The sequence below is a fragment of the Mercenaria mercenaria genome, chromosome 19, assembly GCF_021730395.1.
Source record: "Mercenaria mercenaria strain notata chromosome 19, MADL_Memer_1, whole genome shotgun sequence".
NCBI classification, from domain to species: Eukaryota; Metazoa; Mollusca; class Bivalvia; order Venerida; family Veneridae; genus Mercenaria; species Mercenaria mercenaria.
The window spans coordinates 35,288,264-35,360,352 of NC_069379.1; the positions used below are offsets into that span (position 1 = coordinate 35,288,264).

The window sequence follows — 72,089 nt, forward strand, 5'->3', positions numbered from 1 at the left end:
GATTTCTACTTTAGAAAGGTAGTAAGGTTGCCTTTGTAATAAATTTGCTCACCTATTGCTATTAATTCATAAAATGATCTTCTCTGCCGTACACCGAATCGAGGCTTTATTCTACGTTTTCCGGATAAATGACGTTACGCCATTACTTCTGGTTTATCATACGTACAGAACTACTTTCATCATGGTCAACAATCTTAAAATCAAGCCCACGAACCTGTACGTTTTTCTTTACCATATCAAACACCATATGTTAGTTAATAATGGTAAGAAGTTTCATTAAAATCTACGTTGTAGAAAAAAATCTATTGGCATAAATATCATCCAAATTGTAATATGCCCCTAGACTACTATTATGAAAACTTGTGTGGGGTCAACATTTTCAAATCAATCTAGCGAATAAATCAAAAACACAACCCAATTTGTTTTATTTGCTTCTGAAATTGTAAAAAGAAATCAGGGTTTATTGTAGAAAACTTTTTATGCCGAACGTACAAAACTGCCTTTGGGAATGCTGTTGACAATAATACATAAAAGAAGTTCCTTTGGCAACATAAAACGCAACTAAGCAAAATAAAGCAGATACGTTTTCAATGATTTTGTTCATGCGAGCAAAGGCACAAAAAACTGGTTTTCTCTTGTAAGTAGAACAAAACATTGAATTGTATTATGTTGACATTTGGAAAGAAAGCGTACTTAAAGAATTATAAAAATAAATACCTAGCATTTGTTCCTAATTAATTATTTTACTTCATCATTAGATAGTTATATAACCTATTGGCTATATTCCAATGCCCGGATTTCGGTGGACATTAATAAGAACGTAATAAACATCTATATATAGAAGTTTCCTGTCATAAGCCATTAACATTTTCAAAGTTTCATTTCATTCAGCGTAATTATCGTCGCTGTGTTTTGTTATGAAAATGATACGTTTGATAATAAAGTGTTATTCCTATGTTAGATGCCATTCAAGAAAATTAATAGATAAATAAAACTAGTAGTATACAGAATAAAAAGAATACAATGCGTGAATACAAAACATGCTGAAAGAACCGTTCTGACAATTAACTAAAAAAAAATACTTGAATATTCATTTAGACAAACATAAATGTCAAACAAAGACGGCATATAATTTCTCATTTTCACATTAAACTTTTATCTTTCGCACATATGTCTTAATTCAAGAAGATTAAACAATAAAAATAATATCTTTATGTTAGAAACGCGTTGTATTATCAAGTTTTAGATCTCTATTAGTTTTTTTACTTTTTGTTGTTGTTGTTGTTGTTTATGGGTTTAACGTCACATCGACATAATTATAGGTCTTATGGCAACTTTCCAGCTTCTGAGAGAGTAGGGAGATACCTGGCGCAATATTTCATCACGGGTACAACCACCGACCTTCCGTAAGCCAGCTGGATGGCGTCCTGACATGAACAATTTACAGCACCAAGCGAGGGTTGAATCCACATCGGTAAGGGACAAGTGATTCGAAGTCAGCGATTTTTATCAACTTTATTGCATGGCTCCTTATATAAATCATCGGTTCAAAAATAAACAAAAACTAATTGACTAAAAGTGATCATAATCGGTATATTTATTCATTGAAATCATGGATTATTTTCTAAATTCTTTAATGACATCAATCAAAAAAATACCCATTTTGTGAGGTTATCTTTTCAAGGGCGCCGCAAAACTGTTGACGCCATGACGTTATAATTGCACGAAAAGTGATAGTATTGCACAAAATCGTCGTAGTTTCGGTCTTCTTTGTTTAATAGGAACACAAAGTCAGCTCATATTAGTATATTTTTACATCACCCATGTAAAATATTTATTAAGTAAACATCAATTTTTGTGGGAAAACACATAGTAAACACTATGATACTTTTGTCTACCGGATAATCCTCCTACAGATAAAAAATGACACCTTACAGTGTTGTTATTAAAGAACATAAGGTTGATGTGCATTTACATTTCAAAACTAGTGAATATATTTTATTCAGAAAGGTTGTATATTTTGAATTCAAGAAATGGCGTTTGACCAAAATGATAAGCTAGACTTCGATCAAACACACGTTTGTCTTAAATCTAAGAACAAACACGTGTTCATACGCTATCAAGTTCAGCTTCTCTTTCGTAAAAGACAAATAATGTTACATTTCCAACTTATATAAAATACCACAATCTGTCCTACTGATATTTGAGCTAATGGTAACAAAGAAGTGGTTCTGTGGCTTTACGAATATATGAAGGTAACAGTGAAGGTACTGGACGTTGTACATTTTCATAATTGTTATACAACAAGAAATTGTCTATGTATTGAAATCTAAAATTGTCTCTTTCTAAAGTGAGATTATGACTTTATGACACGGGAGGAGGATTGTTGAAAGCAGATGTTTCATAAGGTTATTTCTTACGGTAGGAACTTGTTCAAGCAACATATTATATATTCAATATGAGTAAAGCAGATTATTTCGTTTAGTAATTCCAGCATGATTTGTTATCTTGAGTCTATCCAAAGGAAGGAAGTTTCTTGAAAATAATGATGAATTGTAATGTCAAAAAACTCATATCTTTTATTTTCGTTATCCTGTCATATAACCCGTTGGAATAAAGTATCAACAACAAAAACAAATCTTAGTTTCTTACAATTTTCTCTTTGTGTTCGCGATAAGCGTCTTATTTAACATCTGATCAGTCATATAAACGACGGTGTCTACTTGCAGTAGTGAGCGAAATGCTTTATAGTTCTGCCTCACAGGAATATCACGCCGTAGACAAGTGAAGTGATATCCGGTACAGTCGCATTATACTGACACTAAACTGGCCAGTGCTAGAACTATGTACTTAGTGCTGAGCGCCAAGGGACGAAGCTACTAGTACCGTTTTTCACGTCGCCCGAATATTCCTATTAAAGGTAGTACACTATATACCAAGTATAATATAAAATAATAAGTGTAGTCCATATGTTATTGATTTGTAATAGTAGGACACAAACATATACACCTGTTAAACTTATTCACACCATTCGAAACCTCCAAACAAATGATGTCATATTTTGTTCCTGTCTGTCAGGGACAAAATGAAAGTATCACTACATATGAAATGAGATTACTCTTTTCCATGTTTTGATAATAAGGACTTTTAGCTGGAATGTGTATGTTTCTTAAATAAATTGTAAGTTGACTTTAAAATCAACGGTTTTATAAGGATAAATATCATGATGTTAGACACATGATGTTACATCGTTCTGATGGTACATTCTCTTAAGGTGCTCAGTTTAGTTCTTACAAATCATCGGCTAAAATAACTGTAATTAAGAATGTCATTTGATGTCTCCTAACGCTCATCGTGGCGTTACAGTATACATATTAGGAAATGCAAGCGAGGGGATCTTATGTTGCATGAACGAGATTCCTATAAACTAAGTAGCTAAATGTAGATTCTAAAGGACGCATATATGAAACCAATGCTCTGAGTAAATATTAGGTGTAAACACATAATCATCAAACAGATTATAAATTTGCTTTTTTATAATACACACTGTACCAATGAGAATACAATTTAGACAACATTCCCCTTGTAAAAGTATTTATAACGATTGTGCCGAAATACACACATGTGTTATATTTCTACGGCAAAAGTATTTATTTTGACATTGTTTTATGTTTAAAACAATATGATTTCCGGACATAATTCTCCCTGTTAGCTCAGTTGACAGAGCAATGAAATAAAATCAAGTTCGGTTCAAATTGTAGGATCAAACGACATTTAATTTCTCAATGAAAGCATGGTAAACCATAGAAGTCTAAACAGCCTGGACAAAAAAATGGATGTGTGCTTAGCAAATAATAGCTTTTGATGGCATGTCATTTCCATCTGCAAATTCATCACTTTACTGTTGAAAACGAGTAAGAATCGTTCACAAGATATTAAGTTCATATTCAGCTGGATGACCCGTATTAGCTATATGTTGAATCACTTTAATAAACCATGCTAAAACAACTTTATTCGTTGCACATGGTTTGTTGCAAGTGACTAGCCGTTTGTCTATTCATAAATTATTTGTTTTAGATGGCAAAATAATGCTAAACATCGTTAGAAATAAATTATCTTATAAGGTTCTGAAGCAACAAGGTTGAAAAACTATTCAGTATTAATTACCAGGTCGCATCATATATTTACTGAGGCAGACAGAAATTACAACAAAATTCTTAGAATTGGGATAGAGATAGATTTTAGAATTACAAAATAAAAATATTTTATATCTAATTCTACAAACAAATATATTGTATAATTATTTAAAATGAATTAGTTTTAAAACTGAAATATTTTCCAGTGATAAATGTTGGATCATCAACCGATAGCAGAAAACTTACTTTCTTTCTTTTCTTAGAGCATTGTGGTGATAAAGACTATAATGGTTTAAAGTAGTTAAATCAGTTTTTCTGCCAGCCGTTAACATTATTTTAACATTTTCTGGTAAGATAGTTTTAGTTAAATATCTGATACACTAAATGTCATAATATAACGTCAATTTCTGAAGTCAGTATCAGCACGTGAAGGTCCTAACGGGATAACCGTAACTTTCCCCGCTAGGTAGGCAAAAACAATTATTCCGTTAAAAGCTTATAACAAACTAATTAGTGAAAAACTATCGAAGTAACTGACATTTAATAACTATCGATAAACTTATTTCTTGAAAATATTTTAGCTGCTATCAGGCAAATACATGAAATGGTATCATAGGCGGAAATCTAAATTGTCTTTATGGAATAAAGGAAATCCAGTCTGTGTAGCCGACCTATGCTTTATTCCAAATATGGAAACATCTTATCAATTAAGCGATATATCAATTATTTTATCAAGTGAAGCTGACAAGAAAACCTCAAGCCTGTCGTGAAATATAGCCGCCAAGAATATCAAACTGTCGTCTATTTATAGATACTGATGATGGCATTAAGTAAACCATTAAATAGTTTGGACAGCTACAGGGTAACGAAACTGTAATCAAAGAGATGTGAGCTTGGCCTATTTGACATCATCTTTTAAGAATAAGCAGTGAATAGAAATTTGGATTTACGCTTTAGTAATAGGTCATGCATACTCGTACACTGTACAAATTTTCCACCAAGGGTCAATTTTGGCTTTAACATATTTGCATTGCATTTATAAACGTATGCAGTTTCAAATAGCAGCATAAAGGGTGGAGTAGGAAGTCTATATTTATAACTTTTTCATAGACTATTTTATCTACAGCAAGGACAAAAACATGCTGGAAAAAAGAAAAACGAAACCATCCAATTTCTGTACTTTCTCAACACTTTATAACTTTAAGTGCATATTGATTCTAAATATTTCTTCGTATTATTCAAGGAAGAAATGAATCTTGTTTTGTATTTATAACTCCTCTAAATGACATATTTTCATTCTGTACAACACGTAAGAGTGTATTTTGAGTAAACACTGTTACTTTGTTATGACATACAAGACAGATCCGTTAGTTTAACATGACAAATGGACATTAACTACTTATGTTCCATACAAAAACATTTACGGTTATGATACATCAGCTGTTACTCTCGTACAATATTAATCTACGTAATGTGAAAATAGAAATTCTTATCATGTCGTATATACATTAAGAGATGATCCATTAACTCTGTCTCTAGTCGTGTAAATTCATCGTGTCAGAATGGATTCTTTGTGTTGCTGTTTATGCCTTCCATTCAAGGTATAGTTGATATACGGAACCAAAGCCGATAAGATCGTAACTAGAAAAGGCATTATTGGCAATATTACTTGGTCACGATGCGCTGATAAAGTTAAATGAAAAATGATAAGCATTAATTCTCCTTCAGAAGCAGATGAGTTTCTCTTTTCAATAATTACAATGCACTTCCGGACATGCACCAGATCTGTGATGAGAAACATCGAATGATTACAATGCAATCCCTAGAAACAGAATTCCGTTCAGTTTACGTTATTAAATTTGGTTCATTTGATACGCACACAGGAATTCTGTGATTGGATAAGTGTAATCAAATCACTGTAAAATATCAGTCAAGTATGACTACGTAGATCTTAACATAACACAATAGTTTTTAAAATATTATGTGATTTGAATTTCCTTTTGAAATCTGTGATAGTCCAGATGATATATAACAATTACGACATTTTGTCATTTCAACACTTAAAATAGAATTCTAACACATACGCGTAGGTAAATGGTGAGGAATATACATTTACTGAGATTATTTTGTTTATGCAAAGTCTTATTACAGAAACAAAAGAAAAATGCACTTTCTAAACACATTTAAGTTACAAAGCATTTTTATTGTTCTGTAATAGTCAAACATTAACTCAGCAAATTTCAGAATTATCTTTCATGCCAAACGAAATTCTGAGCTGGTTTGCATCTTCAAAAAAAAAAACCACCCATGTTCAAAAACCTCTGCACGCTTTAGAATAATTCATATCTGTCACTAAGATATTAATGTCCCTGCTAAAATTCTATAATGAATTAGTTATTATTTTTACGAAAACCTTGAAGACAAATCGTTCGGCTGCCTTGCTCAATTTGGAGAGCGTAACTATATATACGGATGCCGAAGTCGTGAGTTCTATTCTCGGGCGTGGCATACTTTCTCCGTGACGAATGATAAAAGACTTTGTGCCTGAAATCATTTGTTTTCCAGCTTGATTTATTCTGGGGAAATTGGCAATTTTTTGGCGAAAACAGGAAAACTGGCTAAGTTAACTGTCCTTCGTTACGTAACTGAAATATTTTTGAATACGACGCTAAAAATTCAAAACAAACCAAAATATAAATTGAAGACGCTGTTAAATGAATATCTTCATTTAGAAATTCTATAAAAGAGGACTATTTAGCAGATTACATTAAACGAATCTGGTGACAAATATTTGATATAGTCATCTTGGAAATCATTTCAGGTGTCGAATTGTAGACCAGATACAGGACCCTGCTTCTGATCGATATTACGTGAATCTTTATAATCATGACAGTTTTTAGAATGGCCTTTGAAATGATCTTTGAATTGTGGTAATATAAAAAAATAAACATCTTGTAGCTGAACAAACATTTGGTGCCCTGATGCGTAATCAGTCTATTTAGAACAAGTCAACTAATACAATCTTTGTCCAAACATGTATTAAAACTGCAAGACAACTTTAATGTTTTTAGCTTAATATCTGTTATATTGTGGTACTGCTAAATTTTACACGAATACGATTTAGAAATAAGATCAGCTATTCATCCAAACTGGAACACAACTGAATACAATGTTTAGTTTTTTGTGTAAAACAAAGCTAATAAAAAAATTGATATTTGTATTATAAAAAATAAAAGTAAATGTTGAAAGAAAAACAGTTCAAAACAACCGCTTGACATAAAAGGCTTTGCCAATCTTTATAGCGACGCAATTATTTGTATATAATTTTCTCTCTATAAGGAGTAACGGGATAGGCTGGAACGGAAATTGAAAACAATCAAACACAGCTTGACATGATTCTGTAAAATTACTGGTAATTAAATATGGAGAAGGGTAATTTCTATAAAAAGTCTATTGACATTAAAAATGGGTTGGTTGCACTTTACTGGTGTATGGGTCTTTTATGAAATCCGGTTAACTAGCAATAGTTTTGTCTAGTTGACAGAGCCCATTTATTTTTGCTTCCACATATGGTTTTTTTCGGGCAATAGTTACAGGTTGACCTTGCAGTTAAATTAATAATATCAATCTATTATTTGAATGTGAAAAAAATAAAAACAAAAAAATAATAGTCTTACAAAATCTGCGTTTCTTTTAGTACTGGTATATTACACGAGATCATATAATACCCTTTTCATTATAAACACGTTCAAAGGTGCTTTACATATAAAGGCAGAAATTTAGGGTGCATATTCATCATCTACCAGTACATATCAAAAGCCATCTGATCTGAGGGTTATCAGAACAGGAAAGAAAGTATTTTAAATACAGGGATATCAGTGCAACTTAGTCAAACTATTTTAGATGCTTGATGCTTAAATGATCCCCGTATATAGTACTGGAACACGCTAAACTTATTTCTCCGCAGGTGTTTATATGTTTAATAATTGTATATAGTTATTATATTAACATGTTCGATGGAAACCTATTTTGTACAACGAGTTACATAAACCCCTTGAGAATCTTTCATATAGGAACAAATATTCATTTGCAAATCGGGGCGGCAAAATGGTAGAAGAGGATTACTAAAATAATTTTGACTTAATGTATACAACAGGAGCTGCATTAAGATGAACCAACTCCATTGACAAATCTAAATAGAGCTCTTTGATTTTGTGAACTTGCCAATAGTGTGGGGGACTGCAAATATGTTTTGCATGCAACGGCAACGATATCTCATTTACAGTAATCTCCTGGGTGATTACTTCTGCAAGTCACTGACCGCAAAAACATTTGCGTAGGTGCTCTGCGCAATTATTGTTTTTATGGGGCTTATTCAATGTCTTTGGTGAGAACGTTGTCTGTATTTTGTATTTGGCATTGCAAAGATAAATTACAAAATTTAGAATTTTCTATGCAAAACACATGGCTGATCTAATGTGATGTTTACTCAATAAATAAACTATATTCAATAACATTTTATCTGTAAGGCATAATTGAAGGTTTTCTAATAATTGTTTTCAATCGCTAAACTGAATCATTTGCTAGCATAAGCAATTCACTGAATGTATAGCTAAACATATTTTCTCAAATCAGGCTCATTTAAAATTGCTTTATAAAATTTAAAATTGGAAAGGAATTGCATCCTCCCATGTAGCATTTTAAAGTAAGTTTTTAACTGACAGTTGTTTCTACATGAAAGTCATATTAAAACAAATATGCTCATACTGAATGAAATTAGGAATAATTCATATATGTTACAAATAGAAATTCATAATATTATGAATTATGTTCTTTTATATTAGTTTTGCTATTTTGCCGACGACTGTCGTATTGACCGAGTTAACTGGACCAGTCAAATTAAAGAAGTCTGATATTGGTTCAAAAATGCCTGTGTTGGTCGAAGGCAAAATATTGCAGTCTTTCTCCTCGTATGAGGTCGACAATTATCACAGTATTGTAGCAACTATCAATTGATTAATTACAATTCATAGAATACATTCCATCTTTAATCTAAAAGAAATACTTGGCATATCTTATAAATAAATTTTGCACTAACTGTTTTACGAATGTGTACATTTCACACTGAACTTAAAACTAAATATTGAGAAAGTAATATTTGAATAACAATTAAAAATTAATAATTCAAAAACAGTAAATCAATTACTCATAATATCGCCTGAGATATATATCCAAGAGATGAAATGACATTATGAAGATAACCTTAGGTATCCTTACGTGGGTGGCATTATTTATCTAGTTTCATGTCCAGTAGCCTGCGATATATAAATCTGGAATCTTGTTAGAGGAAAATTTGCAGACACTCTTCCGCTTTCAGTCTAATTCGATTCCAGCTAGACGCAAATGGAACATATAACATGACACTTTAGTTTCGAAAAAGAAGATAAGGAAAAAGATGTGTGGGAGTGATTTATTAAATATTTTGATGGCTCGTTACAGGGGATATGGTGACCTTGTGGATTACAGTAGATGAATTTCAAGAAATATCAGCGTTGCCATAATCTGATAGCCAATTTCGAAAACAAGAATATGATGAATTTGTTATTGGTTTGTATTTTGTTACATTCAAACACAAATAGGACAATGATGCATTGTATGTCAATATATTTGATCCTAGCTCGTGATTTCTATTTTTACATTTGTTATTATAACCATAATAGAAACTGGATAAGAAATAAAATAGATATAAGAAAACAAACCATGTACTTTATTGCCTTTTTTGACTCCTGTTCGACCAATCATATCTTTTTGTAATGTGCTTTCATTTACTTTACCTTCTCCTTAAGACTGTATTTGCATGTGTTGTGTCTTAAACGGTGGATAAGACCTATAAGAAGATCTTTTGAAAGCATAGAATGTTACCAAGCTAAATAATAATAGACTGGGTTTGACTGAGTTTGATCATGAGAGGTAATGGAACGTGCAACATCTTTTAGGCCTAGAAGATATTACTCCAAAGCTTACTCCAAACATGGGCAGAGTTTTTACTACTTACATATTGCTGTTGTGATAGTTAATAAAATCTATAAGACATTTGTTTGGAAGCACATAACACAACCACGCAAAATAATAGAACACTCGCTTTGATTGAGCCTGTTCATGAGAGAAAATGCGAAGTGCAACATCCCTCAGGCCTATAAAGATACTGATTCTATTTGCACTGTCTGGTTTCTGACAGGATTATCTAGTATCACCCCTTTATTGCGCTAAGTACAGTCCTTTCGAAGATATGTGAGAAGAATTATGTACAAAAAAGAACTGGTCAACCAATCAATGTCTTCAAACATATTTAACCAACTAGTTATATTATGAAACCCTATAAGGTATTCTCGTGTAACCTTAAAAAATCTGAAACTTTGTTTACAATGGATTAAAACGACTGCTGATAAATGTGCAATGAAAAGTACAGATTAAAATGACGCAATAATACAAAGATTTTCTCAGATGATTGCAATTAATTAGCTTTCCGTACTTAATAAAATTAATATTTCCTAATATAGAGTTTGTCTAACAGAACATGTTATTAATTATTACAAAGCAGAATAGGTTCTCTCCAAGGTGTTAATATTTACACATGTTTCCGGGCATTGACAGTTAATTGTTTTCCAAGAAGCCAACTACTCAGTTATCAAAGAACTTCCAGGGCATTTTCTTTACGGACATCTGTGGCCAAGTGATTCAGGTTGCTAACGGACATCTGTGGCCGAGTGATCCAAAGTGCTAACGTACATTGGCTGATTGTGTCCATGTCCAAATACAAGTTAACATATCTCGACCGTATGCATTTTAATAGTATAACCAATTTCGCAGTAACGATAGTGTTTTCATTTCCTTTGAAAAGAATAAAACAACCAAGTATGTTAAATCGTTTTCTTTGAAAGCAATACAATACTTCCTCACTTGCTAAATTAAGATGACAGTTTATCTTCAGTTTAATTTATGGTGATGGTATTATAATATGCTCTACGGTGATCATAGGCTATAGAACTAAAGCTGGCATTGTGCTACTCATTACAAGTTAATTCTTAATTTGATGAAAAAATTGAAAAGATTAACCTAAATGCACTCATATTTTTCTCATAGGAAATACTCTTGTTTTATGCCATACCCCGCGCACCTCTCCCATCACTTCGAAGAAGCGGCGGTATATCGCTTTGCACCTGTCGGTCGCGTCGATCGGCCGGTCGATCAGTCCGTCTGTCCATCCGTCCGTCGGTAGAGGGAAGAGTTTCCGCCTAATGACTTGAGAACCACTTGACCCAGAACACACAAACTTAGTAGCATGACTGTGCAAATGAAGTAAATGGTCCCTATTGTTTTTGGGGTTAGTAGATCAAAAGGCAAATCATAGGTGCCTGAACCTTGAAAACGGTTTCCACTAAATAACGTGAGAACAAGTTGACCTATAACCTGCAAGCTTGAAAGCATGAGTGGGCTTACGACGTCGAGGACCCCTATCGTTTATGGGTCCATATGTCAAAGTTCAGTGTCACAGGGACCTGAAAATTGAAAACTACTTCCGCAAGGTAACTTAAGAACCACTTGACCAAGAAACTTCAATCTTCATAGCATGCTTAGGCTTTCAAAGCAGATGGCCTCCATCATATGTAGGGTGAGTAACTCAAGGTTCAAGGGGTCTTTTTCAACAATGTCCTTGTTTTCGTAAATTATCAATAGGTACACAAATTATGGTTTCCAGTTTGACCATTTAGGACTAAACACCCGATGAAATAAACGACGCAAAATCATAAGGAGATATTTTCTGGAATCTGGAATAAAGTTCACAACAACAGGTCAGTCACATGCTCGTGAAACAAAATGCTGGTTTAATACTGAGTTTCTAACCCAATTAAACAAGATTGATGAATGGAAAAAAATCTATTCCAACTTAGAAATTAATGTTTAAAACACCGGTAGGTCGGTCATATAAAACGGAATACCGGTATGTATCTCCGTTTTAAATTTCATTATATAAGATTTATGAATGGAAAAGCTCCACACACACTGAGTTTAATGACGCCATAACTTGTCTGAAAAGACTGGAACGATTTATCTCAATTTCAAAATTTTACATTAGGTGTTTCGTGAAATATTCCCCAGAGGTTATTGTTGTCAGACAGTTTACAGATTTAGAATTTAAATTCATAGATATGTATACTTCAAACAAATTAGGCATGTTGGCGTTTGAAATTTTATAAAATATATATGATCTATCTGATAGTAGCATGCATTAAAATCGTGTCACTTACTATGTCTTGTATAATGAGTTTCTATGACTCTGTCTTGTTGTGGGACTGACACTGCATAACACAGTTACACTTGTCGGTATAGATAATAGGGGTTTAATAGATATATATGAATAACGAATTTGTTATTTTCAGTTTTAATACATTATAATAAACGTAACTAAAGCAATATAGCAGGATGTTTACAATCATTATTATTTCATCAACCTTAGACTCCGAACTCTGCTTTAGCAATACTAAAAATGTATGCTTAAGAAATAGTAAGTTCCCAAACGTGGTTTAACGTATAATAACCCGAGTTTTGAGTTCTTATGCGTAAGAATATATCACGAAGGCCGTAGACCTGAGTGATGTATTGTTTCGCATAAGAACGAAAACCTCGAGTTATTCTACGATAAATCACACTTGGGAACTTATTATTTCGATTCTAACACGACATACTAGTATCAACAGTGTTCGAAAACATGGTAACTACTTTTTACGACCGTGCTACGCAACTGGATCGGATGACGTCATTGCACGCGAGTGGTTTATTGCAGAATAACCAGAGATAGATTTTGCCCTACATGTATGCAGGTTATTTGCTGGTCGCGTTAGAATTTTTATTCTCCATTAGGTTATAATTGAACCGAAAATGTCAATATACTTCCATGTTGCGTTGTGCGTGACGTCATTACGTATATTATTGTTTTTACTTAATTCATTGTCTTCAATTTTGTTCAATCTATTAAACAAATTCAATATATTTATATGATATCAATTTGAGTATGATCGTATGTAATATAAAAGATTATCAGCTTTGTAATGAATTATATGCTTGTTCTTTAGAGGAATAATGTAATTGTGCTCGTGAGGTCGTCGAGTACTTGTGCTGCAGAACTCGTGCATAAATTTCGATACAAAGCTATTAGCTGTATTTTTTACACAGTTTAAAAGTCCATGATTATATCTTGAGAAAATACAAAGGCCATATTGTGCAAAGTCTCAAAAAGAACGCCATACAATTTACATGATAGTACAGTTCGATGCTTAGTTTGTCTGGAGCTGTTTGAAATGTTCCATTGGTCCTTCATAAATCCATTGCATCCATGGCACTTTATACGCCATCAGCTTCTTAACAGAACACCTCTTGCCACCTGAGGAATGAAAATCCAGATGCAGTGGACCGTGATTACAATTAATAACTTCCATTGAATTTCGTTGTACCCGTATGAGATTTCGGCAATCTTCGGTTGTTGTTAAAACCGTTTCTCGTATGAGCTACATTTACGACCGAAGATTGCCGAACTGGCAGACAAGGATACGAAATCACACCGAATATATCATACCTTACCTCAAGACTTAGCCTTTCATTTTGAGAAAAAGAAATCAAACAACACCAAAACATAGAAAGAAAATGTTGTTTCACATGAAAATTAAACAGCATATAAATGACTGTATATTACTCTACACAACAACTGTCAGTTTACTCATATATACATTGAATTCACGAAAAGGGATGCATAACGCGGCCGCACTTTTGGACAGTTCAGCGCCTTTAGAAATTCACCATTTTTAAAGAACTGTTACATATGCATTTTTAATAATGTCAAATAAGTTTCAAATAAATAGGTTAAACGTAGTTTTAAGCAGTTGTTTATTTTTATGTCTTTACAGATGGTATTCATTTTTAAAGGGGACAACTTCTTGAGAATATCTTAAGTATCCATCGTACGGGACAGTACGGCAGATAAATGTACATGTTGCATGGACATAAATGTACAGTATATGCAATACGAATCCTCGACGAATAACAATAGTAAACAAATAGGTCGATCAAGTTATGTTCTCACATTAGGGTAAATGTCAACAACATAAATTATCCGGATGGCTCAGAGGTAAAGAGTTAGGACACTGCTTGAATATTAAAGCTTCGAGTCATTAAAAGAATACGTTATATTTCATTGCCAAGGGCAATACTTGTCGTTAAACGAAACTTTCCTCGATATTTGTTGGACAGTTTTGTCCATTAAAGGAACTAACCCACCCATTTAAGGCGACAAAACAAATAATTTCTCTCAAACGTCTATAAAAAGTGAGTACTCTGAAACTGGCTAGGGGTAAAAACTTACTGACAAAAGATTTTTGCAAGATATTGTTATAAATAACCAAACGTTTTGTGCAGAAGTTAGTATACTATTAATTATGGTTGATTTGATTTTTTCATTTAACGATAGGGCAGTAGTTTATTTACGTTCAAAGTTAATGCAAACAGTAGATAACCGCTTCGTTTTATAAAGGGGTGCAGTCATATTATTTTTATTCAAGAAAGAATGTACAAATTACCAACAATAATGGCCTCTGATACAACCAAGTGTTGCCGTACAGTGTTCATCTTGAAGAACTTGTTGTCGTCATTGCCACATAAAGAGTCGTCCTGTAAAACAAACGTATGATTTCTATTTATACCTCGACAGTTCGGTGTACTTTATAAATATATACATAATATACTATACTAGATACATATAGCGCCCTTTTCATGATAAACACGTTCAAAGGCGCTTTGCATATAGCAAACGCAGCCACTCAGGGCGCGAAATTCATCTTCTACTAGCACAGACACAGAACAATCTGACCAGAGGGACAGAGTGAGATAAAGCCTCCAGAACAGACAGAGAAAACAGAGAGAGATACAGGCCTGTCCGGCTAATTTAGCCTAGCTTAGACAGTCTGGTTCTTTAACGTGTCGTGTGTATAGCACCGAAACACGTGAAGCCGTCTTTTCTGGGAAGAACCAGTACAGACCTCTTAGTCAGGTGGGAGACACTCATAAGCATCTCAGAAGTTTCCAGTTCCTGGACAGGGATTCGAACCCCGGACCTGTCATTGGATTGGCAGTCATGTGTGTTACCACTAGACCACCGGCATACTTCATAGTAATGATACAAAAATGCGTATATTTTAATAAGAACAAATTGAAACGATTTAAGGTGATAAATCATTTTGATCATATAATGGATTAGTTTGAAACTTTGCCATCTGATTCTTTTTACTTATCCATGTTCACTATTTCCTTAATGTATCTTTAACAGAGATATTTTTCATTTGACTTTTCCACTCCATTTGTCCAGTTAATGTAATGTTTTAACGCATAATTATGACCCTGACAAACTTACAATATCTTTTCAGAAAGGTATGATATTGTTTATGCTACATTTGCTATGATAATCATTTACAATGATACGTTAAACTGAAATTCTAAAGAAAGATAAGATTGTAAAGATATTATGACCTTCCTTTTGTCTATCTTAGATGCGAAACAAAGACTTAATTTAAACAATTTATTTCCACAGCTACATATAGTTTCAAACATTGACATTCCATTCAGATCATTGAAAAACGACGACATCGTATATCAATACTGAAATGTTAATTTTGACTGTATATTAAAATCAAAGGAAATACTCTGCTGTCTAAATGCTCTCATATTGATAAGTAATTACAAAATTTCATAAAAGTCAATATAAATACACAATCTGACTTAAGTACTTGATCTTCTAAACGAAGATCTGAGAACGACCCATTCACATACGTCTTCTGTATATTTTGGATTTCCAGTATTGCTATTTTTATTTTAACCAGTCAGACGACTTGTTTGAATGTCAAAGAGTAAGAAAAATGTACGGTCATTCCAGGGCTGGAACCCAGGACCCCTCGCTTACAAAGCAAGTGGCCTACCGACTGAGCTAACCGGCTATCTGACACATTTCGACATAAGAATTGTAAATATCAAAAGTCAAGGCTACAAGTAGATTTGCAAAATGTTGTAAGTTAAGCTCTGATTGGCTAGCGAAAGGTTTTGTCAGAACGAGGCTATGAATAGGTCGTTCTCAGATCCTATGCGTAGCGTAATAGACATTTGCGAATTAAGTCTACGTGGACTATGGACACCTAAGACGATAGATTTTTCACTGGGACCGTCTCAACATAATTTGATTATATTATGCGCAGTAGGAAAAAGAGTTTAAAACGGCAATTATGTCATCACTATGCGGTAGGTGATATAAATTCGAATGTGCCCGTTTTTAGCTCGACTTTTCGAAGAAAAAGTAGAGCCATTGCACTCGCTCCGGCGTCGGCGTCGCCGTTTTTTAAAGTTTTAGATAAAGTCAAATATCTCTGTTACTAGCAAATCTATTGACTTGAAACTTATAATAGTTATTTACTAGCAAAGTCTACACCAGGAGAAATAATCCCCATAACTCAGGTTTGAATTTTGATAGAATTATGTCCCTTTTCAACTTAGAATTTCTGGTTAATGTTTTTGATAAGGTCAAATATCTCTGTTACTATCAAAGCTATTGACTTGAAACTTAAAATAGTTATTTACTATTGAAGTCTACACCAGGAAAAACAACCTTCATTACTTTGATTTGCATGTTGACATAATTATGCCCCTTTTTTACTTAAATGTTTTTGTTTAAATTTTTGATAAAGTTAAATATCTCTGTTACTATTAAAGTTTTTGACTTGAAACTTAAAATATTTGTTTTACTATCTAAGTCTACACGCGGAGAAACAATCGGCATTACCCTGATTTGAATTTTGACAGAGTTATGTCCCGCCGTATTAACTTGGGTTTTTTTTACTGGCAAAGCTCTAATTCAGAGTCAAGCACTGAGAAAAGTCGAGCGCGCTGTCTTACGGAAAGCTCTTGTTCTGCGTTTCTGTCCATCAGAGAGAAGTTATGCTACACATATCGCCAAAAATATTGAAGCAAGCCATGCGTTCTGCACGTCGTCATAATGTGGTGAACATTTGGGCCAAGTTTCTTTAAAATCCTTCAAGCAGTTCAAGAGTTACATATCGCACTCGAAACAAAGTTATATGACCTTTGACCCCTAAGTGTGATATTGACCTTGTAGCTAGCCATCCAAAACATGCGCTCTGCACGTCGTCTCGATGTGGTGGACATCTGTGCAACGTTTCTTTAAAATCCGTCAAATACATCAAGAGTTACAGAGGGAACACGAAAAAAAGTCATATGACCTTGACACCTAAGAGTGACCTTGACCTTAAAGCGAGCCACCTGATACAGGCGCTCTGCACATCGTCTTTATGTGGAGAACATTTGTCAAGTTTGTTTAAAATCCTTTAAGGGGTTCACGAGTTACAGAGCGGAGTCGACACGAAATTGCTAACTGACAGACGGAGACACAGACAGACAGACGTCCAGATGAACACCTTTTGTATCCCAAAAGACGTCCCCCGGGCGTATAATAACAACAAAGGAATGGAGACACAAGCTATTACGTTTTCTACAGTTTTCACAGTGATTTACCTACTGACCTACATTTTGATCCCAGCTGAAGTAGTTTAGATTTTTTCATGTCGGACGACGACGACGACGATGGAATACGGATATATTGCGATCAGACTAGCTCATCTTTTCAATTTTGACGCAGATGCGCAACTTATAATATTAAAGAACATTTTAGGAAAGTGTTATGACGCTAGATCAAATATTTTTGCGATATGTATGACAAAACATTTCTCTGGTGAACAGATGGACGGAAAGACAAATCCAAATCTTATCTTGTTCGGTGACATAATAAGCTAGACCTTACCATCATTATAGGAATGTTTTCCTACCAAACATGAATTAAAATAATCATGTTGAGACGGTCCCCTTGAAAAATCGATCGTCTTAGGTGTTCACAGTCCACGTAGACTTAATTCGCAAATGTCTGATAGGAGATGTACTTTAGTCAGATTGTATAAATATATGTAAAGGAGATTGTTATTCTTTAAATATAACGATAACAAAAGGTGTAAGATGTCATAAAATTGTGCTTAAATGTAATATGCCACCTTTAAAATATTGAAATAAAGAACTAAACTGCTAAGTGATAATACACATGTTGTCTAATCACGTGAAAAGAAAATGTCAAGATCGCATTTTGCAGAAGACATTTCTAGGTAATGCCTGAAACCACATACCACCTTTTTGACACTGGTATTGTGAATTTAAAAATAACTTTACCTGAAAGATGACCTTGTCTTTGAGTCTAGTAGGTGACAATATCTTACACAGCTCGATTAACTCTTTTGTCTCGCTGTTAGTCAGCTGGGCGTGTTGCTTGTACTTCCTATGAGAAAGGTGAAGATCAAGTTTAATGTTGATGAACGTCCGATTCTTTTTATAACTGTTAACAATGGTAAAGTCAAATAATGATAAGATTTCTTAAATAAGCATGACACTTAAACCAGACTGAAATAGGAGCTTGCATGTAATTCTAAAGTGAAATGAAACATTGGCAAGTACAATCTGCATATCAGCAATCAAGTATAACTGTAATTTTGCGTGAATTACTCACATATCAAGCTTTAAGCAAATTTGACATTTAAAACAGTACATTATAAACAGAAATTACTGTCGACTTTCTATGACTTGAAAATGTACAGATGTGCAGGGTTTATTTTGAACCCTCTCCCTCTCTCTCGACCTCTCCCTTTTCCGTTCCACACTACACGTATGACTGACATTCATCGGTCTATTAACTCAGGTAATATTTCCTAAACATCTCAAGGGGATATACACTTTTGGTTTATATCCATCAATCTTAAAAGAAGCCTGTTCGAGTGCGGGAGGTCGTGGGTTCGATCCCTAGCAGCGTCATATCAAAGACGTAAAAATGGTCTTATAAGAAACACCTGGCTGAAAATTCTGAGTTCAGGATTTTATAGGTATGTTAAAAGTCAACACTTGAACACACAAAATAAATAATCATATAATCTAAATTTCGATCATACACGTACTCGACCACCGGACAAATTAAATAACAAACCTGAGTTTCTGAATGTTCCGTATAGAGGTCATATCCAGAACGCTGTATATACTGTCCACATAGTACATGAGCCTTGCCTTTGGGTCTTCGGGAACTATAATATCCCTTCCAAATTCCTCAGCATCGACTTTAGTACTGCTCACAACTGCTGTCATTCTCAGCGCTTGACATGATTAGAAGCAGTAAAATGTGAAAACGTGGTCATTACAAGAAAAAAAGTGTGTTTATTGCATCTGTTATGTTCACTGTATAAGAAATTCCATGTTCAGCATAATAATTTAGATAAATAAACTTTTTGAAATGGTTATCTCTTTTAATTTCTAATTTCGCGTTTAATATCTAAGCAAATTTCCACTTAGTTCTGGATATGTTTTGGTTAGAAAAGGGGAGTAATTACATAAACTTTGATACAGATGTTATCTCCTACGAACAAGAATTTTATCTGAATACCAAACAATAATAAAACGAACATGCTAAATTGACTATTGGTCTTCAAAGTAATTTTATATTCAAAGCGAAACCAGAGAGATTCAATGAGGTAATGGCAGAAATGATTTCAAGACAAAAACATTGTAGTCTCAGATAATGTGTAAAAAGTCATTTATCTCGTTCTTCATGGAGTGCATTGTGCTTATACAGTTAATTTAAAACATTTATATGAAGGTCGTGTTCTTTTTCTTCTAAGATTATGTATTCTGCAAATGTCTAATCGACAATGAAATCAATTATGAATTTTAGTAATTCATGTTTAATTTATTCGTCGGTGTTTCTTATTTGTGTCATTGAGTCTATAATAGCGTTCCGTTTGAATAAGTATTTACATACAATTCATAAATAAATGCATTGACTACTTCGTGTTATTTAAGAAATAATAAATCTGTTCCTATATTTTATCAGTTAATAAAATATGGGCAGGAGTTTGGATGCGTAATAATTAAATCACGAGTGCGCAGCACGAGTGATTTAATTATTCGCATCCAAACGACTGCCCATGTTTTATTAATTGATAAAATTATTGGAACATATTTATTATTTCGATTCTAACAACGCAAATAATTTGCATTTTACAGTACTACATTTTCAGCGTAATACGTCATTCGGGTCATATGCTGTTACAATTTACCCCCTATGGTTAGAAAGTGTTGCATAGCCAATGGAACGTATATATATTTGTTTCTTTTTTTATCAGAATTTTGAGAAGTATTTATAAATTAGTAATCTAACAGCTCGCAAACTAATTATGAACAGAATCATCAAAATAGGCGAGTTGACCCTGTATTACGAGTGACGAGATTAACTTTTATATGACGTCACATCATTATGACGTCATACTTTATGTCATACATTTATGACGTCACCGCTGAATCATAATTAAGCTAATTGAATTCGCTCGTAGAGATCAGAGCGTGTTTTACGGACCTACACATAGGTCAGTATGACTTTTTATTATATTTATGTTTTTGAAATGCTGTTTTCAACCGTTTGGCCAAGAAATAATTCGTATGTAATGGAACTGAACTAGAATCTCTTATGTTACAATCATAGGGGGGTGAAATGTAACAGCCATCCATATTTTATCGTAGATTCATGTATAGGCGATTTCGCTATATGTGTATATAGCAATTGCTGCGGATCGTGTTAGAATCACCAATCCATTAAATATACAAACATTTGTGGCAGGAACATTAAATTTGAGTAGTTTTTTTTTCCTATAAAAAAACAGGTCCTGCTGAAACTGACCATATGAATGATAAAAAGGACCGATTGTCTGACTGTAAACCATTTGCCTATCGGAGCGTTGGAGTCCAACCTTGTCAGGGGAGGACTTTTTGCCATTCGGAGCTGTGAGGTCCAACCTTGTAAGAGGTGGCCATTTTGCGAATCGGACCTATAGAGTCCGATCATGTAAGAGAATGAATTTTGCCAATCGAAACTATGGAGTCCAACCTTGTAAGAGGTGGACATTATGCCAGTCGAGACTTTTGAGTCAAACCTTGTAAGCGGTAGACAATTTGCTGACCGGAGCTGAAGAGTCCAACCTTGCCAGAAGTGGAATGTTTAAATTACGAAAACAGGGCGGCTAGTGGGTCTAACTTTAGGTGCCTGTCCGTGCATAAAATATTGACGGGAAAGAAAGCGCATGCGGTTTTATCTAGGAGGTTGCTTTATGGCATTATGTTGTTGCAAATTAACAAATCAAAAAATCAAAAAACAGTTTGACATAATTACGAACAAACATTTAGAGATTAGATTGCCTTCTTAAAAATAGCTTTATCATTAACACAATGATAATTGTAATTAAATCTGCCTTAAATAAATAGTAAACATAATAAATTATTGTAACTAAGTATTGGTAGGGAAAATGTCACATAAGACATTGGTTGATTGTCTTCCTTTAAAATCCAACGACAATCTGAACAAAAACAATTCAGGTAGCTTAAAGAATATCTCTACCTAGGTTTCCGCACATGCCTGATAAATGCTTGGATAGGACACTTAGGAGTCTTCCTCAACCACAAAAGGCTGGAAATATCGCCATCTGAACTAAATTGTGTCGATGCGACTCTAATCTAACAAAAAAGGAGGTATGGCTTCCTCACACGAAAAATGCCACGTCCAATCAAAATCAGCGGTTGTAATCACTTTGCCGCTGAGGTGCATTGATAGTTTTGAGATTGGTCTATCTCACTGGATGTTGTTATGTATGCTACAGATTTTTAACAGAATATTTACATAAAATATGCTGCCTCCTGTTACCCATATATGAGTGACAATTTATGGTGTAAATTGTATTTTGTATTGATGACACATTGACAAAATAATAAACTGCAAAGTAACTCTTAATTAAAAATACTCTTTCATTTTGGTTCCCTTGTCAAATTACATTTACTGAACAAAATTTAATATTAAAATGCCTTCTAACGGATGAGATGTTTATCAAACTGAAATACTCAATACAGTTATGTAAAAAAAGGATTGGAATGAACAATATCATTTAGAATATTCTTTTAATTATTGAAATATGTGCATATATATGTGTCTACCTCTACATAATAATTTAGCAGACTACAAGATAATAAAAACATATAATGTATATGCTAGAATAGATTCCAAACGCTCCTGCTGAAAAATTTTAATGAAATTACTTCTTGTTTCGATTTTAAGTGCAAAACTATGTCAGTGTGATTTGTACTCTAAATTATCAGTATCAAAACAAAATTGGATAACACTTCCTGGTTCACCTGAGATGTTACGGTCGCATTTTGAAATATATATGTAGATAGATATTAATACACGTATAAAATGCACATTTCTGTATCAAAAAGGTGAAAATAAAAGTGATCTTGAAATAACAAGTTTAATTTTCGCGTGGATACTTTTTAAATACCCCTTTAAATGAAAAATTAACGAAGGGAACAACACAGTTTATCAGCATATAAGCATTACTATGCACATCTCTTAGATAAAAGTTTACTCGAAATTAATTTATTTTTTGTATTTGGTACGATATTTTCCCATCCGACAAATAATGAAATTCGCAGGGCAAGATACCTTTGGCATTTCTGATTCGCAGCAAGAAACTAATGAAATTTCCAGCCCTGTGACAGTAACTAGAAATCAGAGTCCTTATGGGCTTTTCATGTGTTTGTTTAAATGTCAACATTCTGTGATGGCGTTTGTTTCTATACAACACGTTTTGTAGGACTTTGTAAAGAGCAGAGCATAAATTTTGCAGAAGAAGTCATAAACGACTTTTTTTTATCGTTTTTTTTTTATGGAGGCTACCCTCAGGAGAATATCGTGTGTGGCATACTATTATTGAAACATAGTCATTAAAAACTGGATATGAAACGGGTCTACTCCTCGTACGTAAATAGGATAGGAAAGGGCTTCGGAGAGATTTTCCTATCCTGAAAATATCAGAAAAGTAAAAGGAAGAACAAAGAAGAAAATAAACACATGTTCATGTATGCAATTCCGTGAACTATTTTAAAAGGGCTATCAAGGGCGCAACCAATCATCTGGGGCAAACTTTATTAAACATTGGATAATATATGACGAATGCGTAGCCAAGTGGTTAAAGTCGCAGACTTCAAATCACTTGAACCTCACCGCTGTGGATACGAGCTTCACTTATGTAAAGAATCTATCCATCTGGCTTACAGAAGGTCGGTGGTTCCATCAAGCTGCCGGTCCTTGATGAAATAATGCACGGATTGCACGAATCAAAGTTGGAAAGTCGCCGCATGACCTATCTATGTAACTGTGTCGAAGCAACGTTAAATCTAACACAAAAGAAGAAAACAGACAGATATTGTCTAAAATATATTTCAAAGCAATTTGTCAGTCACATGTTCGTAAAACAAAACTCCAGTTGAATTCTGAACTCACTTGTAGAATACTGTTGATTAGAAAATCTATCACAACTTAGACAGTATGTTTGATGCTTAGCCTTACATTTGAAAAAAAATCCAGCAAAGCCAAGTCATAGAAAGAAAAATCTGTTTCACATGAAAATTGAACTGCATAAAACATGTATATTTCTCTACAGAACAAGTGTCTTTTTATTAATATGTACAATGAATTCCGAAAAAGGACTAAATGAAGAGGCCATTCTTTCGGACAGATCAACGTCGTTAAAATCTCGTTTGAATGCATTTGCAGTAATGTCCCAGTGCTAAAATTCCACATAACTAGGTGGAACATAGTTTTCAGTAATTGTTTATTTTCCTTCACTTATTTTTAAAAGGGGACAATACTTTTAGAATATTTTAAGTATCAATCGTACGAAACAGTTTGGTAGAACTTGTAATGCGCAAGCAGATTTTTTGGTACAGAATGATGTTGTTCGTTAATCAACTATTACTGTTTGTGTGATGTACCCAATACATAAACTTAAAAAACGCCGTTAGGTAGGTCATATAAAACGGAAAACCGGTATGTAACTCCGTTTTAGATTTAATCATATAAGATATATGGATTGAAAACCTTCACACACTGAGAACAATGACACCATAACTTGTCTAAAAAGATTGAAACAATTTATCTCAATTTCAGAATTTTACATTAAGTGTTTCGTGAAATATTCCCCAGAGGTTATTGTTGTCAGACAAATACAATTTACAGATTTAGAATTTATATTCATATATATATATATATATGTATACTTCAAACAAATGAAACGGGTTGGTGTTTGGAAATTTATAAAGTATAAATGATCTATTGCTTTGCTTGTTTTTGTTGGGTTTAATGTCGCACTGACACAATTATATGTCATATGGAAACACCGGTCTTACTTAAGCCCGTAAGATTGCTTTCCCATGAAACGATTTCAACGCCTCGAGTGGAGCTCGTACCAGCATCGATAAGAAGTAGGTGGTTCGAAGTCAGCGATCTTCATCACTCAGCTACAGAGGCCCCATGATGTTTTTGATATTAGCAAGCTTCAATATCGTGTCATGCTGGGAATAATATGTTTAATGAGCTTTAGAGACTCTGTCTTTGCTGTTAGACGGACACTGCATAAAACAGTTACACTTGTCTGTAACTCGGGTTTATTAGAGATGTATGAAAAACGAATTCAATTTTGATATATAATAAATTTAACTGAAGCTAATCAACCATAATGTTTTATAATCATCATCATTTCATTAATCTAAGTCTCCGAATTTTGTTTTAGCAATACCTTATGCACTTATGGTTCTACTTTTATATGTGCGTTTTTTATTAGCAGTATCGTGGTTTTTTACAATCATCATCATTTTTGCCATTTTCATTTAGCACTTATTTTCTACGTTTTGGATCATTACGAATACTATTGAATGACCTCTGCTAATCCCGTTTGGTGCCAGTGTGTATAGAATCAACTCATATGAATATGCCTGTCTGCCTTCGAGGATCGCAATATTAAAATTTTCAATGTCTAAAAACAGTTAAATCATACATTATATTATGATACTGCACTGTTGTTGAGACAGTTAGCCAAACTTGCCAAAAAGAATTAATCATAATTATACATCATATTATAATAAAACAAGATCAAACTGTTTTGTATTCATTTTCTGATGCATAAAACATCATCATTTTACACAGAGTATAAGTACATGGTTATATAATAGTAAACGCAAAGGTCGCAATGCAACAATTATAGTTTTTATTACATACTCGTTTTTTTTTTCTCCATTGAGTTAATTTTCAATAATGACGTCTGAATTTCAAATCGGGTGCGAGACGTCATTTTGATGTGTGTTGTTTTTTCGTCTACGCCGTATTCGTTAGCTTTATTCAGACTATTGAACAAATTAATAACATGTATATAATATCAATATGTATAAATTTGTATGTAATAAAAAAGGCTATCACCTCAGCATTAAGAAATATGCACTTGTTCTTTAGCGGAATAATATTGCGCGACTTTATTTTTCCGCTGTAAACCTCGCTCCTAAAGTCGCGCAATATTTCCGCTGTAAAACATTATAATTGTTTTACACAGTTTGAAAGTCCATTATTATATATTTTGTAAATTCAAAGGTCATACATTGTACAATGTCTCATAAAGAACACTATACAATTGACAAGATGTTACAGTTTGATGCTTCGTTGGCCTGCAACTGTTTGTCAGGATACTGGTTATATGACCCAGGGAAGTGCCTACGCCTTTAGTATCTTGAACAATGGTTTGGGTCCAATCGCTAAGGTGACTATGTCTTAGACTAGCTGACAAATGATGTAGAATGTCCTTTGTTAAAACGTAGAGCTGGTGAGACCAAATATCTCATATATAGAATTTTCCTCTGGCTACCTTGCCTAAATGATTCGTGTACTAATGATTCGTAAATGATTTCTTATTATGAGTCAGACAATTTCAGGGATCAGGCAAATCACTAAATGTTTCAAACTAACAATCTTCAATTAAAAATGATTAGCTCAAACTCCTATAGGCTGGAGACTATACTTGACTGTTTTTTTTTGTTGAAGTTCCCGTCAGACAATGTCTTTGAATCAACAACATACGAGTCTTATCGCATAGATGCCCGGCCTCTGTCCTCTCAAACTCTATATGATTGCCCTGACTCCTGGATGCTCAGCGCCTATATGCTATCATATGTAGCATTCAACTACCATATAGGTATATCTCCGATGCCTTGGCTGTACTTCGCCAGTAATGTTGAACCGTCTATAAGCTGGAACTCTCTTACTATCTCAGTAGATTACCAAACGCTGGGTCTCTGTCTCAGCTTCCCGATGCTCAGCCTATATATGCTATCATATATAGCATTCAACTACCCTTAAGGTAAAACTTCTATGCGCTGGCCCTATAGCTCGAAACCTGGTTGAAATTCTACAACTCTTCTTTAGTCTACGAACTTCCAAAGTCTTCTTTTTAATAATTTATCCGCCCTGACAGGGTAACTGCAATAGTCTCCTTATCAAGGTACCAGGATAAATTATTAGTTGAATCCTCGATGTGTCTTCTTCGACCGCTGGATACCGAATGAGCTCTCTGTCATCTATCTGCCTATTTATACTTTAGCAGACGTGCTATTTTTAGAACTTGTTTCTGATTGGTTCAAATTTAAACATAACGTTTTACAACGAGTACTTGCTCTATCAAATATCTGGTTCGCTTTAACTTTTGTTTATGACATAATGTGTGAAGCTGGGACCCAGCTATCTATATAATGAACCCAAATCAGCCACAAATGACCCAAATTCTATTATTTACAGCAATGCAACAATTATAATAGCAATGACATCATAAAAAGGGCGTCAAGCACTACCTGTGCTTATGTGTTACGTTATCACTATATCAGATAAAGAAATTATTCTTACATTGTGTGAAATGTTCCATTGGTCCTTCATAAATCCATTGTATCCATGGTACTTTATACGCCATCAGCTTCTTAACTGAACATCTCTTGCCACCTGAAAAATGGAAATGATATCAAGGTAGTGGGCCGATAATGGTAATCTGTAATTACCGTTAGATTTCGTATTCTCCGTATGAAATTTCGGCACTCTTCGGTTGTTACGGAAACCATTTCTCCATGAGTTACATTTACGACCGAAGATTACCGGACTAGTAGACAATAATACGAAATCACACGGAAATTTCCGACGGTCATTACTGGGCCACTACCTTAAATTAGAAAAAAGGTTAATTTTAGTCCCGTCTTTTCAATAATTGTACATGCTGTATAGACAAAAGAGTAGAGTATTTGACAAATAGTGTAACTCAAACGCTTCCTGTAAATATAGGCAGATCAGTTTATTCACGCAAAATAGTGTATGAGCACGTTACCAAAAGCTACACACATCAAATACCCGGATGGCATGGAGGTAATCTATTAGGACACGGAATGAGTTTTGAGTACGCTCTGCAGGCATCAAAATAGTGCATTATATTTCATACCCAAGAGGATTATAATGTCGTTTAACGGAACTTTCCACGTTATTCGACGAATAGTTTTGTCTCATTATTTAGAGACGTTTAAACCCATTTTTATTCAAGGGAAACAATCTTTTTATAGAGTGAAGTAGTTCAGTGAATACCAGTTGTCAATCCTAGTCATATCCATGTTATTTCAGTGAAGTGGAAAAGTAATATATCTATGTCACCTGTTATATAGGATAATAACGTCACACATTCAACATTATACCATACCTATATAGGTAGCAGAATGTTTTTTTCAGCATTAGTCTAACCAACATTTTTATATTGTGAAATTCTGTTAAAAAGTGTAAGCGAGTGTTTCTTCAATTTTTTCAAGGTATTTTACCCCAGATTATATTTGTTCAGCTCAAACAACTCTTTAAAACAATGATGCTTTCATTATCAATTTGATACACGTCAATAAATAAATTTCGGTCTATCAAACAAACTAATGTCAAAAAATCTTGCAAGTCACTCGACTTCGTGTAAAATTATTTAAATCGAAAGTTTTAAACTAACAAACTCCTTTTTTATTCTATGAAGGTTTTTTTACGCTCAGTAAACTTATCTGAGCTTGTTATTTTCTCTATATATAAATGATCTTAACTTTATTATACAAAGTAACTTTGAAAATGATGGGGTAATTCCAAACTTTCAATACGACAAGGACCTATGTGAAGATTTTTTTTAAGATTTTCTTCTTAGATATGTATAATTAATACTGTGACCAGTAGAAATTATCTGTAAATACTTTGAAGTCAAACGTTGTTATCTTCCTTAAAGGACGTCAGACTAATGATGATTTTACCTTTAACCACCTTAAGCCTCCTGGCAGTAAGTGATTCTGCCTTTGCGACCAGTGCAAGACTAAGATCAGCCAGCACGTCCGTGCAGTCTGATTATGGTCTGCACTGTTCGCTATGCAGTCAGTAAATAGACAGTGGACACCCCTTTGAATAATAAGTGGTACTGCTCAAACTGAATGGTAAACCAGTCCATTTTAGAAATTTAGCAGGGTAAGTGTTAATAATGTGAAAATGTATATATCATTTTGCATCCCAAGCGACAAAGCTATGTATTATAGTCTTATCCAAAGCACAAATATTATACTAGATCTTTTCAATAAAACTATTTAGCCAATATTGCTATTACGGCGCCAAAATATGGAACACATGAAACAATGTAGTTATTGAAAAAGACTAGGTAAAATTTCTTATATGCATTTAAAAATATATGACCAACCCAGAATTAGAAGGTTTATGGTGAGACATGTTGTGTGCCAATATCTACAGATACTGAAAGAAGATAATATCTTTTTTGGTCGAGAATATGCCAGTGGGAATATTATCGCACGACAAATAAATAGTCTTCCATTGTCTTTAAAAATATGTATATTGTCGATACAAATTATGACAAAGTATCTTTTAAAAATGTCTATGGCTTTTTGCAGTCAAATAATTTTTTCCAACAAGAATGTAACAATTACCAACAATGATGGCCTCTGACACAACCAGATTATGCTGTAACGTGTTGATCTTGAAGAACTTGTTGTCATTGTGGCCACACAACGAGTCGTCCTGTAAAACAAACGTATGATTTGTTTTTATACCTCGATGTACTCTATAGTAACAAGCAAGATTCGGTAAAAGGAAAGTCCGCGCCAAACAAAGTAGTGTACGTAGTACCGATAGAACAGGAGATGATATTACGATATTGGTGTCTTTGTTTGTATACCCTAGGCAATCAGACAATCTGTTTGGGTCTCATGAATGTATGAGAAACAACATTGCCTTTGAAGTGTGGGCGGAAGTTTTATTGTTGTATTTAGTGACCTTATTATTGACTGATCATGACCCATATGCGAAACTGACCTCTAACTTTCGGTATATGGAATGAAATGTGCTGCATACACACGGTTGTGCTTAAATTCGGACTTGCGTAGTTGTTCATCTGCAATGCTTGAGTTTCAAACTTAGCTCAGATGTTAACAAGACCATTATTCAATCACTTATATCATGTAATGGATTTCTTTGAGGTTTTACCATTTGATGCTTTACACTAGATCCTTAATCATGTTAATGCATGTTAATTTTTCGCCAGAAGTATTTTTAACCCTAGCTGATCAATGAACATATTTTTAAGCATAAGTAAACATTTAATACAAAAAAAAAACATTGTGTAAGGATTGATATTAATGTAAGAACAATTAAACTAATTTGTCAATGATTAGTATTTATAGTAACATGTTTAACTGCCAATCATTAGGATGGTACGTTTGTAAAATTATTATTACTTCCCTTTTGCCTATCTTAGATACGATACAAAGAATAAATGGAAATGATTGAAATCCAAAGCTACATGTGGTGTTAAACATTGCCATTTCATTCAGATTATTAAAATACGCCGACATCCTACATCAATATGAAATGTAAAACTTGACTGTATATTTAAAATCATACTCAGAAATACCTAGCTTTAAAAATGCTTTTATATTAGTGAATACTTACAACATTTTATAAAAGTAAGTGTAGGGATCTAATTCCATGTTCAAAGGACCTTTTTATTCCTCTAACAGAATACACAAAAAGTGAAAAATATCATAAAATGTTCTTTAAATGAGACAGACTAACTTTAAAATATTGAGATAAAGAAAAAAATGTTGTCTAAGCACGTGAACATAAAATGTCAAGATCACATTTTGCGAAAGACATTTCTAAGTTATGCCTTAAACCGCAATTAACCTTTCTGATACTGGTATTGTGAATGTAAAAATAGCTTTACCTGAAAAATGACTTTGTTATTGAGAGCAGCAGGTGACAAAATCTTACACATCTCTATTAACTCCTTTGTCTCGCTATCAGTAAGCTGTGTATGTTGTTTGTACTTCCTGAAAGAAAGGTGAAGGTCAAATGTATGATCAAAGAACGTCCTATAATTTTTATAATTGCTAACAAAGAATGATAGCTGTTATTATTGTATTTTTCTTAAATAAGCATGGCACTTAAATCAGACTGAAATAGGAGCTTTCATGTAATTCTAAAATGAAATGAAACATTGGCAAGTACAAACTGCACATAAGCATTTTAGTATAATTAGAATTTTGCGTGCATGACTCACATATCAACTTTTAAGCAAATTTGACATTTCAAACAGTAAATTCTAACTAGAAATTAATTTTCGATGTTCACTGATTTGAAAATGTACAGACGTGTAGGTTTTTAATTGAAACGAACTCACAGTCTTCCGGACTATTTAACCGTACCACACTACACATATGACTGACATTTATCGTTCTGTTAACTCAAAAAAATATTTCCTAAACATCTTATTGAGAAATATATTTATGTTTGATATCAATTAAACGTCGAAGAAACATCTGGCTGATATATCTAGGATTTTCTTGATTCGTTTAAGGTCATCACTTGAACAAACAAAAAGTAATAATTATACAATCAATATTTTGATCATACCCCTATTCGAACACCACTCAAAGTCAGTAACAAACCTGAGTTTGTGTATGTTCGGTATAGAAGTCATATCCAAAACGTTGTATATACTGTCCACATAGTACATAAGCCTTGCCTTGGGGTCATCGGGAACTATAATATCCCTTCCAAATTCCTCAACATCGACTTTAGTACTGCCCACAACTGCTGTCATTCTCAGCGCTTGACATGATTAGAAGAAAATAAAGTGTGAAAATGTGTGAATAAGGAAAAAAGTCACTTTTCATGTACATGTATATAACATCAGTTCATTTCATTATAAAATGTCGCTAAATTAGACCTTTTAACGGAAAAGTACAAGTGCATTTTGGTCTACATGTCGACATTTGCCAAGCATCATAAACGCAAAGAGTGCGTCGATTCTAATGCTTCATAGAGATATGACGGACCAAGACGTTTAACACAATAATAAAAAAAGATAAACTTTTTAGTTGTTTTTTTTTTTAATTTCTGTTTTCGCGTTTACTGTCTAAAGAAATTGCCCCTTAGTTTTGGTTATGTTTTGATGATAAAAGAGGTGTTATTACATAAACTTTGAATAGATTTACTCTGTGAACAAAAAAATGGTATCTGAATTCCCAATAATACTTTAAACATTTATATAAAGACCGTCCTTGAAGTGTTCTTCGAAGTGTTCTTCCCCCTAAGGTTGATGTACTAGTATTCTGCGAATATCTAATCGGCAATGAAACAAATTGCACATTTTATAAATTCATGTTAATTTATTCGTAGATTTGTTTCATTTGTGTAATTGTGTCTTTGATAACGTTCCGTTTGAATAAGTATTTACATTCAGTTCATACGCCTCAGTGAGATCATTGTAAAGCGTACACATTAATGCATTGACTGCTTCGTACAGTTCACCAATCCATTAAATATGAAACATTTTTTGGCAGAGGTTTATAAAATTTGAGTAGTTGTTTGTTGAAAAATAGGTCCTACTAAAATTGACCATGTACGTATGACATGATGGACCATGTGGCTGTCTGCAAGTCATAAGTACATCAGAGATCGGGAGTCTAACTTAAAGTTTGTAAGATGTGGATTCTTTGCCAAGCTGTGGAGTGCAATATTGACAGAGGTGGAATTTTTAAGTTACGCAGAGAGTGCTGTTGGTGGGTCTAACTAAGTACCTGTCCGTGCATAAAATATTTACGGGAAAGAGAACGTACATGGTATTATCTTGAAAATTGCCATATGGCATTATGTTCTTGCCAATTTATTAAAAAATCAAACAAAAGAAAACTAACTGACCTAATTACGAGCAAAACATTAAGAGATTAGATAGACTTGTTTACAAATTGTTTATCATACTCAACACTGATTGTTATTATATCTGCTTTAACCCTTAGCCTGCTGGCGGCAGATGATTCTGCCTTTGCGACCAGTGCAGACCAAGATCAGCCTGCACATCCGTGCAGTCTGATCATGGTCTGCACTGTTCGCTATTCGGTCAGTAAATTTTCAGTGAAAACCCCTTTGAGTAATAAGTGGTACTGTCCAAATTGAAAGATGGACCAGTCCATTACAGAAATATAGCAGGTTAAGGGTTAAATATATAGTAAACATATGGGATAATTATGATGTATATTAATTGTATTGGATTTCAAAAGATGTGTATTTGTGAAACATTGATAAACTGTGAAGTAACTCAGCTCTAGAATAACACATACATTTAATAAGTCCTGATTGTCATGTTTGGCGTCAGATTATATTAACTGAATAACAATAAAGATGGTTTCTAACATCAAACATTTGAAATACTCATACACAATAAAACGGTGTGCGAAATATGTTAAAAAGATAGGGATGAACATTAATGTTTTGCACTTTATTATGCATGACAGTAAATTCAAAAGTTTGCATATGTATGTGCCTATCTTAATGCTTACACAAATTTTAAAATAAAAAGAAAATAATAGGGTATATACCGGAATAGATTCCAAATCCGCCTGTTGAAAATTTGAAAACCAAACTTCTTGTTTCGATTTTAAATGTAAAACTATGTCATAGAAAGTTTGATTTTAAATTTACCAAAACACTATCAAAACAAAAACCAGATCGTTACATGAATTACACTTCCTGGTTCAGCTGAGACGTAATTTTGATATTAAACTTTTATGGTTATATCGCTATATTCAGGAGCACGTTGACATAGCTGACGAAAGTATGGTATAACATTAGGTATGTCCAGTGGAAACAAGTCCCGGTAAGTATTGTGGAACGTTTTAATTTGGAACTAAATAATTGAAGTTCGGAAATAACGGTAAAAAGAAATAGTGTGTCGTTTTAAAGTAATGCAAAAATAGCAATAACAACAAGAACAACATCGACAACAACAACAAAACTAATTATCATATCTTAATATACTCAAGAAGATCCTTTGGAAGCATAGAAAGCAACAAAGTAAAATAATAGCAGACAAGGTTTGATCGTGTCTGTTCATGAAATATATATGTTTGTTTGTCTTGTTTTATCTCATAGATTTTGTTAATGTGAAAAAGCATTTTTGAATGTGTAATTGTTGGTATTGTTTGAAGTTTATTTTGTACAGCAATTTTGAACGTGTACATGTTCAAGAAAAGAGTGCTATATGATAAAAATAATAAATAAATAAATAATTAATAATACAATGGACTCCATCAAAGGACCAGATAATATAGCAATATGTAACGTAATCCAAGTATAAGGAAACTTTTTACAGCCGCATTAAAATATATGAAAATATATATTTCACTTTCAAAAAGGCAAAAGGTTTTGTTCTCGTTTCGACCCACTTTTAATGCAAACAATAGCGAAGGGAACAACATTATTTTTCAGCATATAAGCATTACAATGTTCATTTCTAAAAGAAAAGTTTACTCGAAATCAAATTTTTTTTTGTATTTGATGCGATATTTTTCTGTCCGACAAATAACAAAATTCGCAGTGCAAGATACCATTGACATTTTTGTTTCGCAGCAAGAAACTAATAAAATGTCCAGCCCTCTGACAATATTTGGAAATCAGAGTCCTTATGGGCTTTTGATGTGTTTGTTTAAATGTCAACATTCTATGAAGGCGTTTTGTTTCTATGCGACACGTTTTGTAGGACTTTGTAAAGAGCAGAGCACAAATTTTGCTGACAAAGTCATAATCGTAATTCTTTCCATTTTTTCTGGAGACTATACTGTACTCAGTAGAATGTCGTGGGTGGCATACAATAAGATAGTTACTGGTAACCATAAAACTAGATAGCACGTATGATTTATTTATCTCCCTCTCCGAAATGGAACATTATTTGATTATAAAGGTAGCAGTTGGTAGTTTACAGCCACAGATTCGAATTGGCCAGGGTCAATTAGAGATAAAACCATGAAGTGAAGGCTGTTTTGATGTTTGAAATATTTGTTGATGAGAGTTATTGATTAACAAGTTTAAGAATGGTATGTTGCAGAAATTCTGGCAGATGAGAATGTAAGCTTGATGGCATCATTTTCATATAACTGCTTGAAATACGTATATACCACTATCGGCATTCAGCTTCTCGTGAACTGTCAAATAACATATAGGCCTCACACAGTTGAAAATAGTGAAAAAAGTAACCGGTTGACAGGTATTTTTGTCCAGCTCTGCAAGTAATACTTGAAACTGAGTGCTGAATGCATGTGGCCAATCATTTCCCCTAACATGTTCAGGCCACTTGGAAAAAATGGCTAATTTGGGCTGAAATGTCATGTATTTTCGCGGGCTGAAATTATCTTTCAGGTGGCTTGTAGATTTAAAAATCTATGCTTTGTATGAAGTTTACTATGTATTTTATTTCTTCTTCAAGTAAGATGTAAACCGGTATCTTTTTATTTTCAGGTCTGCATCTCGTAAGATATCTGAAGCCGTCCGACTTAGCCACATCGCTCGGAAGTCCGACGTACTAGAAAAGATCAACATACTATTAAGTTGATATTAAAAACAGTTTTAGTTTGTGAGAGCTCGTTTTATAACTATCAGCGAGTAATATGAAAAACAATACGAAATTAAAATATTATGTCACACCAGATGAGGATATGAAGACTTCAAGTTAGTATAATGAAGTATGGTTGGCAAACACTAGATATGAGAGGGTGATTAGAAAGTGGACCATTACGTTAGTAGAAAAGGAAAAGGGAAAGCGGTGGACAAAGTTTCCTAACAAAGAATAATTGTTAATTCTGAAAATATCAGAAAAAGAAGAAAGGAAGAAAAAAGAAGACAAAAGAAAAACACACGTTCGTGTATGCTCTTCTGAATAATTTCAGAACGGCTATGATCAGTTTTTGGAAGGAAATCTATGCTTTCTTATATACTTAATCTGCAATTGAGATCATATTTAGCAGCACTAAAGGAACTGGCACAGGAGCCATCTTAAGTTATCTAGTTATGTCACAACTGACAGGTTAGGGCAAGTTATAGAACACTAATTTTTCAGCAGGGAAGGCACTGTATTTGGCGAAATAAACCTCAGTTTTCGTGTGAGCAGTAGTACTAGGTCACAACAGTGTAAGTTTGATGTGATTTGCAAATGTGACAGGAAGAAAATCTTATTTCGAAGAAAAATCATTCATTTTATGCCATTTTATTTTAGAATAATTCTGCGAAATAATGTAAGGATTTGTACTGTATGTGCATGACAGATTTGTGAGCCTTGCCCATTTTACATAGAATGTAAAAATGAGAACAATTTTTAGTCCTGTAGAACCTGTATGATAAATTATTTAGTTCTTGTCTGAAGCAATTGTCTCTACATCAGTAAAAAGTCTGTGTGTGTTCGTGTTCAACGTCTTTTTCAACAATTTTTCAGTCATATAAACAACGGTCAGTGAAAAGCGTCTGCATTTCTGAAAAATGGTAAAAATATATTTCATTAGTTTGTACCATCTCTGCGAAATCATGATTTTTTCTGGAGACTATACTTCATTCTGTGGTATGTCGTGGGTGGCATACTCTGTACAAAATGTATACCGGAGAGGGCAATAACATAGTTAAAAAAAACCACTAAAATATGCTGTCTCCTGTAACACATAGCATGGGTGTAATGCATTTGGATAATTATGTAGTATATTGTACAATGTATTGTATTTCAAACGATGTGTATTGATTAAATATTGGTAAACTCTTAAACTATAAAGTAATTCAAATTTTAAAAAATATGAATATTTTAAGTCCTGCGTCAATTTACATTTACTGAACAAAATTGCAGATTAAGATACCGTCTAACGAATTAGTTGTTTATCAAACTTTTGAAATATTCAATAAACGGTGTATTAAAATTTAAATAGAAAGATTGGAATGAATAATTTTGCCTAATTATGCCTGACTGTGTCTTAATAAATTGCATATGCATGTGTCTACCTCTATCATTGCATGCTTAAATGATGATTTAGCAAACTACAAAACAAAACGTAATAATACAGTTATGTAGGTTCTGTAATAGATTCCAAATCCTCCTGTTGACAATTCAAAAGCCAAACTTCTTGTTTCGACTTTAAATGCAAAACTATGTCAGTGTGATTTTGATTTTAAATTACCAAAATACTACTAAAACAGTTACCTGAATAATACTTCTGGTTTAGCTTATACGTAACTTGGTTTTTTATAGTTATACAGCTTTATTCAAGAACACGTTGTAGTTGGTGATAAAAATGTGCTATAAAAGTATGTCAGATGGAAACAAGGGCCAGTATGTATACTGAAAAGTTTCAATTAGGAAGTAATTAAGTAAAGTTCCAAAATAACGGTAAAAAGAAATAGTGTGTCTTTTTAAAGAAATGCAAAACAGCAACGACAACAAGAACAACAACAACAGCACTAATTATCTACATATAACAAAATCTTCATGAAGATCCTTTGGAAGAATGGAATGCACCAAAGCAAAGTAATACCAGACACGGTTTGATCGAGATGTATAAGGTAGGAAATTTGCTGACCGGAGCTGTAGAGTCAAAATATGTAGAGGTGGACAATTTGCTGACCGGAGCTGTAGAGTCAAACCTTGTGGGAGGTTAAAATTTGCTGACCGGAGCTGTAGAATCAAACCTTGTAGAGGAAGAAAATTTGCTGACCGGAGCTGTAGAGTCCAAACTTGTGAGAGGTAGACAATTTGTTGACCGGAGCTGTAGTGTCAAACCTTGAAAAGGTAGAAAATTTGCTGACCGGAGCTGTAGAATCAAACCTTGTACAGGTAGTAAATTTGCTAACCGGAGCTGTAGAGTCCAACCTTGTAGAGGTAGAAAATTTGCTGACCGGAGCTGTAGAGTCAAACCTTGTAGAGGTAGAAGATTTGCTAACCGGAGCTGTAGAGTCAAACCTTGTAGAGGTGGAAAATTTGCTGACCGGAGCTGTAGAGTCAAACCTTGTGCAGGTAGAAAATTTGCTGAACGGAGCTGTAGAGTCCAAACTTGTAGAGGTAGAAAATTTTCTGACCGGAGCTGTAGAGTCCAAACTTGTGAGAGGTATAAATTTTTGCTTACCGGAGCTGTAGAGTCCAAACTTGTGAGAGGTAGACAATTTGTTGACCGGGGCTGTAGAGTCAAACCTTGAAGAGGTAGAAAATTTGCTGATCGGAGCTGTAGAGTCAAACCTTGTGGGAGGTAGAAAATTTGCTGACCGGAGCTGTAGAGTCACACCTTGTGGGAGGTAGAAAATTTGCTGACCGGAGCTGTAGAGTCAAACCTTGTGGGAGGTAGAAAATTTGCTGACCGAAGTTGTAGATTCAAACCTTGTAGAGGTGGAAAATTTGCTGACCGGAACTGTAGAGTCAAACCTTTTAGAGGTAGAAAATTTGCTGACCGGAGTTGTAGTGTGAAACCTTGTAGAGGTAGAAAATTTGCTGACCGGAGCTGTGGAGTCAAATCTTGTGGGAAGTAGAAAATTTGCTGACCGGAGCTGTAGAGTCAAACCTTGTAGAGGTAGAAAATTTGCTGACCGGAGCTGTAGAGTCAAAACTGGTAGAGGTAGAAAATTTGCTCACCGGAGCTGTAGAGTTAAACCTTGTAAGAGGTAGACAATTAGCTAGTCGGAGCTGTGGAGTCCAACCTTGAGGTGGAATTTTTTAATTATGATGAGAAGGCGGCTGGTTGGTCTAATTATAGGTGCTTGTCCGTGCATAAAATATTGACGGGAAAGAAACCGCATGCGGTTAAATCTATTAAGTTGCTTTATGGTATATGTTCTTGCAAATTATCCAACCAAACAATAAAAAGGATTGACCTAAAAACGAGCAAAAGTTTAGAGATTAGATTGCCTTCTGAAAAAAATTTTTATCATGCAATGTACTTATATCTGTTTTAAATAAATATTTGACATAATATATTATTGGTAATGTATTTTATATCATTAAATATAACATTTCAGAGAACTTAGTATTGTCGAGAAAAAATGTCACTTCAGACATTGGTTGATTGGCTTCCTTTAAAAATCCAACGACAGTCTAAACAAAAAAATCAGTAAGAATAAAGAATGTCTCTACCCAGGTTCCCGCACATGTCCGATATAATGCTTATATTTTTAAGATTGGAGGCACTAGTCAATCTCACAAGAAGTTGTTAAGTACACTACAGATTTTTAACAGAATATTAACATAAAATATGCTGTCTCCTAAATTAGTAATACCCATATATGAACGCGCTTTTGTAATTATGTTGTGAATTGTATGTGCATTTTAAAAGTTGTGTATTGATGACACATTGACAAACTGATAAACAGTAAAGTAACTCTTAATTAAAAAAGCACGGACATTTTGAGTCCTGTGTCAAACTATATTTACTGAATAAAATTTGAAATATTACAATGCCTCCTAGCGAGTGAGATGTTTGTTTCAAACTTTTGAAATACTCAATACAATTGTATATAAGAAATGTAAAAAAGACATACAGGAATGAACAATGTAATTTATAACTTTTGTTTTAATTATTGAAAACTGTAGACATATATGTGTCTACCTCTTCACATAAATTTAGCAAACTACAAAATAAAAACAATATATATATAAGATATATACCGGAATAGATCCCAAAAGCTCCTGCTGCAAAATATTAAAGAAATAACTTCTTGTTTCGATTTTAAAGGCAAAACTATGCCAGTGTGACTTTGACTCTTAATCATCAAAACACTACCAAAACAAAATAGGGTACATAAATAACACTTCCTGGTTCAGATGAGATGTTACTTGGATTTTTTGGATGGGTAGCAGGTAGTCATTGCTGACGAAAATGTGCTGTAAAAGTTGGTATATCCAGTTGAAATAAGTGCAAGTAAACAGCTGGAAATTAGGAATAAAAATGTGAAGTTTAAAAATAACAGTAAACGAAATAGTGTGTCTTTAAAAAAAAATCAAAATTGCAACGACAACGGGAACAACAAAAGAAGCACTAATGATTAGCATATAATAAATAATGAAATTCGAAGTACAAGATACCTTTGGCATTTCTGATTCGCAGCAAGAAACTAATGAAATTTCCAGCCCTGTGACAGTAATTGGAAATCAGAGTCCTTATGGGCTTTTCATGTGTTTGTTTAAATGTCAACATTCTGTGATGGCGTTTGTTTCTATGCAACACGTTTTATAGGACTTTGTAAAGAGCAGAGCATAAATTTTGCAGAAGAAGACATAAACTATTCTTTTTTTCGTTTTTCCTTTTCTGGCGGCTACACTGCAATAGAGAATATCGTGGGTGGCGTACTGTAGTTAAAATTTACTCATTAAAAACTTTATATGAAAGGGAACTATTACTAGTGTGTAAACCCTTTGAAAGAAAAGGGCTTGGGATAGCTTTTTCCTATCCTGAAAATATAAGAAAAGTAAAAGGAAGAAAAATGAAGAAAATAAACACATGTCCGTGTATGCCCTTAGGCTACTGAGTCGGCGTTTCACATGAAAATTGACCTGCATATCAAACATATATATTTCTATACAAAACTAGTGTCACTTTACTAATATTTACCAAATATTCTAAAAAAAGCTGCATTGACGGGCCACACTTTCGGACAGATCAATGTCGTTAAAAACTCAGTGCTACAATTTCACATAACTATGTGGACCATAGTTTTCAGTCATTGTTCATTTTTATTTCGTTACAAAAAACACTCATTTTTTAAAAGGGGCAATTTTTTAAGAAAATATTTAAAGTATCCATCACACGAAAGAGCTCGGTAGAACATATAATGGGCCAGCAGATTTTTGATACTGATGTTGTTCGTTTAACAAATATTATGTATTGATGATGTACCCATTAACTTTAAATCGAGCAGTTAGGTGGGTCGTATAAAACGGGAAACCGGTATGTCCGTTTTAAATTTAGTCATATAGGATTTATGAATGGAAAAGCTCCACACACTGAGTTTAGTTAACACTATAGCTTGTTTAGATAGATTGGAACGTTTTATTTCAATTTCAAATGTTTACATTAAGTGTTTCCCGAAATATACGCTAGAAATTACTAATATAGTCGTCAGATATATGTAAAGATTACCGATTTAGAATTGATATTCATAGATATGTATACTTGAAACAAATTAACCCTTATGCTGAACACAATTTAGTCTGTCTTTGCGATCAGTGTAGATCATGATCAGCACTGTTCGCCATTAAATCAGTAAATTTTTGGTATGCACCCCCTTTTAACAGTTAATGGTATGGTCCAAAATGAAAGATGGACAAATTCATTAAAAAATTCAGGAAGGAAAGGGTTAAAAATGTTTGAAAATTTATAAGGTATAAATGGTCTACTTGTTTTGTTTTCTTTTGTTGAGTTTAATGTCGCACCGACACAGTTATAGGTCACATGGAGACTTTCTATCTTTGATGGTGGGGAGAGCACCCCAGGTGCCTTTCCGTACATTATTTCATCACGGGCGAACACATGGGTGGAACCATCGACCTTCTGTAAACCAGCTGGATTACTTCCTCACATGACCTTTCCAACGCCTCGAGTGAGGCTCGTACCCATATCGATGAAAGGCAAGTGGCTTGATGTCACTTAGCCACGGGGTTTCTATGATGTATTTGATATTACCAAGCATCAGTATCGTGCTATGCTGAGGATAATATGCTATATGAGCTTTAGAGACTCTGTCTTGCTGTTGGACGGACACTTCGTAAAACGTAACACGTGTCTGTATAGATAACCGGGTTTAATAGAGATCTATGAATAACGAATTGCTATTTTCAGTTTTGAAACATAATAAATTTAACTAAAGCTATAAAAATATATTTTACAATCATCATCATTTCATCAATCTAAGGTCCAGATCTCTGTTTTAAAAATATCTCCGACAAACATATGCACTTATGGTTCTATTTCTATATGAGCGTTGTAGCAGTATCGTGTTATTTACAATCATCATTACTTTCGTCAATATCTTCTTGGCACTTTTTTCTACTTTTTAGATAATTTCAAATACAATAGTGCTGAATTGCCGTTTGGTACCAGCGTGCATGTATAGAATCACTTCATATAGATATGCCTGTCTGCCTTCGAGAATAGCAATATTAAAATTTTCAATGTCTTAAAATATAAGTAAAATCATACATTAGATTATGATATTGCATTGTCATTAGGACAGCTAGCCGATTTGCCAAAAAGAATTAATTGTAATTCTAACACGACCAGAAAATAACCTACATACATGTAGAGCAAAATCTATCTCGGGTTATTCTACAATATACCACTCGCGTGCAATGACGTCATCCGATCCAGGTGTGTAGCGCGGTGGTAAAAAGTAGTTACCACTTTTTTCTAACACTGTTGATACTAGGATGTCGTGTTAGAATCGAAATAAGAAGTTCCACAGTGTGATTTATCATAGAATAACCCGAGTTTTTCGTTCTAATGCGGCCTTCGTGATATATTCTTACACATAAGAACTCAAAACTCGGGTTATTCTACGATAAACCACGTTTGGGAACTTATTATTTCTTAATTATACATCGTTTCATAATAAAACATTTTTTTCAGCTGTTCAATATTAATTTTCTGATGCATGAAACATCATCATTTTACACAGCCTACAACAACGTTGATATATATGAGCCGTGTCATGAGAAAACCAACATAGTGGGTATGCGACCAGCATGGATCCAGACCAGCCTGCGCATCCGCGCAGTCTGGTCAGGCTCCATGCTGTTCGCTTTTAAAGCCTATTGGAATTGGAGAAACTATTAGCGAACAGCATGGATCCTGACCAGACTGCGCGGATGCGCAGGCTGGTCTGGATCCATGCTGGTCGCATACCCACTATGTTGGTTTTCCCATGGCACGGCTCATATATTAGTAAATGCAAAGGTCGCAATGGTAACAATTATAGTGTTTACCACATACTCCTTTTTATTCTCCTTCGAGTTAATTTTCCATAATGACGTCTGAATTTCAAATCGGGTGCCTGACGTCATTTTGATGTGTGTCGTTTTTCATTAACGCCATATTCGTCAGTTTTATTAAGACAGTTGAACAAATAAAGAATAGTTAAATAATTATAATATTTGTAAATGTTTATGTATCAAAAAGACTGCCCCCTCTGTACTGAGAAATATACACTTGTTCTTTAGCGGAATAATAGTGCCCTCCTAAAGTCGTGCAATATTTCTGCTGTAAACCTCGCACATATTTCCAAATACAAAGCTTAAAATCTATAATTATTTTACACAATCTTAAAGTCCGTTATTATATATTTTCTAAATTCAAAGGTCATACATAGTGCAAAGTCCCATAAAGAACACCATACAATTCACAAGATGTTACAGTTTGATGCTTCGTTGGCCTGCAACTGTTTGAAATGCTCCATTGGTCCTTCATAAATCCACTGTATCCATGGCACTTTATACGCCATCAGCTTTTTAACTGAACATCTCTTGCCACCTGAAGAATGAGAAAGATATCAAGGTAGTGGGCCGATAATGATAATCTGTTATTACCGTTAGATTTCGTATTCTCCGTATGAATTTTCGGCACTCTTCGGTTGTTACGGAAACCATTTCTCCATGCGTTCCATTTACGACCGAAGATTACCGAACTAGTAGACAATAATACGAAATTACACGGAAATTGCCGACGGTCATTACGGGCCCACTACCTTAAATTAGAAAAAAGGTTAATTTTAGTCCCGTCTTTTCAATAATTGTACATGCTGTATAAACAAAAGAGTAGAGTATTTGACAAATAGTGTAACTCAAACGCTTCCTGTAAATATAGGCAGATCAGTTTATTCACGCAAAATAGTGTATGAGCACGTTACCAAATGTCTACACACATCAAATACCCGGATGGCATGGAGGTAATCTATTAGGATACGGAATGAGTTTTGAGTACGCTCTGCAGGCATCAAATAGTGCATTATATTTCATACCCAAGAGGATTATAATGTCGTTTAACGGAACTTTCCGCGTTATTCGACAAATAGTTTTGTCTCATTATTTAGAGACGTTCACTAAACCTATTTGTATTCAAGGGAAACAATCTTTTTATAGAGTGAAGAAGTTCAGTGAATTCCAGTTCTCAATCCTAGTCCTGTCCATGTTATTTCAGTGAAATGGAAAAGTAATATATCTATGTCACCTGTTATATAGGATAATACCGTCACACATTCAACATCATACCATACCTATATAGGTAGCGGAAATTGTTGTTTTTTCCCAGCAGTAGTCTAACCAACAGTTTTATATTGTGAAATTCTGTGTAAAAGTGTAAGCGAGTGTTTCTTCAATTTTTTCAAGATATTTCACCCCAGATTATTTTTTCAGCTCAAACAACTCTTTAAGAAAATGATGCTTTCATTACCAATTTGATACACGTCAACAAATAAATTTTCGGTCTATCAAACAAACTAATGTCATAAAATCTTGCAAGTCACTCGACTTCGTGTAAAATTATTTAAATCGTAAGTTTTAAATTAACAAACTCCTTTTTTTAATTTACGAAGTTTTTTCCGCTCAGTAAACTTATCTGAGCGTGTTGTTTTCTCTATATATAAATGATCTTAACTTTATTATACAAAGTAACTTTGAAAATGATGTGGTAATTCCAAACTTTTAATACGACAATTTGAACTATGTGACGAATTTTTTAAGATTTTCCTCTTGCCATACGATGATAATACTGTTACTTTATCTAAGTCAAAATCAGGCTTACAAAATGATTTAGATATGTATGGTCAATATTGTGACCAGTGGAAATTAACAGTAAATACTTTGAAGTCAAAGGTTGTTATCTCCCTTAAAGGACTTGAGACTAATAATGATTTTACCTTTAACCTTTAGCCTGCTGACAGTAAGAGATTCTGCCTTTGCGACCAGTGCAAGACTAAGATCAGCCAGCACATCTGTGCAGGCTGATCATGGTCTGCACTGTTCGCTATTCAGTCAGTAAATAGTCAGTGGACACCCCTTTGAATAATAAGTGGTACTGCTCAAATTGAATGGTAGACCAGTCCATTTTAGAAATTTAGCAGGGTAAATGTTAAAAATGTGAAAATGTAAATATGTATCATTTTGCATCCCAAGCGACAACAGCTATGTATAGTCTAATCCGAAGCACAAATATCTAAACCTACCGATAGATCTACTTCATCTTTTCAATAAAACTATTTAGCCAGTATTGCTATTACGGCGCCAAAATATGGAGCACATGAAACAATGAAGTTATTGAAAGAGACCAGATAAAATTTCTTATCTGCATTTAAAAACATATGATCAACCCAGAATTAAAGGTTTATGGTGAGACATGTTGTATGCCAATACCTACAGATATTGAAAGAAGATAATATCTTTTTGATCGAGAATATGCCAGTGGGAATATTATCACACGACAAATAAACAGTCTTCCATTGTCTTTAAAAATATGAATATTGTCGATACAAATTATGACAAAGTATTTTTTAAAAATGTCTTTAGCTTTTTGCAGTCAAATATTTTTTTCCAACAAGAATGTAACAATTACCAATAATGATGGCCTCTGACACAACCAGGTTATGCTGTACAGTGTTGATCTTGAAGAACTTGTTGTCATTATGGCCACACAACGAGTCGTCCTGTAAAACAAACGTATGATTTGTTTTTATTCCTCGATGTACTCTATAGTAACAAGCAAGATGCAGTAAAAGGAAAGTCCGCGCCAAACAAAGTAGTGTACTTAGTACTGATAGAACAGGAGATGATATTACGATATTCAATTTGGTGTCTTTGTTGTATACCCTAGGCAAACAGACAGTCTGCTTGGGTCTCATGAATGGTGGAGAAACAACATTGCCTTTGTAGTGTGTGCGGGAGTTTTATTGTTGTATTTAGTGACCTTATTAGTGACTGATCGTGACCCATATGCGAAACTGACATCTAAGTTTCGGTATATGGAATAAAATGTGTTGCATACACACGGTTGTGCTTAAATTCGGACTTGCGTAGTTGTTCATCCGCAATGCTTGAGTTTCAAACTTAGCTCAGATATTAACAAGACCATTATTCAATCATTTATATCATGTAATGGATTTGTTTGAAATTTTACCATTTGATGTTTTACACTAGGTCCTTAATCATGTTAATGCATGTTAATTTTTCGACAGAAGTATTTTTAACCCTAGCTTATCAATGAACATATTTTTAAGCATAAGTAAACATTTAATACAAAAAAAAACATTGTGTAGGGATTGATATTAATGTAAGGACAATTAAACTAATTTGTCAATGATTAGTATTTATAGTAACATGTTTAACTGCCATTCATTAGGATGGTAAGTTTGTAAAGTTATTATTACTTCCCTTTTGCCTATCTTAGATACGATACAAAGAATAAATGGAAATAATTGAAATCCAAAGCTACATGTGGTTTTAAACATTGCCATTTCATTCAGATTATTAAAATACACCGACATCCTACATCAGTATGAAATGTAAAACTTGATTGTATATTCAAAATCATACTCAGAAATACCTAGCTTTATAAATGCTTTTTTATTAGTGAATACTTACAAAATTTTATAAAAGTCAGTTTAGGGATCTAATTCCATGTTCAAAGGACCTTTCTATTCCTCTAACAGAATACACAAAAAGTGAAAAATATCATAAAATGTTCTTTAAATGAGACAGACTAACTATAAATTATTGAGATAAAGAACAAAATGTTGTCTAAGCACGTGTACATAAGATGTCAAGATCACATTTTGCGAAAGACATTTCTAAGTTATGCCTTAAACCGCAATTAACCTTTCTGACACTGGTATTGTGAATGTAAAAATAGCTTTACCTGAAAAATGACTTTGTTATTCAGTGCAGCAGGTGACAAAATCTTACACATCTCTATTAACTCCTTTGTCTCACCATCAGTAAGCTGTGTATGTTGTTTGTACTTCCTGAAAGAAAGGTGAAGGTCAAATGTATGATCAAAGAACGTCCTATAATTCTTATAATTGCTAACAAAGAATGATAATTGTTATTATTGTATGTTTCTGAATAAGCATGGCACTTGAATCAGACTGAAATAGGAGCTTGCATGTAATTCTAACCTGAAATGAAACATTGGCAAGGTCAAACAGCACATAATCATTTTAGTATAATTAGAATTTTGCGTGCATGACTCACATATCAATATTTAAGCAAATTTGACATTTCAAACAGTAAATTCTAACTAGAAATTAATTTTCGATGTTCACTGATTTGAAAATGTACAGACGTATAGGTTTTTAATTGAAACGAACTCACAGTTTTCCGGACTACTTAACCGTGCCGGACTACTTCACCGTACCACACAACACGTATGACTGACATTTATCTTTTTGTTTACTCAAAAAAATATGTCCTAAACATCTTAAGGAGAAATATATTTATGTTTGATATCCATAAAACTTCGAAGAAACATCTGGCTGATATATCTAGGATTTTATTGATTCGTTTAAGGTCATCACTTGAACACACAAAAAGTAATAATTATACAATCAATATTTTGATCATACCCGTATCCGAACACCACTCAAAATCAGTAACAAACCTGAGTTTCTGTATATTCGGTATAGAAGACATATCCAGAACGTTGTATATACTGTCCACATAGTACATGAGCCTTGCCTTTGGGTCATCGGGAACAATAATATCCCTTCCAAATTCCTCAACATCGACTTCAGTTCTGCCCACAACTGCTGTCATTTTAGTGCTTGATATGATTAGAAGAAAATAAAGTGTGAAAATGTGTGAATAAGGAAAAAAGTCACTTTTCATGTATATGACATCAGTTCACGGGAAAGTACATATTGCATTTCGATCTACATGTCGACATTTGCCAAGCATCATAAACGCAAGGATTGCGTCGATTCTAATGTTTATAGACATATGACGGACCAAGACGTTCAACACAATAATTTTAAAAAGAAGATAAACATTTTTTTTATTTCTGTTTTCGCGTTTACTTTCTAGAGAAATTGCCCCTTAGTTTTGGTTATGTTTTGTTGATAATAGTGGTGTAATTACATAACCTTTGAATAGATTTAGATGTCATACTCTGTGAACAAAAAAATGGTATCTGAATTCCCAATAATAAAAGAAAAGCAAGCATGCTAAATTGACTTTTGTCTTCATAGTAATTGTACATAAAAAGCGAAAACAGTGAGATTCAATGAGGTAAAAGCAGTACTGATCTGAAGATAAAAAAAATCTAGTCTCACATAATGTGCAAAATGCCTTTTATCTTTTTCTCCATTGATTACATTGTGTTTATATATTTAAACATTTATATTAAGACCGTCCTTGAAGTGTTCTTCCAAGTGTTCTTCCCCCTAAGGTTGATGTACTAGTATTCTGCAAATATCTAATCGACAATGAAACAAATTGCACATTTTATAAATTCATGTTAAATCATTTGTAGATGTTTTTTTATTTGTGTAATTGAGTCTTTGATAACGTTCCATTTGAATAGGTATTTACATTCATTTCATACGCCTGAGTGAGATCATTGTAAAGCGTATACATTAATGCATTGACTGCTTCGTACAATTCACCAATCCATTAAATATGAAACAGTTTTTTGGCAGAGGTTTATAAAATTTGAGAAGTTGTTTGTTGAAAAAATAGGTCCTACTAAAATTGACCATGTACGTATGATATGATGGACCATGTGGCTGTCTACAGGTCATAAGTACATCAGAGATCGGGAGTCTAACTTTGTAAGATGTGGATTCTTTGCCAATCGGAGCTGTGGAGTGCAATATTGAGGTGGAATTTTTAAGTTAAGCAGAGAGTGCTGTTGGTGGGTCTGACTAAGTACCTGTCCGTGCATAAAATATTGACGGGAAAGAGAACGTACATGGTATTATCTTGAAAATTGCCATATGGCATTATGTTCAATTAACTTAAATCAAACAAAAGTAAACTGAGTGACCTAATTACGAGCGAAACATTAAGAGATTAGATAGCCTTGTTTACAATTTGTTTATCATACAATCATACACCGGTTGTTATTATATCTGCTTTAAATATATAGTAAACATGATAGATTATTGACAATATACCTTCTATCAACAAATATAATATTTAAGGTTATTTAGTATCAGTAAGGACATATATATTTCACTAATATATGAATAAAAGGAGACAGCATATGTTATGTAAAAACCCTGTTAAAAGTCGAAAGCATACCTAACAGCCTCCTATTAGTTAGACAAGTGTCCCCCCAAAAAATATGGCGGCGACTCAGTGGCATAGTGATTGGAATTCTTTGTGTGAGGAAGCCATACAGCTAGTGTAAGGAAGTTTGCATGTTCTGCCTGCCCATGCCTGAAACAATGGGTGGAAGGGTACCTTGGGTGTTCCTTCTCCAAAAAACGCTTGCAGACTTGCCATATGTCCTAAATTGTATCCGAGTGACTGTAAACCCGACCGAAACAGAAATTTGGCCAGTAATTGTTTTGTTTATTTAGCCGCTATTATTTAAGAGCCGCTCCGACACAATTTATGTCATATGGCGGCTTAATGTCCCATCCGAGCATTGTATCAGGCTGCCATGTGCGGGAACCAGGTTAGAACTATTTGCGCTTTGAAAAAATATGGTGTAAATTGTGTAATTGATAAGACAATGACAAACTGATAAATTATAAAGTAACTCACAGTAGAAAAAGAACAGACATTTTAAGCCCTGTGTCAAATTACATTTACTGAAGAAAATTTAAAATTAAGATGCCTTCTTTTGAATGAGATGTTTATCAAACTTTTGAAATACCCAATACAATTGTGATGAAAATGTAAAAATATGATCAGAATTAACAATATTGTTTAGATTTTTTTCTATTGATTAGGACTGACAGTAACTTGAAAAGTGTCTACCTCTTTCTTTTCATATTACATGATAATTTAGCAAACTGCAAAATATCAAATGATAGCCTAAGGGTATATACCGAAATGGAATCCAAATCCTGCTGTTGAAAATATGAAAACCAAACTTCTTGTTTCGATTTATATGCAAAACACTATCAAACCAAAAACAGATACATGAATCACTTCCTGGTTCAGCTGATACGTATGGTTATATTGATTTATTCAGGAGTAAGTTTTCATTGCTGACGAAAATGTGCTATAAAAGTATGTCAAATGGAAACAAGGGCCAGTAAGCATACTGCAGAGTTGTAATTAGGAAGTAAATACTAAGTGAAGTTCAAAACTAACGGTAAAAAGAAATAGTGTGTCTTTTTTAAAAAGTAAAAAACAGCAACGACAACAAGAACAACAACATCAATAGCAATATCATTATTTATCTACAAACCTCCGCGCAGGAATATTATCAAACAATTATCTGTATCGATAAGGGGAAGTAACACTGTGTGTGGACTTTGATTATCTGCATTTGATTATAAAATCTTCAAGAAGATCCACTGGAAGCATAGACTGCAACAAAGCAAACTAATAGCAGACACGGTTTGATCCAGTCTGTTCATGAAATATGTATATATGTTTGTCTTGTTTTATCTCATGAATATTGTTTAATGTTAAAATGCATTTTTGTTTGTGTTGAATGTGTAAGTGTTGGTATTGTTTGCAATTTATTTTGAAGGTGTACATGTGCAAGAAAAGAGTGCTATATAAATTTGGTATAATAAGAGTAAGAAGAAGAAGAAGAAGAAGAAGAAGTAGAAGAAGAAGAATAGTAATAACAATATAAGGTAAATGGAACTTGCAAAACTCCTAACGCCCCTTTCATCGGCTTAAGCGGAACTCTACTGAAATATACTATATTAATACACGTATTAAAATGCATATTTTGATATCAAAAACGTGAAAAGTAAAGTAATTTTGAAATCATCAGTTTTATTTTCGTTTCGATAATTCTTTTTTCCATCTCACTCTTAATCCAAAAAAAAAATAACAAAAGGGAAAACAGTTTTCTCAGCATATAAGCATTACAATGTAAGTTTCTAAAAGAAACGTTTACTCGAAATCAAATTATTTTTTGTATTTGGTACGATATTTTTTCATCCGAGGAATAATGAAATTTGCAGTGCAAGATACCTTTGACATTTCTGATTCGCAGAAAGAAACTATGACAATAATTGGAAATTAGAATCCTTTATGGGCTTTTCATGTGTTTGTTTAAATGTCACCATTCTTTGATGGCTTTTATTTCTATGCAACACAGCACATATTTGCAGTCAAATCTTAAAAGCATTTTTTCTGGAGACTATACTGCATTCAGTGGTATGTCGTGGGTGGCATACTCTGTACAAAATGTATACCGGAGAGGGCAATAACATAGTTTACAAAACACTAAGATATGCTGTCTCCTGTAACACATAACATGGGTGTAATGCATTTGGATAATTATGAAGTATATTTTACAATATAGTGTATTTCAAACGCTGTGTATTGGTTATAACATTGGTAAACTAATAAACTGTAAAGTAATTCAAATTAAGAAACATATGGACATTTTAAGTCCTGCGTCAAATTACTTTTACTAAACAAAATTGAATATTTAGATGCCGTCTAACGAATGAGATGTTTATCAAACTTTTGAAATTCTCAATCAATGGTGTATAAAAATTTAAATAGAAAGATAGGAATGAATAATATTGCCTAATTATGCCTGATTGTGTAATAAAAAAATGCCTATGCATGTATCTACCTCTATCTTTGCATGCTTACATGATTCTTTAGCAAACTTAAAAACAAAAAATAATATAGTATATACCGGAATATATTCCAAATCCTCCTGTTGACAATTTAAAAACCAAACTTCTTGTTTCGATTTTAAATGCAAAATTATGTCAGTGTGATTTTGATTTTAAATTTCCAAAACACTACAAAAACAGGTACATGAATAATACTTCCTGGTTCAGCTTAAGACGTAACTTGTTTTTTTATGGTTATACAGCTTTATTCAGGAACATGTTGTTATTGCTGACGAAAATATGCAATAAACGTATGTCCGATCGAAGCAAGTGCCAGTTTGTATACTGAAAAGTTTTAATTAGGAAGTAATTAGTATATATATATAAGTGAAGTTCCAAAATAACGGTAAAAAGAAATAATGTGTCTTTTTAAATAAAAAAAATGCAAAACAGCAACGACAACAAGAACAACAACGACAACAACAACAACAAGATTTATCTACATATAATAAAATCTTCATGAAGATCCTTTGGAAAAAGGGAATGCACCAAAGCAAAATAATACCAGGCACATTTTGATCGAGATATATATATATATATATATATATATATATATATATATATATATGTTTGTCTTGTTTTATCTCATGATTTGTGTTAATGTGATGTCTTGTTTTTTCTCATGATTTTGTTAATGTGATGTCTTGTTTTATCTCATGATTTTGGATAATGTGATGTCTTGTTTTATCTCATGATTTTGTGAATTTGATGTCTTGTTTTATCTCATGAATTATGTTAATGTGAAATGCATGAATGTGTAATTGTTTGTATTGTTTGCAATTTATTCCGTAAAGCACTTTAAATGTGTACTTGTGCCTGGAAAGAGTGCTATATAATAATAATAATAATAATAATAATAATAATAATGATAATAATAATATTGATGATGATGATGATGATGATGATGACAATAACAATAATAATGAAAGGTGATATTAATGGAATTTGCAAAACCTTTCATTGGCTTAAGCGAAACTCTATTAGTAGAAAATGAATGGTCTCCATGATCCCAAAGGACGAGATAATATAGCAATATATAACGTAATCATCCAAATACAAGGAACCATTATATGGTCGCATTAAAATATATATACATTGTAATAATAAACGTATTAAAATGCATATTTCAATGTCAAAAAAGTGAAAAGTAAAAGTGATTTCAAAATCATAACTTTTCTTTCGTTTCGATACTTTTTTTCCACCCACTTTTAATGCAAAAAAAAAAATAAAAAAGGGAACAACATTATTCATCAGCATATTAGCATTACAATGTACTTTTTTAAAAGAAAATGTTACTCGAAATCAAATTAAGTTTTGTATTTGGTACGATTTATTTCCATCCAAAGAATGATAAAATTCGCAGTGCAAGATACCTTTAACATTTCTGATTCGCAGCAAGAAACTAATATAATTTCCAACCCTGTAACAATAATTGGAAATCAGAGTCCTTATGGGCTTTTGATGTGTTTGTTTAAATGTCAGTATTCTGCGACGACGTTTGTTTCTATGCAACACGTTTTGTAGGATTTTGTAAAGAGCAGAGCACAAATTTTGCAGACAAAGTCATAAACGTATCACTTTTTTCATTTTTTCTGGAGACTATACTCCACTCAGTAGAATGTCGTGGGTGGCATACTCTGTATAACTTGCATACTTCTATGCCGGAGAGGGCAATTTAACATAGGTAACCACAAAACTAAAATATGTTGTCTCCTGTAACACATAAAATAAGTGCAATGCACTTTGATAATTATGATGTATATTAATTGTATTGTATTTCAAAAGATGTGTATTGGTGAAACACTGATAACGTATGAAGTTACTCAGCTCTAGAATAACACATGCATTTAATAAGTCCTGATTGTCATGTTTGGCGTCAGATTATATTAACTGAATAAATATAAAGATGGTTTCTAACAACTGAGTTGTTTTATCAAACATTTGAAATACTCATACACAATAAAACGGTGTGCGAAATATGTTAAAAAGATAGGGATGAACATTAATGCTTTGCACTTTATTATGCATGACAGTAACTTCAAAAGTTTGCATATGTATGCGCCTATATTAATGCTTACACAAATTTTGAAATAAAAATAAAATAATAGGGTATATACCAGAATAGATTCCAAATCCGCCTGTTGATATTTTGAAAACCAAACTACTTGTTTCGATTTTAAATGTAAAACTATGTCAGGGTAGTTTTTATTTTAAATTACCAAAACACTATCAAAACAAAAACCAGATACATGAATTACACTTCCTGGTTCAGCTGTGACGTAATTTTGATATTTATGGTTATACTGCTGTATTCAGGAGCACGTTGACATAGCTGACGAAAATATGGTATAACATTAGGTATGTCCAGTGGAAACAAGTCCCGGTAAGTATTATGGAACGTTTTAATTTGGAACTAAATAATTGAAGTTCGGAAATAACGATAAAAAGAAATAGTGTGTCGTTTTAAAATAATGCAAAAATAGTAATGGCAACAAGAACAACATCAACAACAACAACAACAACACTAATTATCTGAATATACTCAAGAAGATCCTTTGGACGCATAGAAAACAACGAAGTAAAATGATAGCAGACACGGTTTGATCGTGTCAGTTCATGAAATATGTATGTTTGTTTGTTTTCTTTTATCTCATAAATTTTGTGAATGTGAAAAAGCATTTTTGAATGTGTAATTGTTGGTATTGTTTGAAATTTATTCTGTAAAGCAATTTTGAACGTGTACAAATGCAAGAAAAGAGTGCTATATAATAATAATAATAATAATAATAATGATGATGATGATGGTTATGATAAAAAAAAATAATACAATGATTCCAAAGGACCAGATAATACAGTAATATGTAACGTAATCCAAGTACAACGAAACTTTTTACGGCCGCATTAAAATATAAATATATTAATACACGTATTAAAATGCATATTTCAATTTCAAAAAGGCAAAAGTAAAGTGATTTTGAAATCATAACTTTTATTTTCGTTTCGATCCACTTTTAATGCAAACAATACCGAAGGGAACAACATTATTCATCAGCATTTAAGCATTACAATGTTCATTTCTAAAAGAAAATTTTACTCGAAATCAAATTAAGTTTTGTATTTGATACGATATTTTTCTGTCCGACAAATAATGAAATTCGCAGTGCAAGATACCTTTGACATTTCTGATTCGCAGCAAGAAACTAATAAAATTTCCAGCCCTGTGGCAATAATTGGAAATCAGAGTCCTTATGGGCTTTTGATGTGTTTGTTTAAATGTCACCATTCTGTGATGGCGTTTTGTTTCTATGCAACACGTTTTGTAGGACATTGTAAAGAGCAGAGCATAAATTTTGCAGACAAAGTCATAAACGTAATTCTTTCCAGTTTTTTCTGGAGGCTATACTGCACTCAGTAGAATGTCGTGGATGGCATACTCTGTACAAATTGTATACTTGTATACCGTAGTGGGCAATAACATAGTTACTAGTAACCATTAAACTAGATGGCGGTTATGATTTATTTATCTCCCTCTCCGAAATGGAACATTATCGTTTTTATAAAAGAACAAAATAATGTAAAGTTGATATTAACAACATTTTAATTATTAAGGACTCGTTTTATATCTATCGGCAAGTAATATGAAAAACAATAGGAAGTCAATATATTATGTTACCCCAGATGATGATGCGAAGTTAGTATAATGAAGTATGGCTGGCAAACATTGGATATGAGAGGGTGATTAGAAGGGGGACTGTTATGTAAATAGAAAAGGAAAAGTGGGGAAACGGTGGACAAAAAAGTTTCTTAATAAAAAGTAATTCTTGAAATATCAGAAAGAAAGAAAAGAAGAAGAAAGTAGAAAAGAAGAAAAAACACACGTTCGTGTATGCCTCTCTGAACAATTTTCAAAACGGATATGATCAGTCCTTTGAAAGAAATCTCTGCTTTCTTAGACATTTTAATCTTCAATTGAGATCTTTATTTCCCCGGCCTAAAGGAAACTGGCCGGGAGCCATCTTAATTTTATTAGTTATGTCACAAACTGACAGGTTAGGGCAAGTTTTTAGAAACTAATTTTTCAGCAGGGAGGCACTGTATTGGCGAAAAAAACCTAGTTTTCGTGTGGCAGTAGTACCAGGTCACAGCAGTTTTTAATTTTGGGTTGTGATTTGAAAAAGAAAATTTTTTTAAAGGAAAAAAAATCTTATTTCAAAAGAAAAATTCTTTTAAATTTTTTTTCCCTTTTTTATTTTGAATAATTCGCGAAATAATGTAAGGATTTTTTACGGGTATGTGCTTGACAGCTCTGTGACCCTTGCCCATTTTACTTTAGAACGAAAAAATGAGAACAAATTTTTTGTTCTCCCGGAAAACCTGTATAAATAAATTATTCTTTTTGTGTCTAAAGAAAAAGGGACTTAATCATGAAAATTACATTTTAAATAATCAAATAAAGTCATTAAAAAAGATATTTTCCCTTCAAACCCAAACCCTAAAAAAAAGCGTCTGCTTTTTCTAAAAATGCATTAAAATTATATTGAATTAGTTTGTCCATCTCTGAAAAATCATGATTGCAAAAATTTTAACGAAAGGGGCATTCAAAATATATAGGGAGGAAAAAAAAAACCCTTTTTAAAAATTAAAATTGTAAAAAAAAATTTTTTCAAAGGAGAAAAAAAAAAAAATACCAGTACAAACCTGTTCTCCGCAAGTAACGGCCAACTTCCCCACTTGAACGAGGTGGGGGATAATGATTTCGACACAATGTCGTTTATAAAATTGGGGTCCGGAGAACATCGCCCCGCCGGGATCAAACTCAAGGACCCTGCGATCCGTGGGCCCAAAACGCTCTACCTATGAGTTAAGCGGGGGGGTTTTTTAATGTTAAATGCCTAAAAATTTTATGGCAATTTAAAATTATTATCTTTTTTTAAAAAAGGGAAAAAGGAAAAATATAATGAAAATTCAAAGGGAATGAAACTATTTTTTTCGGTGTTCATGCAAAATTTAAACGACAAAAATAGGATGGGAAAATTTAAACATGAATCGCTGGTGCGATTCATAAAATTTCCCCGATCATATTCTGTCGTTTTTTTTGGCTTTGAACCCCAAAAAAAATATTCCTTTTTTAAATTTAATGTTTACCCTAAAAAATCATATAGTCCCTTTGGATTTTTTTTTTTCCCAAACTGTTTATTGTTAAACCATTACATTTTTGAATTAACTAAAAAACTGCATTTTTTTTGAAAAATGCTGAAGGTGTTTTTGGGAAAAAATTTAAGGGTTTTTTTTTTAATTTTTTTTTTAATTTAAATTAGTGGGTTTTAAATTTCAATTTGTGTTATTTCATTTATAACTAATGTACCCCAATTTGGGTTTTTGAATCCAAATTTTTCCCCAGACATGTTTGAATAGACAAAGAACCCTTTTCATCTGGGGTTTCGGGTTTATATTCGTTTGAATGGGAAAAAGCCCCCCCCTTTTTGATGGATTTAAGGGGTGCGGTTTTTTGGTGGATTCAAAGAATGGGATGATAGAATGACCACGGGGTGTGTTTGTAGAGTTGACCCATGTGCATTTTAAACCCTAATATTTTTCAATGAGTCATTTGTTCCGGTAGTTTGAGGAGTGAACAAATAGGGAAAATGCAAGTTCCGGGTTTTATTTTTTTCCTGCATTTTTTTTAAAAGAAGACTCGTTTTTTTTAAATCTAATTTTGTAAGTAAAAACTCTTTTCATTTAGAGGTACTAATATAAAGAAATAGAATACTGAAAATAGAAAAAGTATCTTTGTAACTAGAAAAAAAGATTATTGTATTCTAAAACATAGATAAACGTGTGGAAATTTTATTGTAACTAAGAATAGAAATGATCTCATTCAAAAATTTGGGACTGACGAAAATGCGTTTTAGAACTAGTAAAACTTTCATCGGAGTCATTTATTCATGAACCCCAAAGGAAAAAAACAGGTATTTATCGCTTATTCATATTGTTTTCAAAAAAAAGTTACCCTGTATTTTTTTTTGTTATTTACAAAGTATTTATACCGTAATGGAAAAATCTATATAATCTTTAAATTAATAAAAATGGGCTTTTTAATTTTATTTACTGTTATTTTTTCCTTTCACTTCACGTTATTTTCCCGTTTGGGGCCGGGAGTACCGATCCTAAATGTGCGCGAACCCCCTAGATGGTTTAAAAGGTCGGGCCCCTTTATACTTCAGGGAGATATAAAAAAGTAGAGGGGGTCATTTTAAAATAGAAAGTGATGTCGTCAAAAATTAAAATTTTAAAAAGGGCCCGGCTGCGCAAGCCCCCCCCCCCCCCCCCCCCCCTCTTTTCAGCATGGCTTTTCGTGACCCCAAAGAGTGCCATACTACTTTTGCCCCTCAAAAATTTGAAATTTGCAGATGAAAAAACCGTCGTTTGCTCGTTTTTTTTTTCAAAGGGAAATATTTTGGTTTTTTCCCCACAAACCTTTCCCTTTATCACGGGCTGAAGGGTTTTGAAAAAAAAACCCTCGTGTCGGAAGCCCCTGGGTGTTAACTGGGGAAATTTGACTTACACAAAAAAAAACTACTGAAGTTTCCCTTTTTATTTAATTTATCCCGAATATTTAAAAATAAAAAAAAAAGGGAATCAAGTAAAAAAACCCCATATTTTGAAAAAAAAGGAGAAAAGATTACCAATTTGGGGTGAAACACCCCCCTAAACCCAGCCCCTGTTAGCTCCTCCTCGAGATAACAGGGCCCGCCCATATCTAGGATTTTTCCCGCCAAATTTTATGTGGAAGAAGCACAGATGTAAAGCTTTGGGGCGAAAAACCCATTTAGCAACCAAAAACATAAACAGTTTTCCCCGGCCCCAATGCCCCGTAAAAAAAATTTGCCCATTGAGTAATTTTGTCCCAAAAAATGAGAGGATATCACTGGATGTTTTTTTGAAATAAAATTTTAATAAAAAACAACTGAAGCGCACGAAAAAAGGGTAAAAGGAAAAGGGGGTAGGTTTGGGGGTTTTCCCCAATTTTTTGGGCCCCCCCCCTTTTTTCGCGCAAAAAGGGGCCCCCAATTTCTTGCTTTTTTTTAAATTTTTTTATTATTTTTATTATTTTTGGTTGTTGTTGGTGTTTTTGTTTTTGTTTTTTTGCTGTTATTCCCTGGACGAAAATCATTATTATATTAATGATTTAATTGTATAAATCCTATTCAAAAGCGAGGTAGAAAGTTGATCACATTCAACGTTATTTTCCCTGCCTCTTACAACTCCTACTGCTCTGTTGGGGACTCCCTACTGCGGTTGCTCTTTTGGGGACCCCCTACCCCGGTAATTTACCAGCCCAAATTAAAACGGGTTATCAAAAAACTACGGGTGAGAGATTTGGGTATATTGGATTTGGGGACATTATACTCCCAAGTGGACTAGGTTTTTAAAGACAAAAATACATGCTTTCCCTTATCAGTTTTTAATTTCTCTTTTTTGTATAAAAACTTTAAGCTTTTAAACTCCGGCCCCTTTTACAACTATATTCGAAAAATTTAAAAAATTTTTGCATTTTACTGCTCCAAAAACCGTTAAAAATTAAAAATTTATTATACCCTCTGGTGAGATCTCTGGGGTTTCAGTTTTTTTCCCCCCCAAAACCCTTTTAAATAGGGGCAACAATCCCTCTTTTTTTCCCCAAAAAAGATGAAAACGGTACTTTTGAGGCATGACATTTTACAGTAAAAACCCTTTTTAATACATTCCTTTTTTTACACCGTAAAAAGGAATGTTTTTTTTTTTTCCCATTAAGGTTTTTTAAAATTGTCTTTACGTCGCCCGCTTTTTTACACATGGGGCGATTTCGAGATACTTGTTGTGTGTTTTGCACTTTTTTAAAATTTTTGGTAATGACGTACGTGTATCCTTTTTACTACATTTTTTTAAAAAAAGTTTTTTTAAAATTTTTCCCCCTTTTAATTTTTAGAAAATTTATAATCGTAAAAACAAAAAAATCCGAATTATCATAACAAAAATGACGAAAAAATGTAATTTTTCCGTAAAAGGGAGGGTTAGTACGGCAGTCGGTTTTTTGGTTTAAATCTGTAAATTTTAAAAGAAAATCTGGCCCAAAAAAAACCCAGCGGGGACACATTAAATTTTTGCCGGCATCTTTTCAATGTTTTATTTCACGTCTTTTTTCCGTATTTTTTTGTTTTTAAAAAAAACCTTGACGGCTTTTCCTCAAGCGTTACGCTCGTCACCTGGTGCAAATTTTATTCAATTATACCGTAAAAAATTATCGGAGAAAATACCAAAACTACCTTTTTTTTAAAATGCTTTCATTAACAATTTGGTACTTTTTTAAATCAAAAACCCTTTAAAACAAGTTTTAAAATTGACTCCGGTTATCTTAAAACTTTTACATATTTAAAAATTTAGTCAAAAAGCCCATTTAAAAAGTGAGTTTCCCCATTTTATGCGATTTTTTAATTGAAATTTGGGGCATTGTCTTTATAGTGGCTAAAATGGCTTGTTGAACTTTTAAAGATATTGACTTATTTTGGTTAGTATAAAACTTTTTGAACCATCATTATGTAAAAAAAATTCCATCGTTTACTTTTTAAAGCTGCAAATATTAGTTTGCATAACTTTTCGTCGTATTTTTCACTTTGTGTACATAAAAACGAAAACGTTTTTGATAATTTTATTAGTCGTTTTTTCCATTAAAAAACTTTAAAGTTTTTGGGTTTTCATTTTAAAAATTTTATGCCCGCAAATTATAGTTATTTATTTTCTTTATTCTATTTTTTGTATCTTCGAAAAAAATTTTATTCTAAAACATTGTCCCTAGAAGAAAATTTTAAATTTAAAAACGTTAATTATGTAATTTGAAAAAATCACTTTTACATTTAAATCAAAGGGTCGTCCCCCCCCCCACCCCCCCCCCCCAAAAAAAAATTTTTTCCTGAAAGGAAAATTGTACTGGCCCTATAAAGAAAGAGAAAATTGCATGGCAAGCGTCTTTTTATTTGATGTCCCAGGGAAAAGGGAAAAAAAGTTTTTTTTAAATTACTTTCTCAACGAATTTTTATTACAATTATACGGACCTACCATCTATGAATAATAAAAATTTTTCCCTTTTCCCGTTTTTTTTTTCAAAAAAAACCCAGTGTTACAGGTCTATATGAACCCATTACTTTTCGGGGAAATTGTAACCGTGAAAAAATTTAAAGGCGACCCGGGTTAGCTCCCAAATTTTAAAAGAATAAAGAAATTTTTTTTTATCCCCTTTTTTGGGAAAAATTTTGCATTTTTGTCGGAGTCGAATTTAAAATGATTTTATCATTCATATGCATATGCTGAAATGTATCAAAAATTTTAAGTTTTCCCAAAAGTTAAAACAGCCCACTCTTGGATACTTTTCTAATATAATAAATCAAAGGGGGGGAAATATACTTTTATTTTTCAAATTGAGAACACAAAAAGAATTCTGGGCCCCGGTCTTTGTGTCTTAATTGAAAAATTTTCAAATGAAAAGAAGTTGTTGCCCGCAGTCCCTCACTAAATTATTCCCCACAATAAAACTGCCCCCTCGCGGGGGTCGTTTTGCTGGTTTTTTTTTTTTTTTTTTTTTTTTTTTTTTTTTTTTTTTTGTGTTATACAGCAGAAATTTGGGGGAAAAAATTTCGCTTCCGCATTTGTAGGTAGTCGTAAAGATCTCAAATTAAATGGGGGTTTTTGTTTTTGTTTTTTTTTATTTTAGCGCATTTGGGGTTTTTTTCCCCGGGGGAAAAAAAAAAGGGGGATCCCTTTCATTATTGTTTTTTTTTTCTTTTTAATTTTTTATTACCCCAAAAATGAAAGTACGGTGTTTATTCTGCGGATCGCTTTTGAAAGCGGCAATATGAGGGTACAAATCTTCAGTTGACTTGTTTTTCCCTTCCCAAACTTATCAACCCCCCTTTTTTCCCTTTTTCGCTTTTTTAAAAGCTTATTCATAAATGTTTTTTTGGAAATAGGTTTTAAAACGGAGTGAAAAACTAGAAACTGTATCAAAAGGGCCCTAAAGCAGCAAAAATTGTATTTTTAAAATTTTTTTTCAAAAAAACCCCCAATTTTTTAACCTGGGTTTAAGTAGTTTTGACATACTTTTTCTTTATATATTTTCCATTGTTGATATTTCGTTTGCTAATAAAAAATTCAAAAAGTTTGTACACGCTTAGAGTCCAAAAAATTTTTTTAACCCTTAGCCTTTCCAATTTTTAGTGTTTCTTTTTTTTTTTTCGCTTTTTTTTTTCCCAAATAAATGTGCAAATTGTGTTTTATTTCCCTGCGGTAATAATAATAGATTAAAGGGGAATTTTACATAAAAAATTAAGGGAAACGCAAATTAATGCCCCAATTCAATCCATCCGGTTTTTTTTTTGGCGTCGAATAGCCGATAAGTATCCCGGGAATTCATGCCCAATTTGGAAAATTATTTATTTGGGTTTCTTTTCATTTTTTAAAAACCCTTGAAAGATTTTTTCCCCTTTCAGCATGTCGGGTTTATCTGTTGCCCTTATTTAGAGATTATGTGGGCCCAGTTTTTTTTTTGTACGTTTTGATTTTTCAAAGGGTTAGGGAATTTTGTAAATGTTTACTCTTTTATTGATTTCACAAAAAAAGTGTGTTTTCACCCTCCCCACATCCCCCACCCACCTTGTCTGAGCTTTGCGGAGAGGCGGAGTGGTACCCCCGAAAAAAAAAACGGCCACTTGAACCCGAAAAAGTGAAAAGCCAGATGCGAAAATGTGACTAATATCGGATGTGAAAGTTTTTAAGGTTTTCCCCACCCCAAAAAAAAAAATATAAAAAAAATGATTTGGCATTTTGATTTTTTACATGTATTTTGAAAAAGATTTAAAAGAAATCATCCAAAAATTTGATTCCCCCCAAATATGTTTTTTTCCTGTTATAATACGCGGTCCTTAAAAAAGACCCGAATTAAAATATATTTTGGGGTTTCGAGCCCCATTTTTTTACCCCCTGACCCTTGGCCCTATTCTTTAAAAAAACCAATGGCCCGGGCAATTTTAAACCAAAAAAAAAAAAAAAAAATTTTTTTATATTTTTGAAAAACCCTTTTGTAAAATATGATTTAAAAATAATTTTAAACCTTCACCAAAAATTTGCCAAAATCCTGCCCAAATGGCAGCAATGTGGGAGTCGCTGGGCCCAAATTGGGCAAAATTTTGGCAGAAAGTTGGCAAAAAACCAAAATTTAACCAATCAAAAGCCCGCCATTTTTTTGGGCCAAATTGGCAGCAAAAGTGACAAAGTCGCCAATGGCAAACTTTTTGGCAAAAATTTTTGGCCCGATTTTTTTTTATTGATAAAAAAGTAAAATTATTTTATCTTATTTTTAAAAAATAACTTAAATTTTTGTCTTTAAAATTTAAATTTTTAAAAAACATTTGATATAGTGGGGTTTACAAAAAAAAATATATTGTTTGAAGAAAGAAGTTTATGATAAAATAAACCCCAAATTTTGTTACAACAAAAAAAAGGGGGGAAAAAATGATAAGGGCAAATTTGGGTTTCTTGTGGAAAAATGAAAACAAAAATTTGTTAAAGTACAGGGGGTAATTTAGATTTCACAAAGTAATGTTTCCTTTTTTTTACCTAAGAAAGGTTTTTTTAAAACTTCCAGGAATTTTAAATTTTTGTGGGAGGAATTCCCCTAGATAATGGAACCCCCCGTCAATGAATTTGGGTGCAGTATGTAGGGCCAGATTTTTGCTTTGACCGTGGTTTTAAAAAAGGGGACAGTGTAAGCAAAGCTTTTCCCAAAAAAATAAAACTAAAAACCAAAAAAAATTTGGGAAAAAAATTGCAAAAAATTTTTGTTGTGGAAAAACCCATAATTAAAAAACCCACCAAAAATTGGGCTGGGACAAAAAAACAAAAACGGAAATAGGGGGTAGAGTATACCCCGAAATAAAAATTTGGGGCGATGAATTGCAGAAAAATTACACAAAACCAAATTTTTAAGGGAAAATTTTGGAAAAAGAAGAGTGTAGTTAATGTTTTTGATGTTTTCTTGGGGAGCTGATTTAGTTGACAAAGCAAGCTTTTTCAAAATATTTAAAAGGAGTAAAATATTGTTAACCTTTTTTGAATATTTAGTAAAAAAAGCTTGGGTTTTTCCCTTAAAGAATTTTAAAAACCGGAGACTGTTACGAAGCATTTGAAAAAATAATTTGAAGATAGAAAACAGGGAAAAAGTCCCGAAAACTGCAAGGGGTTCCAACCAAATTTTTTGGGGAGACGAAAGGGAAAAAAATTTTTTTAATAAAAGTTTGAATATTTTTAATAAAAAAAAAAATTTTAAAATGTATTAATTTAAGAAGGAAAGGCTGTAGTAAAAGAAAAGGGTTTAATAGAAGTTTAAAAAAGAATTGGGGGAAATTTTTTTACCCGCAAATACACTTTTACTTATTTAGATAAATTTTCAGGATTTTGGTTTATAAAAATAAAAAAAAAACAAAACTTCTAGTATAAAAATGACACCAAAAGAAAAACTGTAAAAAAATTAAATTTTAAAACTACTGTTTACTTTATTTATTTGGTGATTTAAAAATTCCAAAAAGTAAAAAAAAAATTTAAAATGGTGATCGAGTTTTGCCTTTGTAAAAATTAAAAGGGCATTTTGAAAAAAAGGGTTTACACCAAACTGGGCAGAGGAAAAAATTTTTTAAATTTTTAAAAATTTAAAAATAAAAATCCCGAAAAATACTCTATTAAAAATTTAAATGATGAAATTAAATTTAAGGTTCTTTTTTGAACAAGAACTTTTTCCTTTCTACACAAAAAGTTTTTTAGGGAAAAGAAAAAATTATTAGACGAGACTATAAGAAAAAACAAGGGTTTAGTAAAATGGAAAGGTTACAATGAAAAAATTTTATAGGGTTTGGGGACCATTTAGCGATCTTGAACAAAATTTTTTGAAAAAAAAAGGGTTTTAAAATATTTAAAGAGCAATAAAATCTAAATTTTTAATAATAATGGAATAGAAACAATAGATAATTTAATTTTTCACTTAACTAAAAAGCTGCCCGCATTTCCGAAAAAATTATAAATTTTTTTGGGAGGTAAATTTCTGGATTATGATTAAAAGCAGGTATTTTTTTGGTTTCCCCAGCTGATTAGTACTTGTTCCAGCTATTCCCATATTTTTTAGAAATTTCTGGGGCTGTTCCATCAGTAATTACCCTATTTACTAAAAGACTAAAAACTTGCGACAAAAAAATTTATTTTTAAAAACACATCATAATTAAAAAAAAACAAATTATAAAAAAGCAGGATTGGAAAAGTAAATTTAAAAAAGAAAACTAAAGTTATTTAGGAAATTTTTACAAAACTATTAGAAAAGCCCGAAAAAAAAAAATTAACAACACCCCTTTAAAAAGCATATGAAGGAATTTAAAAATTAACGGATTTTAAAAGTAAAAAGAAAAAAGCTGTATTAAATTTTACGTGGTTTTTAAAGTTTTTTTTTATAAGTATATTATATATTGATGGTTAAAAGAAAGGGAGATAGAATGTTTTTACCAAAATTATTAGCACTTTGGAGAAATAAAAGAATCCCGAGAAAAATTCATATAAAAAAGTTTTTAAAAGAAGAATGTTATTAAATCAAAAATTTAAACAAATTTTGAAAAGGGGATGAATAAAAAATCATGTAAATTTATAAATTTCAAAATGTTTAATCCTTATCTTCGTTTAAAAAAAATTTTTTGAAAGGGGGGCTGTGGTTGTTATTAAAAAAAGAAGAAAAAGTGAAAGATTATGTGATTGTCCCGACCAAATAATATTCGAAACAAACCCAAAAAATTATTTTCAAAACCCATTGGGACCCCTAATGAAAGGAAAAAAAATATAAAAAACAATTATGCGCATCCAAAGCCTTAATATTAATTCAGGGTTTAAAAAACAATGTGCTGCAAAGGAAAAAAAACCCAAATTAAAAGTGGAATATCAAAAAACCCGCGGAAAAAGTTTTAAATTTAAATATTTTAAATTTATCTTTAAAATAAATTTAAAAATTTAATTTATTTTATTATTTTTTTAATTTTTTTTTTTAATCCCTTTTTTTCCCTTTGTGATTTTTTTTTTTTAAATTTTAAAAATTTTAGATGGAAAACGGAGAGATCTTCAAAACATATTATAAAAAATTTGAAATTAAAATTACATATAGACAAGATCCCAAAAAATCAATTAATTTAAAAAATAAACGACCTTTGAAATACTTAAATCCCGAAAATTAAAATTTTTAAAGGGATTAAAAATAAAAGGGGGTTTTAAAAAAACTTTTTCCAAAAAAAGGATAAAACTGATACAATTTATAAAACAATTATTTTCAATTTAAAGGGTTTAGTTTTTTTTTAACACAAAAGAAATTAAAAAAAATTTACATCAAACTTTTTTATGAAATTAAAAAATAGAATTGGGAAAATTTGGGTTTTTGAAGGGAAGTGGGTTTGGGGAATTGAGTCAGTTGATGCTCTTTATAATAGTTTTAAAATATAGTCATTGGCTGCTTCAAGGTTTTTTGAAAATTTCCAAAAACCATTACAAAAAATTTAATGAAAGGATTTAAAAAAATATAAAGAATTTTATGATAACGAATGTTTTAGTGGTGTCATTTAGCTTACAAATTTCCCGTTGGAAAAAATTCCCCCAAAATATTTCAAAAAATAAAAAAAATTTAAAAAATCTTGATTATACTGGAATTAAATTTCCTTTTACCCTTAAATCCAAAAACCTGAAAAAGAAGTTTTTAAATGAAAAATCCCTTTTTTTATATTTGGATAGAAGAAAAAAGATTTATCCATTGTACATATCAAAAAATTTTTAAAACGAAGAACACTTTGACATGTTGTAATTACTATTTATAAAAAAAATGATAAAAAAAATGATAAAATAACTGATAAAAAAAAATGAAAAAAATAACTGTTTATGACTGTAAACCCCCAAAAAATGTAGTCCCAAAATTATGTTTGGATAAAAGACTTTAATAATTTTAAAGTTTCAAAAAACCCAAAAATAAAGAAAAAAAATTTTTGTAAATCTTTTTTAAAAATTTTTCACAAAAAGAAAAAAATGAACATTCCAAATTGTTTGCTATTAATGGTACCAAGGTGTTAAAAAAAGGCCCAAAAAAGGGAAAATTTAAAATACAATTTTTAAAAAATTTTCATAAAGGTTTAGCAGAACCTTTTTTAAAATTTTTGTGATTTTTAATCAATAACTAAAAAAATTTTAACTGCTTTACCACAAATGAATCTTCATTTACTGAACCATATCAAAAAATATGATTGGGGGTTCGGCCCAAAGTTGTTTGTTGTTATGACGATTAAAAATTCTAAACCCCCCCCCAAACCCCGATTTATGGAAGGGGTTAATGCAGTTTATAAGTTTTTTGAAAAAAAGCTTTAGGAAGGGGGGAATATTGTAAAAAAATATTTAAAGAAAAATTTTTAACAAAGAACTAAAAATGTCTAAAAAAAATTCAACCCAAATTTTAAAAAAAAAAGTTTTTTGGGATATTGTGAAAAAGGAATTTTAGAAGGTGAAGTGCCCGGGACGGGATCATTGTCATTATAAAAGGAAAATTTTGAGGAAGTGCCCCCTCAGAATGTAATATTTAAATTTTTGACTAAAACACAAAATTCCCGTTATTTTCTAATTTTTAAAAGGGTTTTGACGGTCCCTTTTATTTTGCAAACAAAAAAGGGGGGAAATTTAAAAAAGGGAATTTAAAGTTTTCCCAACAATTTTGGGAAAAAATATGGATTTTTGAATTTTGACTTGGTCTTTATTTATTCATTCCAATTTATGTCTCAATTTATTGGATAATTAGTAAAAAAAAATTCCCGAATTTTAAAAATTATCTCAAAAAATTTGATAAAAATTTTAAAAATTATTAAAAACAAAAAGGGGTTTATCCTTTTGATTACATGGGTTCATTTAAAAAAATTTTAAAAAAAAACAGAATTACCTTCTAAAAAAGGTTTTTTCCCAAATTTTTAAAAGAAAAAATTAAAATTTCTGTAGGGTACGAAAATGCTAAAAATATTTGGGAAAAAAATTTAAAAAATTTAAAACCGGGTGGGGGAATAAACATGATCTATATTTAAAAACTGGTATTTTCTTTTAAACTGATGTTTCGAAAAATTTTTGAAAATTATGTTTGGGACTACAAATTGACCTTCCATTTTTTTAGCAGTCCGGTTTAGCTTGGGAGCAAAGTTAAAAATGGGCTGGGAAATTTGGTTTGATTTAAAAAATGATATTGGGTATGTATTTTTTTTTGAAAAGGGGAAAATGAGCGGGGGAAAAAAGTTATATTTCAAAAAAAGTTTCAGTAAAAAAACAATAAAAAATATGAAAAATTTTTAAATTTAAAAAAAAGGGAAATAAATACTTTATGTACCTTGACGCCAATAATCTTTAGGGTTTGGGGTATGTGTCAACCTTTTTCCTCGGAAACTTTAAAATTTTTTCCAAAAAAATTTTTAAAAAATTTAAAAACAAAAGGTTTTTAAAAATAACTTTTAGTTGAACGGGATCTTGGGAAAATCCAAAAAAAAATTTCAAAAAACCCCAAAAACGATTTTTCCTTTTGCTCTGGGAAAAAAATTTTTTTTTCCAGATCAAGGGGTTTCGATTTTTAGTAAAAATATTAAAACGAATTTTAAATAGGAAAAAGGGAAAGAAAGAAAATTGGTTCCAACTTTTTTTGAAAAAATAAAAAAAATTATTGTAGTTCTTATAAAAAAACTTGAACTTTATACACCCAATTTGGGTTAAAAAATAAAAAAAATACACAAAAAAAATTAACTTTTGATTCACTCCTTGGTTAAAAAAAATATATTGATTTTAATAATCAAAAAAATTAAAGCAAAAAATTCATTTTTAAAAAGGGGCTTTTTTAAATTTAAAGAACAAATTGTATTCGGTAAGCCCTGGGAATTTACGTAAGAGGGTTAATATTAAATTTTAAAACATGATGAAAAAAATTTTTTTTAAAAAAAAATAAACCAAAAAATTCATTTGTTAGTTCAACCCTGTTTAACTCTAACCTTTTTGGGGATTATAGAATTTAAAAAAAAGGGTTTTTTATTAAACAGACCTTGTTTTTGTTGGAAAAATGTGCATTTTGATTTATCCAAAAAATTTAAGTTTTGTTTTTTATTTTTTAATTTCATTAAGGAAAAAATTTGAGGGTAATTTTAAATTATTGTTTACTGCACGGGTTTATTATGTTATGAAATAAAAACCAAAGATGCATATAAAGACTTTTTTAAGGAAAAGATTTATTTTTATAAATTTTTTTTTGATTAAAACAAATTTAAAATTTTTTTTCGATAATAATAAAAAAGTAATTGGAAAATTTTAAAAAAAGAAGTGCGGTTTTAGTTAATTTTTTGAATTTTTTCGGGTTTTAAAAAGTAAAAAGTATTCATATTTATTAGAAAAAGAATTTTTAAAACAAAAATGTAAAGGAATTAAAAAAAATTGTTGTTAAGAAAACCCCCTAGTTCATAAAAAATTTTAAAGTACTTTGTTTAATTTAACCCAAAATAATCCCCACCCTTTTAAAATTTTTCGTTCTGTAAACACCCAAACTTTCCAGTTATGTTAAATAAAAACATCTTTATCATGTTTTGACGTTAAAAAATTTTATTCTTGTAATGGTTTTTTTATTTGCTTTTTAAATTAATTAACTCTTAAAAAATTTAAAATTAAATTATAGAACCATAAATTTTTAACTGAATATTCGTAACGTTTAAAGAATTAATATAAAAAGCATCATCCATTTTAAAATTTATTTGCATAATTAAAAGAAATAAATTTATTTTTTCTATTTTTTTTAACATGATTTAAATTTGGAATTACATTTCTTTATTTTTTATTTTTTAATTTTTGGGTTCTCCTTTTTTTAATTTAATTGTTTAACAAGAATAATTAAGATGCAATTTTTTTTTAATTTCAAAAATATTACCCCCGAACCAAAAACCCGGTAGCATTTACAGTTTGCCATTGAAAAAATCCCCTCGGTTCTTGGGGTTTAAATTTTAAATTGTTTTAAAAAAAAATGGGGTTTTCTTATTAAAATTTTTCCTTTCTGTTTGTTTTTCTAATTTTTTTTACTTTTTTATTTAAAATTATTGAATTTTCCTTTTTTTAATTTTCCGTTAAATTTCGGGTTTAAAAAAATGTCCCTTTTTTTTTAAAATAATTCATAATAGTTTTTTCATTTACTCTTTTATTTTGAAATTTTTTGTTTTTTATACAATAAACATACAAAGGTACTTTATCTTGTAACTTTTTAAATAAAAAAAAAACAATAATATCCCCAAAGCATATTTGTTTTGCCCTTGATATTAAAACATTTTTGTATTTTAAAATTTGGGTTTTAAACTGATTTACTTTTTTTGGGTGGAGGAAGCCCAAAGGGGCCCACGTACATATATTTAAAAAACAAACCAAGAGTTCCGGGCCCAAACAGAGTCGAAAAAATTTTAAATTTCCCACATTAAAACCTTTTTTTTTAAATTTTTGGGTAAATTATTTTACTAAATACACCCCTAAAGTTTTTTTTTTTTTAATTGTTTTTTTTTTTAAATTTGTTAATTTCAAATTTTGATTTGGGTTTTTTTATAAATTTTTTTTTTTTTTACTATAGGAATTCGTTTTAAAGGTCTCCTTTTGTGTCAATCTGTAATCCCTTACCATTAACAAAAAAGGGAAATAAAAGGGTTTCCTGACTACAGCCAACTCCCAAAAAAACCCACGTTGTTTTTGTTTTTTTTGAAAATTTAATCATTTCCAGTCCTACTAATTTTTTTTCTTTGTTAGGTGTAAGATAGGTAAATTTATTTCTCTTATCTTAAAGCAACTGAAATAATACCATTTCCAAAGTTTTTACTAACACCAGTCCTGGCTACCCCAGAAAAGCCCCAAAAGGCCAAAAGGGGGCTAATTTTTTATTTTTGGGGGGGCTATTTTTGTTTCCTTTGGGAAGAATTTTTTTTCCCTAACAAACCAGCAAAAAAAAAAAAAAAAACTCCTAAAAATCCACCTTTTTGGGCCCTTGACGGGGACATTTTTTTTTTTTAAAAATTGTAATTTCTAACCCCTTTTTATTTGCAACAGCTTTTTTAAATTTGATTAATTTGTTTTTTTTGTTAAAAGAAAAGGGAATTTCCACGAAATTTTTCCCATTTTTTAATCAAAAAGTATGGGGAAAATTTTGTTTTTGGGTAGGCTCGGGTTTTAAATTTTTTTCTTTTGTCATCTGAAATTTTTAAATTTTTATATTCAATAAATTTTTTTGATGACATTAAAATTTTTAAAAATTTTATTTTTTTTTAAAACAATAACAATTTTTTTTTCCCAATAGTATTTTTTTCAATGTTTCCCTTTCCATACAATACAATTGCATAAAAAAGGAACATGGGGGTTTTTTGGGCCCCGGGCCCCGAACTTTTTAATTTTAGCTGTTATGAAATTGTTTTTTAGGATCTTCTGTTTTTGGGTTCCCCTTTTTTTTCCAAGTTAAAAATGAACAAATCCAAACAAACTTTGAAAATTGATCTATTTAGCAGATTTCCCATAGTTTTAATTTTTTTGTTTTAATAAAAATTTAAATTTTACATATCATATATTCTTGATATATTTGTGTATTCTGTTTCTTTTTTAAAAAACCCCATTACCAACTTCAAGACAACAAGAGCTCAAAATACAAAATTTCATCGCGGGCATCAACTTTAATGTATCAAATTTAAATGTGGTTTTGTTTTGTGCATTATTTTTTTAAAGGTCGTTGTAAAAAACAAATAAAGGTTGTGGTTTTGTTTTACCAGCTGTTTTTTTAAAAGGGTTATGCCGTTTTCGTGAATCAGTTGTTTTGCGTCATCATTTCTCTAAGGTATGACCATTTTGCTTTTGTAAATTTTTTTTCAAAAATTTTTAGTTTAAAGCCCCAAATTCAAAAAAAAACCAAACGTGGAACCAAAAAATTTAAAATTTTTGTTACAATTATCCCCAGCATCACAGCTTAGCTCAAAAAATTAAATTCTTTCATCATCTGTCAGCTGCAGTTTTAAAATTTGACTTGGGGGTTAAAATTTTATTTTTTTAAAACCCTGAAAAAGAATAATTTTTTAAATTTGGAATTTTGCTTTACCCCAAAAAATTACCCTGGATTAAAAACTTCCTAGAAGAAAACCCCCAAATTTATTTTTAGTTGACCCTTCCTGCTCTCGGGCATTCTTTTTTTAAAATTTAAAAATAAATCTTTTGCCCCCTTTTGTTTTTCCCAAAATTTCAGAATTTCAACTAAATTTTTCCCTTTTTTTATTATTTGAAAAAATTATTACAATCTTTATAAAATTTTTTCCTTTTTGGGTTAAACCCACTAACTGATCAATTAATGAACCCTCCCAATTATTAATTAAACCCTTTTGGGATCCCAACATCATAATTCCCTCCCAAACAGCAAGCTTATTTATTTTTAAAAATTACTTCAAAAAAAACCTTTAAAACCAATCAAAATATGAATTTCAAATCTTAATTGAAAAATAATCCGTTTTTTTGTTTTTAAATTATTTCCGGGACTGAAAATTAAGGCTGTATCTAATTGAATAGGATTTAAATTCTATCTTTCACAATTTTGTTTTGTTTCCTAAACAGGGAAA

General features: G+C 32.1%; 2 protein-coding genes across 5 annotated transcripts; both read right to left on the reverse strand.

The window, feature by feature from the left end:
• Nucleotides 1–12,563: 12,563 nt before the first annotated feature.
• Nucleotides 12,564–42,052, reverse strand: LOC123542217 (uncharacterized). 2 transcript variants are annotated; one of them, XM_053531450.1, is made up of 9 exons: nucleotides 39,641–42,052; nucleotides 31,209–31,371; nucleotides 30,485–30,590; nucleotides 29,190–29,280; nucleotides 27,103–27,195; nucleotides 19,270–19,432; nucleotides 18,465–18,570; nucleotides 14,768–14,858; nucleotides 12,564–13,578 (listed from the first exon to the last, which is right to left on the reverse strand). In XM_053531450.1, exons 1-9 carry the CDS (start codon nucleotides 39,750–39,752, stop codon nucleotides 13,472–13,474), a joined length of 1,032 nt encoding a protein of 343 aa, XP_053387425.1. In that variant the 5' UTR covers nucleotides 39,753–42,052; the 3' UTR covers nucleotides 12,564–13,471. The 2 variants fall into 2 exon arrangements, with proteins under 2 accessions (XP_053387425.1, XP_053387426.1); XM_053531451.1 differs by lacking the exon at nucleotides 39,641–42,052 and adding an exon at nucleotides 39,224–39,603.
• A 629-nt stretch (nucleotides 42,053–42,681) lies between these two features.
• Nucleotides 42,682–53,618, reverse strand: LOC128551090 (uncharacterized). Of its 3 annotated transcripts, none has more exons than XM_053531452.1 (5): nucleotides 53,475–53,618; nucleotides 47,196–47,357; nucleotides 46,455–46,560; nucleotides 45,156–45,246; nucleotides 42,682–43,079 (listed from the first exon to the last, which is right to left on the reverse strand). In XM_053531452.1, the coding sequence occupies exons 2-5, from the start codon at nucleotides 47,348–47,350 to the stop codon at nucleotides 42,949–42,951; spliced, it is 483 nt and encodes a 160-aa protein (XP_053387427.1). In that variant the 5' UTR covers nucleotides 47,351–47,357; nucleotides 53,475–53,618; the 3' UTR covers nucleotides 42,682–42,948. The 3 variants fall into 3 exon arrangements, with proteins under 3 accessions (XP_053387427.1, XP_053387428.1, XP_053387429.1); XM_053531453.1 differs by lacking the exon at nucleotides 53,475–53,618 and adding an exon at nucleotides 51,378–51,549; XM_053531454.1 differs by lacking the exon at nucleotides 53,475–53,618 and adding an exon at nucleotides 49,591–49,744.
• Nucleotides 53,619–72,089: the final 18,471 nt, after the last annotated feature.

Coding starts and splice junctions, on each gene's coding strand:
- LOC123542217 (XM_053531450.1), bottom strand. CDS start 39,752: ATGTTGACATTTAAACAAACACATGAAAAGCCCATAAGGACTCTGATT. Junction 30,591..31,208: donor CCGAACATACACAAACTCAG/GTTTGTTACTGA, acceptor CCTTTCTTTCAG/GAAGTACAAACAACATACAC. Junction 18,571..19,269: donor CGGAACATTCAGAAACTCAG/GTTTGTTATTTA, acceptor CCTTTCTCATAG/GAAGTACAAGCAACACGCCC.
- LOC128551090 (XM_053531452.1), bottom strand. CDS start 47,350: ATGACAGCAGTTGTGGGCAGAACTGAAGTCGATGTTGAGGAATTTGGA. Junction 46,561..47,195: donor CCGAATATACAGAAACTCAG/GTTTGTTACTGA, acceptor CCTTTCTTTCAG/GAAGTACAAACAACATACAC. Junction 45,247..46,454: donor ATAACAAAGTCATTTTTCAG/GTAAAGCTATTT, acceptor TTTGTTTTACAG/GACGACTCGTTGTGTGGCCA.